A 69912-nucleotide genomic window follows, 5' to 3' on the forward strand; every position below is an offset into this window, starting at 1 on the left:
TTTTTTTTTAATTTATTTATAATTTAATCACTTTCCTAAACTTTATGCTTAAATTTGGAAATTATAATCTTTTTTATCAATCATTGGTGAAGCAAACAAAACAAACAAATGGTTGAATAAAAAATCATCAAAATCGGAGTTAAAACTACCGTTAAATCGTTATTTTTCATTTATAACCGTCGAAAAGTTTTGTCGAATTACTTGATCTCTAAATGTTTTTTTTTTGCTATTTTTGGCGTAAGCGATCTCGAAGCATATACAAACAAGTTTGACGGTTGGATCGTTGAAACTAGTTTCGTACAATGTGTTTCCCATCAAAATGGTAGATTTAATAACACTTAGAGTTTATTAATACTTTCATTAAGTATAACATAAGATTTTGTGGTATCCAATTATGTAAATACTTTAAATTGACGATCGAATTAGTTCATTGGATTCATATAGGCTCAAGGAGTGTAGCTGTAAAAAATCATCAAAATCGGAGTTCAAACTACCGTTAAATCGTTATTTTTCATTTATAACCGTCGAAAAGTTTTGTCGCGTTACTTGGTCTCTAAATGTTGTTTTTTTGCTATTTTTGGCGTATGCGATCTCGAAGCATATACAAACAAGTTTGATGGTTGGATCGTTGAAACTAGTTTCGTACAATGTGTTTCCCATCAAAATGGTAGATTTACTAACACTTAGAGTTTATTAGTACTTTCATTAAGTATAACATAAGATTTTGTGGTATCCACTTGTGTAAATACTTTAAATTGACGATCGAATTAGTTCATTGGATTCATATAGGGTCAAGGAGTGTAGCTGTAAAAAATCATCAAAATCGGAGTAAAAACTACCGTTAAATCGTGATTTTTCATTTATAACCGTCGAAAAGTTTTGTCGCGTTACTTGATCTCTAAATGTTTTTTTTTGCTATTTTTGGCGTATGCGATCTCGAAGCATATACAAACAAGTTTGACGGTTGGATCGTTGAAACTAGTTTCGTACAATGTGTTTCCCATCAAAATGGTAGATTTACCAACACTTAGAGTTTATTAATACTTTCATTAAGTATAACATAAGATTTTGTGGTATCCACTTGTGTAAATACTTTAAATTGACGATCGAATTAGTTCATTGGATTCATATAGGGTCAAGGAGTGTAGCTGTAAAAAATCATCAAAATCGGAGTTAAAACTACCGTTAAATCGTTATTTTTCATTTATAACCGTCGAAAAGTTTTGTCGCGTTACTTGGTCTCTAAATGTTGTTTTTTTGCTATTTTTGGTGTATGCGATCTCGAAGCATATACAAACACGTTTGATGGTTGGATCGTTAAAACTAGTTTCGTACAATGTGTTTCCCATCAAAATGGTAGATTTACTAACACTTCGAGTTTATTAATACTTTCATTAAGTATAACATAAGATTTTGTGGTATCCACTTGTGTAAATACTTTAAGGTGACGATCGAATTAGTTCATTGGATTCATATAGGGTCAAGGAGTGTAGCTGTAAAAAATCATCAAAATCGGAGTTAAAACTACCGTTAAATCGTTATTTTTCATTTATAACCGTCGAAAAGTTTTGTCGCGTTACTTGGTCTCTAAATGTTTTTTTTTTGCTATTTTTGGCGTATGCGATCTCGAAGCATATACAAACAAGTTTGATGGTTGGATCGTTGAAACTAGTTTCGTACAATGTGTTTCCCATCAAAATGGTAGATTTACTAACACTTAGAGTTTATTAATACTTTCATTAAGTATAACATAAGATTTTGTGGTATCCACTTGTGTAAATACTTTAAATTGACGATCATATTAGTTCATTGGATTCATATAGGGTCAAGGAGTGTAGCTGTAAAAAATCATCAAAATCGGAGTTAAAACTACCGTTAAATCGTTATTTTTCATTTATAACCGTCGAAAAGTTTTGTCGCGTTACTTGATCTCGAAATGTTTTTTTTTGCTATTTTTGGCGTATGCGATCTCGAAGCATATACAAACAAGTTTGACGGTTGGATCGTTGAAACTAGTTTCGTACAATGTGTTTCCCATCAAAATGGTAGATTTACTAACACTTAGAGTTTATTAATAATTTCATTAAGTATAACATAAGATTTTGTGGTATCCACTTGTGTAAATACTTTAAATTGACGATCGAATTAGTTCATTGGATTCATATAGGGTCAAGGAGTGTAGCTGTAAAAAATCATCAAAATCGGAGTTAAAAGTACCGTTAAATCGTTATTTTTCATTTATAACCGTCGAAAAGTTTTGTCGCGTTACTTGGTCTCTAAATGTTTTTTTTTTGCTATTTTTGGCGTATGCGATCTCGAAGCATATACAAACACGTTTGATGGTTGGATCGTTAAAACTAGTTTCGTACAATGTGTTTCCCATCAAAATGGTAGATTTACTAACACTTCGTGTTTATTAATATTTTCATTAAGTATAACATAAGATTTTGTGGTATCCACTTGTGTAAATACTTTAAGTTGACGATCGAATTAGTTCATTGGATTCATATAGGGTCAAGGAGTGTAGCTGTAAAAAATCATCAAAATCGGAGTTAAAACTACCGTTAAATCGTTATTTTTCATTTATAACCGTCGAAAAGTTTTGTCGCGTTACTTGGTCTCTAAATGTTTTTTTCTTGCTATTTTTGGCGTATGCGATCTCGAAGCATATACAAACAAGTTTGATGGTTGGATCGTTGAAACTAGTTTCGTACAATGTGTTTCCCATCAAAATGGTAGATTTACTAACACTTAGAGTTTATTAATACTTTCATTAAGTATAACATAAGATTTTGTGGTATCCACTTGTGTAAATACTTTAAATTGACGATCATATTAGTTCATTGGATTCATATAGGGTCAAGGAGTGTAGCTGTAAAAAATCATCAAAATCGGAGTTAAAACTACCGTTAAATCGTTATTTTTCATTTATAACCGTCGAAAAGTTTTGTCGCGTTACTTGATCTCTAAATGTTTTCTTTTGCTATTTTTGCCGTATGCGATCTCGAAGCATATACAAACAAGTTTGACGGTTGGATCGTTGAAACTAGTTTCGTACAATTTGTTTCCTATCAAAATGGTAGATTTACTAACACTTAGAGTTTATTAATACTTTCATTAAGTATAACATAAGATTTTGTGGTATCCACTTGTGTAAATACTTTAAATTGACGATCATATTAGTTCATTGGATTCATATAGGGTCAAGGAGTGTAGCTGTAAAAAATCATCAAAATCGGAGTTAAAACTACCGTTAAATCGTTATTTTTCATTTATAACCGTCGAAAAGTTTTGTCGCGTTACTTGGTCTCTAAATGTTGTTTTTTTGCTATTTTTGGCGTATGCGATCTCGAAGCATATACAAACAAGTTTGATGGTTGGATCGTTGAAACTAGTTTCGTACAATGTGTTTCCCATCAAAATGGTAGATTTACTAACACTTAGAGTTTATTAATACTTTCATTAAGTATAACATAAGATTTTGTGGTATCCACTTGTGTAAATACTTTAAATTGACGATCGAATTAGTTCATTGGATTCATATAGGGTCAAGGAGTGTAGCTGTAAAAAATCATCAAAATCGGAGTTAAAACTACCGTTAAATCGTTATTTTTCATTTATAACTGTTGAAAAGTTTTGTCGCGCTACTTGATCTCTAAATTTTTTTTTTTTTGCTATTTTTGGCGTATGCGATCTCGAAGCATATACAAACAAGTTTGACGGTTGGATCGTTGAAACTAGTTTCGTACAATGTGTTTCCCATCAAAATGGTAGATTTACCAACACTTAGAGTTTATTAATACTTTCATTAAGTATAACATAAGATTTTGTGGTATCCACTTGTGTAAATACTTTAAATTGACGATCGAATTAGTTCATTGGATTCATATAGGGTCAAGGAGTGTAGCTGTAAAAAATCATCAAAATCGGAGTTAAAACTACCGTTAAATCGTTATTTTTCATTTATAACTGTTGAAAAGTTTTGTCGCGTTACTTGATCTCTAAATGTTGTTTTTTTGCTATTTTTGGCGTATGCGATCTCGAAGCATATACAAACAAGTTTGACGGTTGGATCGTTGAAACTAGTTTCGTACAATGTGTTTCCCATCAAAATGGTAGATTTACTAACACTTAGAGTTTATTAATACTTTCATTAAGTATAACATAAGATTTTGTGGTATCCACTTGTGTAAATACTTTAAATTGACGATCGAATTAGTTCATTGTATTCATATAGGGTCAAGGAGTGTAGCTGTAAAAAATCATCAAAATCGGAGTTAAAACTACCGGTAAATCGTTATTTTTCATTTATAACCGTCGAAAAGTTTTGTCGCGTTACTTGATCTCGAAATGTTTTTTTTTGCTATTTTTGGCGTATGCGATCTCGAAGCATATACAAACAAGTTTGACGGTTGGATCGTTGAAACTAGTTTCGTACAATGTGTTTCCCATCAAAATGGTAGAGTTACTAACACTTAGAGTTTATTAATACTTTCATTAAGTATAACATAAGATTTTGTGGTATCCACTTGTGTAAATACTTTAAATTGACGATCGAATTAGTTCATTGGATTCATATAGGGTCAAGGAGTGTAGCTGTAAAAAATCATTAAAATCGGAGTTAAAACTACTGTTAAATCGTTATTTTTCATTTATAACTGTTGAAAAGTTTTGTCGCGTTACTTGATCTCTAAATTTTTTTTTTTTTGCTATTTTTGGCGTATGCGATCTCGAAGCATATACAAACAAGTTTGACGGTTGGATCGTTGAAACTAGTTTCGTACAATGTGTTTCCCATCAAAATGGTAGATTTACCAACACTTAGAGTTTATTAATACTTTCATTAAGTATAACATAAGATTTTGTGGTATCCACTTGTGTAAATACTTTAAATTGACGATCGAATTAGTTCATTGGATTCATATAGGGTCAAGGAGTGTAGCTGTAAAAAATCATCAAAATCGGAGTTAAAACTACCGTTAAATCGTTATTTTTCATTTATAACCGTTGAAAAGTTTTGTCGCGTTACTTGATCTCTAAATGTTTTTTTTTTGCTATTTTTGGCACATGCGATCTCGAAGCATTTACAAACAAGTTTGACGGTTGGATCGTTGAAACTAGTTTCGTAGGATGTGTTTCCCATCAAGTGCAATGGTATATGTATTTACTAAGTAGATTTTAATTTATTTATTTTGTACTTATAACACTTAAGAAATTGAATGATATATATGTAAAAAAATTATGATGGATTTTTTTTAGAATAATATATTATTGTGGGGTTTATGTGAAATAAAAATTGAACTTGAAAGGAGTAAAGTCACATTTTTGGTAATTTTTTTGAATGCTTTAAAAAAAAAAAAAAAAAAAAAAAAACCTTGCGCGATTCTTTAATCGTCGCGCAAAACCACTTTGCATGACGTCAAATTGTATACCTATGTCACGCCAATTGATAATTTTGGCGGTCCATAGCGAAAAATAGGCGTTTTTTTTCAATTTTTCCAAGTTTTGCAACCATATATCCTATCCTCTTTTCCTCTCGGTTTTTCTTTCCGTAGACCTCTTTTCCTCAAATTGCAGACCTCTTTTCCTCTTCCTCTTGCTTAAATTGCAGACTTTCCTCTCGCTCAAATTGCAAATCAAATTGCAGGAGTAAAGTCCTGCGTCTCCTCTATCTCTTCCCTCTTGCTCATCTCTTCTCTTCGCAACCTTGATCCCCAAATCTTTAACCCAGACTTGTCTTCCCTCTCTCTTTCCCATAGACTTCTCTCTTCCTTCTCGTTCTAAACGACGGGTAGCCACACGAATCTCGAAGCCGATGGGAATCAAGTCCCAAAATCAAGGTAAGGGTTTGTGATTTGCGATGGGTTTTTGTTATTTAGGGATTAGGGTGAAATTGCATGTTGATTTCTGAGTACTTTGAAAACTAGAGAGCCCAGAGTTGTTTCGTTTTGTGATTGAAAAACAAATTTATTTAAGGGGGGAACGACTTGTCCCCATTTACCACCACCCGCACACCCCTGTTCATTCCCCTGCCCTATTGAATTGAATTTGTGCTCAAATGTTTATTGTTATTTGAATCGAATTATGAATCGAATTTTTTAGTAATGATTATTGTTATTTGAATCATTGTTGTTATTTGACATCATAGGACAAAAAGAAGATTTAAAAGTGGAAATTTGGTGTTTTTAATTTGTTTTTCCTGTGCTTTCTGGATGAATAAACACGGGCTTCATGTTTTTTATTTGTGGTTGTAGTGAATTCTGGATGAATAAACACGGGCTTCATGTTTTTTATTTGTGGTTGTAGTGAATTCTGGATGAATAAACACGGGCTTCATGTCTTTTTCATACATAAACAATTTATTTGTAATGAATTTCTACAGGACCAGAATGTGAACTAATTGGGATTATTGGTCAATCTACATTCTACAGAGACTAGTGAAGTTTACACTTGGGGTTGGAAAGAGTGTGTTCCCTCTGGGAATCTTATCGGTGACCTGGGTATGGTGGAACATCTCCAAAAGGATACTACAGGGAATCAAAGTTCATTACCAGCTGAACAAGGTATTTCTGTAACCTGGGTATATTTGGAAAAACATGCACGGAGGCCTTTTCGATTGTACTAGATCAATGTGATTAAGACCTTATTGTCTTATACAGCCATTGTATAGCCATTTAGCACAATTTCAATTATTTTGAATCATAATTTGTGATTGTATAGACATTGAGCATTTGGGTTTAAGATGATTTGAGAAAACCAATTGCATTTAGAAGCGAACTTGTCATTAGTCGGAAAAAATTGAGTTATTGTGATGTGTGAAGTAGAATTGACTAACTTTAGATATGTGAAGTAGAATTGACTAACTTTAGATAATTGGCATTTTAATTTCTAAGTTGACTAAGTTGTGATATGTGATATGTGATGTGTGATATGTGAAGTTTTTAGAATTGACTAACTTTAGATAATTGACTAACTTTAGAATTGACTAAGTTTAGAATTGACTAAGTTGTGATGTGTGATATGTGAAGTAGAATTGACTAACTTTAGATAATTGGCATTTTAATTTCTAAGTTGTAGCAGTGTAGTGTGTGTTTCAGTTTCGGCATGTGAAACTTTTCGTTCCATTGTTATGACATTGGTTTAATTAGACCTTTGCACAATTTCTTTTTGTTACGTATTTCTCATCAAGAACTTGGTGGTTGAACCTTGAAATCCTATATTCCATTAAGCAAATATTATAAAAGCTGAAAAGGTATTCTTTCAGCATTTTGTGTGGCATGCTTTTAAGCCTTTTACCTTCTTTTTAGCGAGAAAAGATTTATGCTTTCGCCTTTTGTTTTCTATTCTTTTGTTAAATTTCTTACTGATAAGTTTGTCTTTCAAATGATGTTGAGTTGAATGCTTTCTTCAAAAAGTGTATAGATGTCGCAGTTGATCACTCGTCGTAGGAGTGTGACCAATGCGCCTCCCGCATTATCAGCATTTACTGCTCCATCCGTGAGTGCTCCATTGATTGGGGAGCCTACACCCCTTACTGAGGCTACTGCTACGGCATCCCAGGTGCCTGTATCATCGACGTCATCAGTGTCGGTTCAGTCGCTCAGTGCACGGCGGCCTCACCGGCACCGCTGCGATTTGGAGCCTTCTGTTCACACTTCCTCATCATCCAGAGTTGAGGATGGGGGCTCCCAGCCAGGTAGTTTTTTTTTCCTAATTCTCACTACGTTGTATTTTTTTTTCATTTTAAAACTATTATTTTTATGATTGTGAAAATTTGTTGCGGGTTGTGAATTACTGTTATTTTACTTTTTTAAGGTTTTGGGAAATGATATACTATTAGGGGAGGTTTTGCAAAATTTTCTATAGAAATTTAAGCTTAGGATTTTCACCATTTAAGTTTTTTTGGATAGCTAAAAAAAAAAACCAGGGGGCCTAATCGAATGCTGAAGACGACACAGAATGTACCTGTCTGCCTCCTTGATCAAGATTGCATATGACTCGCGACATCGTGGAGCGGCTACCTCACAGCAACATAGCATCGTCGCTACTAGCTGTGGTTGTGTTATTCGGAATTGTTGTCCTATGCAGTGGGAGACTTGGGCAGAAATTCCTCAGGAGACGAAGATACTGGTGCGAGACAAGTTGTCGGTTAGTATATTAATTTTTGGCCTTTTATCATTTTTTAATTATGTTTACAAATATTATAAACCAAAGTATATTATCTTAATATTATTAAATATCTTACTATTATTTTGTTGTTTTATTTGTAGGTCAATTTTGATTTTAAGGACATATCCCCTGAGGTCATCACCTACTTAGACGAGACCTTCGCAAATCGGTACAAAAATTGGAAGAGCGATCTTCATGCGCATTTTAAGAAATTTAATGATCCAGAGGTTGCTCGCCTAGAGGGTTGCCCATCCGAGTTGGAGGACCGGCCAGAGGATTGGGAATGGCTTTGCAACCATTTTACGGACCCAAAATTTGTGGTATGTACTTAATATTTTAATAATAATTCATTAAAGTTTTAGTTATTTTTTTAAGCTTTTTAAAATAATTTCTTTCAAATAGTCGCACTAACATGTATATTGTGTGTTTAACAGAAGAAATCTGTTGCTGGCAAGATAGCTCGGGAGTCTAAGACACTTCTCCACCATTACGGTTCGAAGCCCTTTTCGTATAGGCTTGAGACACGACGTCAGGTAAAAGTATATTAATTTTGAAATTTTATACAATTTATTTTTTATTATTGATTAATAAAATTTTCCTAATGGTTTTTTTTTTTTTAGGAGGGTTCTAAGTTCCCAGAGATCGATGTGTTCAAGGACGTTTACGTTCGACCTAGCAATGAGATCGCTGAGCAGCTTCATGTAAGTAGATGTAATTGTTATTATTCTTATATTTATGAATCGTTCAAATATTATTTATATTTTGTTATTAACCATTATACGTTTTTTCTTTATTATTACAGGCTACTATGGTGGAAAAGGGCGATGCTGTTCTCCAAGAAGCAACATCGCAACTTCCCTCGGAAACCCCGATGGAGGACGTCACTTTACCCGAGGATGTAGGTTTTCAGATCATGACTGAGGTCCTGGATCAAAAGTACGGTCGTCGTCATGGCAAGGTTGTTCGGGGTATGGGGAAGGCGCGGGTTCGTGAGACGGGTGCCTCTTCTTCCAAATCGACCACAGGAGAGGTCAACGCCCTGAAGGAGGAAGTGGCAACCCTAAAAGGTCAGCTTGCAGCCCAGGACGAGCAGATAAAGGCCCAAAGTGAGCAGATGAGGGCCCAGAGCGAGCATATAAAGGCGGAGAACGAGCAGATGAGAGCTGAGAACGAACAGATGAAGGCCCAAATGAGTATGATTGTACAGGCCTTAGCGGTGTCCGGTCTCCAAATCCAGCTGCCAGCACCTGATCTTACTCCACCTTCGACCTCCCAGCCACCTCACCTACCCAATACCCAGTAGTTTTCAAACCTAGAAGACTACTTGTTGTAGTTTTTTCTTTTTTTGTTTATACATCTTGTATGCACATTTTCATATGGTTTATAATTAAATTTTTTTCTTGGTTTATTGTTTATTGTTTAGAATAATTACAATATTTATTAAAAATTAAATAAAAAATATTAATAAATCAAAAATATTTTTGTCAAAAAAATTAAAAAAAAAAAAAACATTAAAAGTTTGCGCAACGAAAAAGTTCCATAGGTCACGCAAAGTGGGTTTGCGTGACGTAGGTATGTGTCACGCAAAGTGTCTTTGAATGACGCCAACCCACTTTGCGTGACGCATCCTACGTCACGCCAACCCACTTTCCGTGACGCATCCTACGTCATGCCAACCCACTTTGCGTGACGCACACCTATGTCACGCCAACCCACTTTGCGTGACGCACACCTTGGTCACGCCAACCCACTTTGCGTGACGCATGTTACTACGTCACGCAAAGACACTTTGCGTGACGCATGTAACTTCTTCGTCGCGCAAAACCTTCTTTCACAGGCGTGTCGCGCAACGAAGGTTCGTCACACAAATTTTTGAGCGACGTTTTTTTTACTTTGCGCGACGAAGGACCTACGTCACCCAAAGTATTTTTTGTACTAGTGTCCATTGATCAACAAAGTGTATTTATGCGGAATATAGGTTTACAAAGAAGTCTCAATCGGCTAATGATGATGATTCTTAATAAATAATAACAATATTAATTACTAATGATAACTTCTCATTGAGTTTCAATTTTTTCACTGTTGTTTGTAGATTGACAACGAATCTCTGAATTGCATCAAACGTAAACAGATTGGACGAAAAGTGTGTGGTTAATATCAACATATAAACTAATTTTTTAGGAACTACCAGCATGTAGACTTTATGAGTATTGTGTAAATAATGTACACACAAATATCTAGACTTTATATTTTCACACTTAAAGTTGGTTCATCTTTTGCTACTAATATAGTGCTATCATGGGGTTTCAGCGTTGGGTATGTTACGGAGACTAAATTGTAGATCAAATTTGTAAACCAAATGATATTGAAGTTGATGTTCGGATTATTATCTAAGTGTTGATAAACATGTTTATTTCTTATCAATGAAACATAATTTAATTTGTAAATTTAGTTTACTTGGCATTGCTCTTTGACGTGTGATAAAACACCAATCAAAATCATCCAATATTAATGACCGTTGCGGAAGTTGGCAGAGTCTAAAGCCTAATGACTATGGCACCCAACTCAACCATAACTGCACCCATTAATGCCCTTTATGTGTGTTTTTTATTATTTTTTATGCTCCTCATCCTGTCTCTGCTGTCATGCCTTCTCCCTTCAATGATTCAAAGCTTCTTCATGCAAGTTACATTTTTCTGACCTCCATTGCACTTTCGGCGTCTGTCCGGCTTCAATTTTCCAGCATGATATCCACCGCCAATGCTGGCGGGTCTGGACTGATAGGAATTTAAGTGAACAACCCAAAACAACTTTATGACCGGAAAGCCTTATCCGACAAGGTTGGCTTTTTTATTGGACTTTCTTTTTCTTGTTGTTTAATTTATGAGCTTTCACATAGTGTTTTTTGAAATTTATGGTTTGGTAGATGAACAACCTCAGGCGGAGATAACGATGTCACTATTTGAATATTTGGGCTTTATTTATTTATTTTTTTGGCATGTTCTTTGGAACTCTTAAATAAAAATGAAGAAAGATACTTGCATGCATAGAATAAAGTCCTATCCTTTTTCTTGTTTGTATCAGTTTCAGCTGGATTTGGTTAGCAACAAATCTTGATTGGTGGGTCGGAAAATCTGAGTGAAAAGATGAATATTGTGTATTGGGAGAGAAAGATGATATAAATATCAAAGGTGGGTTGTTGTTGAAATCTGTCTAGTTTGAGAATTTTTCAAGTTCCATGGAATTATAGAAGATCCTGCATAAGGAAGTAAGTGGTTGGGAATTTTGGTTTTCTGTGTTCTTTTTGACAGTTGGAGATGGTGGGGAGCATTGATGCTATGAATCGTAATTTATACCCGAATGGATCTGTTCAGAACTTTAATGCATTGGAGGAGAAGCTTGACGAGCTCCGAATCCGCCTTGGAAAGGCTAATGGTGATCCTTTGAGAATTGTTGGTGTCGGTGCTGGTGCATGGGGCAGTGTTTTTGCTGCTGTGTTGCAGGATAGCTATGGTCAATTTCGAGACAAGGTTCAGATAAGGATATGGAGAAGAACGGGAAGAGCAGTTGATAGAGCCACAGCTGAACATCTTTTTGAAGTGATCAACTCGAGGGAGGATGTGTTGAGGAGGTTGATCCGGCGTTGTGCGTATTTGAAATATGTGGAGGCGAGGCTGGGGGATCGAACTCTTTATGCCGATGAGATTTTGAAAGATGGATTTTGTTTGAACATGATCGATACCCCTCTGTGTCCTTTGAAGGTTGTAACCAGTTTACAGGAGGCTGTTTGGGATGCTGACATTGTGGTGAATGGCTTGCCATCGACGGAAACAAAAGAGGTGTTTGAAGAGATAAGTAATTATTGGAAGGAAAGAATCACAGATCCTATTATCATCTCTTTGGCCAAAGGTATTGAAGCTGCACTGGAGCCTCTCCCGCATATCATAACTCCCACGCGAATTATTCATCGGGCGAGTATGTTCCTTTTCCTTTAAATTTAACTGTCACCCTTTAGCACGTTGGGTTTAACTTTACAGTATGGTGGAAGAAAGGAAGGAGAGATGGTTTATTTCATCTGGTTTTATCTTTAGCTGAATTGGTAAATGGTTAATGGATTTTCGCACGGTCAATCTTATGGAACTTTTTACATGGATTATTACGTTGTTCCTTTTTATATCTACACGAATTTTAAGTGTTATTGCATTTTTAAAACCTGATAAATCATGTTGACTGTTTATGTTTCAACTTTCAACTAACATTGCATGGAAATTGGATGATCATACGTTACTTACACTTTTCCTTCACTGTTATAATGTTATTTCGACTTCACATTTCCGCTCATTCTTTTCTGTACGACTCGCAGCTGGTGTACCTATAGAGAACATACTTTATTTGGGTGGCCCAAACATTGCCTCAGAAATCTACAACAAGGAATATGCTAATGCTCGAATATGCGGAGCTGAGAAGTGGAGAAAACCTCTTGCAAAATTCTTAAGGCAACCCCATTTTATTGTCTGGGACAATAGTGATCTTGTTACACATGAAGTCATGGGTGGCTTAAAGAATGTCTATGCCATCGGAGCAGGTAAATCTACAATTCATTCTGATAGATCTATCTCAAACAATAAAGGCAGCGTCTAATAAAAAGGAATGAATTTTAGGTGTCATAGATTGAAGGTAATTACAAGGAACTTTTTCTGGTACCAATCATGTTAATGTGCAAATGTCCTTTTTCAGAAACATGAAAAAGGAATAAGGGGAATGAGATGTCAAATTTTCTGCTTGGTTATTGTTGTTCATCTTCATTTCAGTAGTGGTAATTTTTGTTCAGCTTCATCAAATTTCAGAGCTACGCACACCTGATACGTGTTAATTAATGAGGACAATCTGAAGAGCAGTTTTCTTTTATATGATTTGGAGTCCTGTTTTTACAAGAACACTACTCATCAAATCTGTCCTCATTAACACGGTATCAGGTGTATGAAGCTGTGAATTATTCTAAGAGGTTATCCTGATTCCCTTATTTATATGCTAGTGCCTGAACGAATTTCATGTTTGTCCTGGCAAGAATTTGTTCAGGCACTTCAAGAAAATTTGTGCTGGAATAAACATGAGATTTGTTTACGAACTGTAGTTGCCCCGCATGCTAAGCGAAGCTTCCAGGAAGTGTAGGAAACAATACAATTTCAAATTTTATGGTATACATACTGTAGTAGGATGTCATAAATGAACCTTATGATTTGCAACTTACAGCCGTTTTCTACTTTAATTTTCTCAGGGATGGCAGCAGCTCTCACAAAGGAAAGTGCTACCAGCAAATCTGTATACTTTGCTCATTGTACCTCGGAGATGATATTTATCACTCATTTGTTGGCGGAAGAGCCTGAGAAACTTGCAGGGCCTTTGCTGGCTGACACATATGTAACCCTGTTGAAAGGTCGCAATGCGTGGTACGGGCAAATGTTAGCCAAAGGAGAACTAAACCGGGATATGGGTGAAAACATCAGTGGCAAAGGAATGATTCAGGTATCAGTTGTTATTTTCATTTCAAGAAGATGTATGACATTATATTAAAGTGCAAGAATCTACGAAGAATGTGAATACTCCTGTGTAAGGGCACTAGCAAATATCTGGTCTCACTAAAACGTGCCCTTATCATTCTGTTGAGGAATTTATTCGGATGTGGTTAAAAGCACTTTTCTTCTAACTTGTTACTGATCAATAATGCTCTGTCACCTCTCCTTCTAGGGTGTCTCTGCAGTCAAGGCATTTTATGAACTTCTCAGTCAGTCGAGCCTAAATGTGTTGCATCCTGAGGAAAACAAGCCTGTTGCTCCCGTAGAGCTCTGCCCCATCTTGAAGACGCTATATAAAATATTGATAACAAGGTAATGTCCTGCAAACTTATCATTTCCCTTTTTTTTTTTTACCGCACTCAAGTATAAAAAAATATTGACCATGAGAAAATTATCTAAGAGGCTTTTGCGTAATTCAAAAGATCACCCTGCATTGCTTAGTATAACCCGAATTATGTTTGGCATTACTTTGTATAACCCGAATCAGATGGTCTGCCAATGCATGTGTAAATTAAGCCTAGATTGCGTTTATTTTTCAGTAACTCTTACAAGTATATGAATCCTTGGCCATGTGTATTGTTTGATCACCAGGGAGCAATCATCACAAGCTATTCTTCAAGCGTTGAGGGATGAAAACTTGAACGATCCCAGGGAACGCATTGAGATTGCGCAGAGCCATGTCTTCTATAGGCCTTCCCTTCTCGGACAGCCTTTGACTAGTTTCCGGTTGCAAGATAAAGTGGTAATATAATCCCTGTGAAAGCATGGTATTACAGGACTGCATGGTGAAAATAAGCATGTTGGTTTTGATAAATGTTAATCATATATATAACTTATTTTTGCTTCCTAAGGATATGATAGCTTGCTTTTTGGTTGTGAACTTGCTAGTAGCCCAATTGATTTTCATAGCTCTTGTATGGGAGCTGGATTTGCATTGTATTGTGTATCATATTATTAAGATACAAAAAACCGATGCATCACATATTTGTTGTATAGATGAAGGAATACCATTTTCCGACCATACGGAAACTGAAAAACATCGTTTTTAGGTCTTGAGCATCTTTCTTTTGAGTAAATTGCTGCCTAAAATAGTGTAGGTGCTTGTGGTTGCATGCTTATGTACAATGTAAATTATCTCAAGCCCTTGGAACTGAAGGACGAAAACGCTTTCTTCTTGCGTTAACATGAACATTTTCGTTTACAACAAAATAGCTTCCAAGAAATCCAATACTGGTTGTCTTGAATGCTTTTGGTAAATTTTGGGATTGAGTCATTTCCTGGTGGAAGAGGCTCTTTGTGCTTGGAAGTGGTTCGAGCTGGTTTGGGTGCGAAGTCGTGGTTTGGGAGGCATTTTTAGGACGAGATTGACTGTTTTGGTCTGGCGTTACCGTTACACTAGAAAATTACTCGTATTACACGTTAAAATAAGAACTGAATGTGAATTGAATAGGAAGGAGAACAAAGAAGAATCAATAGTATAATGTCCAAGTTATGATTGAGAACCATTTTCAGTAGACACATGATACATACAACAATTTAACAATATAATTTTAGAGCAGAGCAAAAATTCAGACCCGACTACTGTGATCCAAAAAACGTGCACCAAGTAAAGGCGTTTTCCGTTCTTCTCCTTTCAATGACAATAAAATCTAATCACCGAGTCTACACCGTCATCAGAACATGTTGCAAACAATGGCTATAAGGCATGTTTTTTTAACAAATGATATTAACTACACTCACATGAGGGAATTACACTCTCATAAAAATGTCTTCAACTTGTCACATGGACCGGTAGTTGAAGTGTACAGAGGGGCCAATTGTCACCCCGCACAAAGTACAGGTGGTTAAATGTAAAACATTTAGTTTTATGTGGCTAGTTTCACAAAGTGAAACAATGAAAGTGGCATTTGTGCAATTTCCAAAAGAAGAAAACGAAAACCTTTCGTTCTGGTAAAAAATATCAGTTTCAACAGTTGAAGCCGTTCTGAAGAACCTGAACACTGCGGCGCCCTATTCTGTCGTATCGGAGAGTGTGGGCCACCCAACCAACCTCCAGCAATGGCAGAGAGTGAGAGTCGAAGCGTCGCCGAAGAAACCTTGAAGCCCTTTTACCAGAGGGCCTCTGAAGCCGAGGTATGTTTCCCACCTTTTACTTGTAGCCTTGATATCCTTATGCTTCTCAACTCTGCTCAACTCTACATATATATATATATATGTATATATATATATATATGTATTTATTTATCGTGAAGGTGGAGAGTTAATGGCGTCAGTATTTGGCGATTTGGGTTTGATTGTTTGTATCTGAGAATCATGGGTTCGATTAGGATAGGTTATATGTTGTAGGTTCTTTAATTAAGAAGATGAAGTCTAGGGTTTGGATTAGGAAAGGTTATAGGTTCGATTCCCTCTAATGGAACCAAAATAAAAATTTTAGGGTTTCATCTTCATGGTCAGTGGATGAAGATAAGTCTCAATTTCTCTCACTCAGTTGTTGGATTAAGAACTGTTGTGTTTACAAGTCTTCATGTTCAGTGCAATTGTCTAATGCTATTTGAAATATGCCACAAGTCCATGATTGGGAAGAAACGAATGAATCCCTTACTTTTCTGCATAAGTTTGTTTGAAAGAATATCAATAATTTTGTTTCGACAAGTACAAAACAAAAGGAAACGTAACATTATTTGTAATTCATGAATGCAAAAATAATGTCTACCCTACACATTCCATTATTCCAATGAGACATTGATAGTACCTAACTACTTATAGAGTTGTAGTTGAGAAGCTTTGAAAGCTTTTAAAGCTATAGTTTGATATTGATGGTTTCAGGACCTTGTTCTTAAATTCACAGCTTTCAATAATTGTCGATTCACTCTGACTTTTCGTTATCCCCCAAGGGATTTATTACCACCACATTCTTATTTGTTTTGCTCCAACTGATCTGAAAGCAGACTCTATGAAAGTAGGCATAAAACTCTATCGTGCACAGACTAATGATATGCTGATGAATAATATTTGATTGATTATGTATTGTTTGATGATAGAGACTTACCTTCTCCTATTTGGAATAATTTTCTCTTTCATTGCTTCCAATATAGCCCTTATCATTTTTGTAGATGAGATGTTTTCTACGAGAAAAGTATATATTTCTAGTTTATGTAGCATGTTTGGTGACTGAAACTTTTGATTTTTCCGCTGTAATCTTCCTAACTTGGCATATTTCTTACATAGGACCGCTTATCAAGGCTTGAAGCTGCCCTCGCAAGCAAGAAGGGTAGGTTTAATGGCACCCATTGTGCAATAGTGTTTTGTTCATGGCCAAGAACACAGGACCTCACTTTTCCTCTTTTCTCTTTTGTTTTAATTTTTTTTGTTGGATGCTGGTTATGGAACCTTGCAGATTCTGCAACTGATGGTTCTTCAAAGGTGATCAACGAACTCCATTCACAGATAAAAGATGCATGTGCGAAGGTGTCTTTAGAAGAAGAAAAGGTATTATTGCATCAATTGTATCTTATCTTTTCTTTTCTTTTCTTTTCTTTTTTTTTTTTTTTTTTCTTCTCAGTTGGAAAGTACTGAGGAAATCTGAAGATCTTTTTTTGTTCATTTTTGGTGACTTGCAGAACAAGAAGCTTGCTGCTGAAAATGCAAAGCTCCAATATCGCATACAACATCTTGTTCAGGCAGTGAAAGATGGCGATGACAAGTTGGAGAAAATGAAAGTGAGTTATAACTTATAACTCGTACGGATTGTGTGGAAAAAGATAGTGGTATTTCGTCGTCCTTTCAGATTGGGGATTTGCTTCCTATAGAAAAAAATATTATGATATGTTAGAAAATATAGCATAGCATCTATTGAGGAAAAGAAAAAAGAGATAAAAACTGAATTTATTATTGGACTTGGGTTGATGAGGTCACAATGCTATGCCAACCTTCAGTCGTTCAACAATTTTACTTGAGTTGACACCTTGGCTTTTTGACCATTGGTTTGCTTGCATTTAATCAAGTGCGTCCCATACCTAGTTCCGATGAAGCACCTTAAGCACCTAGAACTAATACTGGGTTGAGTTAGACCCGGTGGACTCATCTAGGTTTGGGTTACGTAGCTCTTAGATGTGGACCACCTACTTTTAACTTGTAGATTGCTGTCGTACATCTCCAATGTGGGATTATGCCCATTACGTCCATGGCATGTTTATCTAGCCAAACAACCCCAACATATAGGTGTTCTTGTTAGCATCACTGGTTTGAGCAATAGTTTATCTCCCTTTAGTTACTGGGAAGATTGTTCATTGTGAAATTTTCTTGCGTTTTATACATGAATCAGTGTGTTGCCAAAATTTCTTGCCTGTGTGCATTCAGAGCGTGTCAAGAGGCAAAAAAATTGTATGATAATATAAATAGAAGTTGAATATCCCTGCAAGAAGTCAATCACCTGGGTTTTGACTGACTGAGTCAAATTTAGAGAGTACGATACTACGAATAACTATAAACACTTTTCATTAGTTTCGCTAAACTCCTCCATTTTCTTTTCGTAAATACATATTTGCAGCATTGGTTGTTGAAAGAGGGGTCATAAGGATGTTGTCTTTCAGTTTGATATTTTCAGTCCGTTTTAGATGCTTTTGTTAAGCTTTATACAATACATGGCGCATCCAGTTAATATCTGAATTTGTTTCGACAGGTAACGATGCACGAGTAACTGGGGACATGGAAGTCGGATGCATATGATCGTGAACCTATATAATTATTCCTCGCTAACAGATTTGAGCTGGATTTGCTACATTAGAAATATATAATTATTGATAAATGTTATACCGCATGATTCCAACATCTTGTACTTATTTTTAGCTTTTGCCTTTCCGGCAGAGAGATGCTAGATGATATAATGTAGCCTTGCCACTTGGGATTGAGGAGATCTCAACCCTTCGTCATATTTCACAATTTTTAAATATAATATGAAATATTCAACGTTCTAAAACATGCTAGGCTAGTGTCTAGGCGGATTAGGTTGATTTAAGTAAATTTATTATACTTATAAAAATACATAATTTTATTGGGATACATAATTTGTAAAATAAAATGATATATAGATTATAAAGTATTAGAATATATTGAAAATCTAAGGAACAAGCAAGCATATAATAAGTATCATCTAAACATTCAACATGTCTCTTACATTTTATTGACAAAAAAAACAAATGCAAAATGAAAGATACCGATTTTCTGTCAAAATGAGGGTTGTGACCTAGACAGATGTCTAGGCAGATTTAGATGGGTTAAGTGGGTGCCTAAGTGGACAAGGTGGATGCCTAAGATGGTCTAGGCGCTCTTTCTTAATTTTCAAACGCCTAAGAATCAATTGGGATGGTGGCCAACCGTCTAGTGACTAGACAGAGATTTTTAAAACGGTCAAAATATTAAAAGATTAGTTTATCCTAGTGTAAAAATGACTTTATAAAGCAATCCCTCTTAAAAATGACATTGGACCTTTGCCCTTATTTCATTTATATAAAATTTGATTTTTCAAAAAAAAAAAAAAAAAAAAAAAAAAAAAAAAAAAAAACATTTTGTATAACAATATTACTTTATGGTGTGTTGTTACTGACACTCTAAACATGTTCATTAAACACGCTTAAATTTTTTGTGTTTAAAAAGAAAATACATACAAAAATGCAGGATGGTGTTGTGAATCATTCAAGGCATTTGCAAGAATAATTCAACTAGATTGTTCCTTGTTGACTCCACTTGAATTATAATTTATTGATAAATACATCTTTGAGTTAGTGACTTGTGACTCACTCATATATTTGAGAACATGAGTCTTGGTGAGTTTGCGCTTCAAGGAGATTGACTAGCCATTCATTCAAGGACATTTTTAGGCATTTTGGAATGAACTTCATCAACGTTTTTGTGCTGTTAGATCCGTCCATTTATTAATGAAATTGTCCATGATATACAAGGTGGGTAAAAACATATAACCAGTGGGTGTCAATTGCAATACTTTGTCTTTGTTTACGAATCATGTTCTACTAGTAATTTTATACAAAATAGGAAGGAGGAGGGTTTGAACACCGAATATAATGGAGGAAGAGAAAAATCTTAACTACTTGGCCAATTCTTTTTTCCAAATCCTATGGTATCGCACACATCCCTAAGGAGTTTAAATTTTAAGATTGTCTATCCATTGCACAAATTTCAAAGTTTAAACTCATCAAATTATGATAAATAAGACGTTGAGCAACATCATCACTTGAAGGTAGTTAGAATAAATATTCCTACACTCGGAAGGTTAAGACTAATCCTAGTGGAGCCCAAAAATACAAAAAGCATTTCAGCCCAGCTTGACCATAGTCAAATGACACAACTAATCTTCCAAAGCTACCCTTACAGTGTTCAATAATTTACAACCACCATCCATCCAGCTGCTAAAAGCAATAAACTGACGCGATAACCAATTCCTCCTTCCTCTCTGACGCTCATCTTCTCTCCACAACTTCTTTTTCTCCCGGCGGAAGCGGCTCCTCCGGTCCTCCTCCACTCGGGCAACCGGTATCCTTCATTTCCTCTCTCTTCCTTAATTTTCCTCTTTTGGGTTTATTTTTAAGCAAATTTCTCTCTCCCCCTCTCTCTCCCCCTCTCTCTCCCTCTCTGTTTTTGATTCTGCATTGCAGCAAATGGGTAGCTTGATTTTTGTTCTTTTCTCTCATTAATTAATTTCCATGATTCCGAAATGGCTTAAGACCAATTGGGTTTAATAATTCCTGGGTTTTATTTCACTAATTTGTTTACTTGGTTAACCAAGTTGCTTTTATTGCAATTTGGTAAAAAAATTATGGAAATTGTTGTGATGATAATGCATGTGAAAACTTGCCTGATTAGTGTTCGATGAATTGCATATGTTTAACTCTTTATTTCTTGCCACTCATATGCACAGGATTAGCCTGAAATGAAATGCTTCTTTGGGATTTGCATGTGGGTTTCTCCAGTCTATATATTTCATGTAGAATTTCATTGTCAGTTTTTTCACTGATGCTTTTCGAAAGACACTGCAACTGTTGCATGCTGAATCTGGGTCCTCAGTCGTTTCCTTTCTTTCGTTTCTCGATCAGATTGTTTTCCTTTGCCATATTAGTGGTTATTAAGACATTCTACATATGAATTCCGTTAATAATGGTGTTCTATGCGAACTACATTGTCATTTCTTGCGCTTCATCTGCTTTGTGTGGGTGAGAGAGATAGGGGTAATCTTCAAGAAGGACTGTATTTGTTAGAGTATGCTATTGGTGAGTTCTTATGTGTGAGTGGGTTGGTTGCGGGGTATGTGGAGAAAGATTGAGTGCTAAGCCACGTAAGTGAAAACATTGGCTGGTCTGGAACAAGGATGGCACCATATTCATTTGTCTCACAGAGAAATAAAACTTTGAAATATTTTCACTGTCACAGTAATTGCTTGATTATATGATCCTACTATATTTGAGCTTGTTGCAGATTCTAAATTTTAATCCGCAGCAGTGATGGATGGCTCGTCTCAGGCGACAGGATCTAATCCTGCCTCAGGGTTAGATTTTAACAATTTTCAAAGTAGGATGGCAAATGATGATCAGCGCTTTCTCTTGTACTTCATTATCGGTACCTACTTTGGGCCCGATCTTAAAGGAGAGAGGCCATCAAAGTCAGTGTTGCAGAGAATAGCTGAGCGACTTCCACCATATACTATTGAGCAACTAGGTGGCTCCCGCCTGAAAATGGCAGAGGTAGAGCAGGTGTACTATTATGTTCTTCGGAAGGCTGACCAATCTGCCATTGCTAAATTACCTTTGTTAAGCCAGTTCTTCCATGGTAGCCTCCGTACCCATAGAGAAGATGCCACAGCCAATTACCCTCAGTTTACGGATCTCTTTCCTCTTCTCCTCCACCCCCATTCACAGTTCAATAACAAAGATGATATCTTTGAGAACATTGTATTTATTCATAACCCAGAAATATATTACATTAAGCCAAAGGATATCGAACGATTTAAGAGGCTTACTGGACTGGAGGATTTTCTTCTGGATAGAGATGCTGCAAAGCTGCATACTGTTCCTGATGGAAGTGTTTTATATAATGTGTTGGAGCAGGAGCCGAAGTCCAATGGTGAGTCACCTCCCGCTAGTTCTTGCCAAAGTTCTAGGGGAACAAAACATTTAGAGGATCTCATGGAATTGAACGATCCTCTGAAACCTATGCATGTTGAAGCACCTATCAGTACCGTTCCAGATAGTGGTACTCCTATGATGCATAGTTATATGTCCCCGCACATGAATAAAAAAACCTCTGAGCCTGTGGAGAAACTTGATCGTGCTATGATTTTTCTTCCTTCTCTTCCAACTAAAAAAGAGTTGTCCAATATTGTAGCTGCCACAAGAGATGGATTTGCATTGACTGGGAGTGCGGCAATGGCGAAGGTGGGACCAACGATAGGGCTCATTGACATTGGAGAATGTGATGACTCCTACCTGTTTCGTGTATCTCTTCCTGGAGTGAGAAGAGATGAAAGTAAGTTTCTCTTTACAACTTAGATATCTCTTGTATCTCTCTCATATCGCAGTCACATACTTATCTCTGTGGCCACCTGTATTGCCTCTTTGATACTACCACTTTTATACGTAATCAAATGATGTAGAGCGATGATCCGCAGGGGAATTCAGCTGTGAAGTTGAAAATGAGGGCCAAGTATTGATAAGAGGAGTGACGGTAACAGGCGAGAAGACAGTCCGCAGGTACTCTCAGATGTTTGAAATGCAAACACAGAATCTTTGCCCTTCTGGGCAGTTTTCTATCTCGTTTCAGCTACCTGGTCCAGTTAATCCGCAGCAGTTTTCTGGTAATTTTGGGACGGATGGAATTCTGGAGGGAATTGTGATGAAACGAAAAGATGTCAGTAGTAAGTATGCGTAGCTGAAGTTTAGTGAGCCGCTGTATATTTGTTAGGAACACTGACATAAGGAGTTCTGTTCTTGCCAAATTCCGTTGCGTGATATTGTCATTGAATTGATGTCTGCAAAATGTTGCAAGTGCCTCAGCTGCTATCGTCATTAGATCCTCAATGCGCGATATCAACTGAGGCACGGGTAACTAGAGAAAATGGTTGAAAAAATGATGCATGAATTTCCAACTTATTTGGACAATAGGGGACAGAGGATCCAGCGATGTTCTGATCTAATTTAAATTACACGGAGATGAATCCGAATTTGGATGCAAAAGAAGGGAGGGCTAAACCCTACGCCCACCCTTCAACTGACATGGGGGGTTCCAAGTTAAGTTCCGACAGGTCCAAATTATTACCAATACTGAAAATTTTGAGTATTTCGATCGAACTAGCAAGAGTTTCTAGAATTTCAAAATTACAAAATAAATTGGGAGTGGGTGAGAGAGAGGAACGACAAAGAGAGAGAAGAGCTTATGTGTATGTGAATTGGGCGTTCAACCCTAAATGGGGCACGGCTGAATCTTAAAGAGAAAGGAATCGTGCGGCTAGACTTATTTTAGGACTCTAAAGAAACAGTTGGAGAGTGTTTGGACCGATTGTCAACGACTTGAGATGCTTTATTGCAGGAATGCCGCACTCGATGATCAACCTTGTTCAACGGGAAGGAAATGAGGCGGCGCATCGTCTTGTTAGGATGGGTCTTAGTAGCTCTTGGGAGTGTATGTGGTTTGAGGAACCTCCGGATTTGATTTAGGTTATATTAGTCAAGGATGGATTGTAATTTATTGTTTCATTGACGTTGATTGTTCATTTGAGGATAGCTTCCAGTTTGTTCGGGACACTCTTTTCCTTAGACCGGGTTGAAAGCCCCGGCAAGGTTTTTATCGAGGCTCAGTGAGCACACTATCCTCAAGATGTATGTATTCTTTGTTTACCTAATGAACATTGTACTTTGTTTCCAAAAAAAATAAAAAAAAACAAAAACAAAAAATTTATAAGATAAGGTGCACATAAACTGCTTATCTCCTAATAGTGTTTCACTCCAACTAGGACTCATCTTCGTTGTGCAATTCCTTATCTTCTAAGTCTCAACTTTAATTCCTCCAGATTTTAGTACATGTTTAACACCTTAATTCCTTGTCTTCCAAGTCTCAACTTTAATTCCTCCAGATTTTAGCACATGATTAACACCTTCTAAACTCAAAAAACGTCTCGCCCATATGCTATCCACGCATGTTATCCAATCCAAGTCCAAAACTGCTTCTAGTTGCTCCATTTGACCTCTAATTGTCAACTTTACCAACTAAACCTACAATAAAACGAAATATAACTTAAATCACTATAACAAATGGAAATTGACTAAGTAAATGAAAACAAATAAGATAACAAGGTCGTATAAGTATGCTCCTATCAAATTCCCCCACACTTATCTTTTGCTAGTCCCCAAGCAAAACAAAGAAAACAAAGAAAACAAAACAAAAACCTAAACCATCCAACAATTGCCTCAGGGATTTCCAATGAACCATGACATGTAAAAAATCACTACTTAGTCCTTACATAGATTTTAGCCATCTTACTCTTGAGCTTATACTTAACCCCAACAACCACTCACTAGCTCGCCATTAATCAATTAAATCAACATTTGAAAGTAGTAACACGTCTTAGAGAATTCAACAAATTCCTCACCGGATACCCTCTCTATTGTCACACAGATTTTCTAGCTGCATTCTCTATACTAAGTATACGTGAAAAGATTGATGTAAACATGTAGATTAACACTTACATATGTTATAAAAATGAAGGCACTTTCTGGAATTAGTAATACTTCGTATATATATGATCTCATAAACTAAATGTCACTTCTTAGAAGCGAGAACCAGGGATCCTATATGCTCATACTAATTTCCAACTCCACATATTCAAACACACAACAATCAAGATAAAAGTTTAAGGGTTGGAACGGGGCTCAGGTATTGGCTAACAATGAAGGGTTAAGGATAAACAAAAGGTCTTAAACAGATAGTAAGCAAAGTAATGAAATCAACACTTAAAATTTAACTTTTTATTGCAGTACCCAACTATGAACACAACGGGAGATCCGATAACCCATTTTCAATTTCAATTGGGCGTTGTAGGGAAACCCTAAAACACCTAGATCAAAATCTAATTTTGGGCAAAACCCTGCTATCGCTACTCATGAATATGCTGATCTAAGAGTAATACTCATTTGAAATAGAAAACGAAAATACAATGGTGATGAATATTTATTTTCGTTGCGTGAGTTTAAATTTTTAGATTTGTGTCTATCCACTATACAGATCTTGAAATTTAAACTCATCTAACAGTGATAAATAAGATGATAAGTATCACTATCACTTGAGGATGGTGAGCAAAAATATTCTCCTAAAATAGTATGGGTACTAATTTCAACAAACTTTGTTTTCTCTTCGTACATCCATCCATGTTTAATTCTAACCACTAAATCGAATAATGTAAAGAAAATCAAAGGAAAAAATGAACAAGTGTGCAAGTAGAGAACAAGATTATAAATGAGAAATTAGAGTGAAGTGAACTACATTAGTGAGACGAGTACAAAAGAAAATAGTAATTTGAGAAAGGACAAATTGGTAATTAAAGTAACACACGGCGCTACTTTGACGCCAAAGTTTCAAATTGGAGGCAAATCCTAACGCGTAACGGTAACATAAGCGGTCTGTGTCTCCTTCTCCTTCTGGGATTCGATGATTTAACCTATAAAAAGGAAAGATTGGAGTTCTTACAAACAATTGCTACTTGCTACTGCCAGAGAGAGAGATATACAGAGCAGAAAAAACAACTGTCTTCTTCTTCCTTCGATCGTCATTCATTCTTCTGAGTAATTCATTCTTCTCCTTCAATCTCCATCGATTTGATCGCAATACCAATCTGGTTACTTCTAAGAACAAAGCGATGAGGAAGAAACTTACATCTGTTTGGACCCACAATTTTGAGCAAGAACTCGCCTCCGTCGATCGGTGTCTCTGCCGTTTTCCGATCGTCTCGTTCGACACCGAATTTCCGGGGTTTCTCCGCAACACCCCCAGAGGCGCTTCCGAGGGCCTGCGTTACCAAGATCTCGCATTTAACGTCGATTCTCTCAAACTCATCCAACTGGGTATCACCCTGTTCGACGACCGCGGCAACGTCGGCGGCACCTGGGAGTTCAACTTTCGGGGTTTTGACGAGGAAACCGACCCCCATGTTCCAGAATCCATCGCCCTCCTCAAAGCCAATGGCTTGGATCTCGAGAAATTTGGGAAGTTCGGCATCGATTCGGATATTTTTGTGGAGGGTTTCGTTGAGATTTTAAGGGTGCACAGGGGGCGGCTTGTATGGGTGAGCTTCCACGGCCTCTACGACTCGGCCTATGTAATGAAGCTGGTGACGAGGAAGACCATCCCCAGCTCCCCCACTGAGTTCGCAAAGGTGGCAGGTCGTTTGTTCGAGAGGGTCTACGACTTGAAGTTTATGGCCAAGTACTGCCCGGGCCTATTTGGGGGCGAAATTGGGCTCGAAAGGATGGCAACAATCCTCGGAGTGCAGCGTTGCGGGGATGCCCATCAAGCGGGTTCCGACAGTCTGTTGACGGCTGAGTTATTCCTGAAGATGAGGAGTCAATTTGGGTTGAAGCCTGGAATGTACGAGGGATTTCTCTACAGTCTTAGTCCCAAGATTTGTGGTGCTTCTAAGTATCTTTGTTCCTCTGTACACACTGTACACAGAGCTCCTCCTCATTCGGTGATTCTTGTCCCTGCGTTCCCCACAAGACCCGTCATTCTCATCCGCCACCCCTTCTCCCGTGATCAATCATGCCAGAGCCGCCATCATGCTGCCCCAGTTATGCTTTACCGTCATCCTCCTCCCGTGTTTCTGCATCGGCGTCCATGTAGTCCTTTTCCTGCTTTGCCTCAAGCCCTTCCTGAAAACCACATTCACATGTGAATTAATGTTGTTAGAATATATAGTTCATATGATATCCATATTTGTAACACTCTTGTAATTGTCCATACATTCATTCATTCATTCGATTAATGGAATACAAGTTTATTTCAATCAGTTCAATTTTCTTATTTCCATTCCTTTTATTCAACTTGGTTGAATAACAACTGCACATTTACATACAAAACATAATCCATTTACTCTCAGCAGAAACTTGTTTCATCAAATCTTGTATGCGCTATACAGAATCTCAAATGTGAAAGTAAAAGTTTGTGAACAAAACGGTAGCTAGTGCAAATCTGACCTATTCCGAACAAAATGGAGAGACAATAGAGAAAAACAAATCTGTACGCCAAGGTCTAAAATTAACAACAGCCAAGCTTTTCGGCTATTTTCTCAACCAAAACATCTTTCCGAAACTTAGTTGTCAGGTTGATTGCCTGTGCCGCCAACTGCTTCAGTTCAATTATGTTCTCCTTCTGAAGATCTTCCTCTTTGGATAGACTGCACTCTGAAGGTCCTCCATGCTCCCACCATCAGTTGCAACCTTGTGTCCATACCATGAAACACAGAACTGTTATTCGAAATGTAACCCATACTCTTCACTTGTCTCAATAAGGCCTTAAACTTCTTATATATTTCTACTGACTCTAGCAACCGGTCTCCACCATAGAACATTTGGAAGTTTCCGTTACATTCAACTGAGATGTAGGCAGCTATTTTCTTGACGCCTCTTTTTCACTTCCTCACCTTATCGACAAGGTTCCACCCTCCAGCAGCCACATACATGTTTGACATTAAGACATGATATCAACCAATATCAGCAGCTAATTCGAAATGCAAATCAACTGCATGCTGGCCCAGTACAACATTTTGGTGGATTCTCCAGGCACCCAATATAGCTCCCACCCTCCAGAATCTGGGCAAACTTGATTAAATGACTAAGTAGAACACATTTCAGTTAAACTAATAACTTGATTAAATGACTACGTAAAGAGGGAACAAGAGAGATACCATACAAGCATGCATGGCGTCTCCAGAGAACCCCACAAACAAATGGCTCTAAAGAAACCAGAAAGTCTACGGCTGGAATGGATTTAGCAAACAAAAACTTTGAGCTTTTGCGCGACCCAACCGATGGCTCTATGATCGATCCATTGCTTGTAGATCCAGTGTTGGGTTCCAATCACTTTGGTAAAATATGACCCCTGCAAGAGGACAAAGCATCTAAATAGATGGATGAACTATTAAGTCTAGTACGTAATTACAAGAGTTGAGAAAAGAAAGCTCATATGATAATGAAGTCCCTACCGTTGCTGCAAATCTCTAACCATGTCTCGCCTCCATTATCCATCAAGAAGTTGTAGGTATTTACATTTCCTCGACTGCACATCTAGAGTTATCAACAAGAGAAAAGAGGTAAACAGTTGGAATCCAAGTAGTAATACTATATGGTGCCGTGCGGTGAAGGTTTCCAAAAGGATGAAATAACTCAGTTAACATTAGCACAACCAGAACATCTAATGCAAGTTTTTCACAACATATTTCTTCACTCAATCAACAGATAGAAAAATAAAAGGCTCCAACCAACCTAAATAAGCATTTGATTTTCTTAACATCCGCACATAAACAAGGCATCACCACCGTATTCTTGAGTTTGCTCTGCCAAAATTCCCACATTTTGCTATTCGAATTATTACTCAAATTTAACACTTCCAATGGCACTTACACCTTCTACGACACGACAGTATGCTATGCTTGTCGAGTACTTCATCTGTGGCTAAGCCGGCACTGAATCGAATCGGGGGAGACCCGGTTGAAGGCGGAGACAACACGTCCCTTCAAATAGACCCAACATTTCAAATAGACGTTTTATCTCAAAAATAATTATTCCCCTTCATAAAAAAATTTTATGGGTTAAATTTTTAGCCCGATTATAAAAGTGAATTTAGAATAATTTTTTTCTTAAAGTAATTTTTTTTAAATGAAAAATTATGTAGATTATTCTAAATTAATTTTATGAATATTTTAACTTAAAAATATTTAGATTCCAATAAATATTAAAAATCATTAAATCGGCATCATAAAACTCGTGCAACACTATAAAAGAATATGAAACACATAAAATAAATTTTTTAATTACTTTAGCCGTTGGATTTAAATTTGAACTGTTAAATTTTTTTATTTATCATTGAATCATATTTGCCTCAAGAGTTAGAGCAAGTTGGTGTAAGTTGGGGTAAGTTGTCACATCCCGGCCCGGGGCGGAACCACTTCCCGGGCCGGGATGTGACATTTGGTATCAGAGCCTAACCCTGGTCGCGTGGTGTGCCGACGAGGACGTCGGGCCCCTAAGGGGGGTGGATTGTGACATCCCACATCGTCCAGGGGAGTGATCCTTAAGTGTATATTCCCATCCCTACCTAGCACGAGGCCTTTTGGGAGCTCACTGGCTTCGGGTTCCGTAGGAACTTCGAAGTTAAGCGAGAAAGGGGCTAGAGCAATCCCAGGATGGGTGACCCATCGGGAGGTTGCTCGTGAGTTCCCAAAAACAAAACCGTGAGGGAATGGTAAGCCCAAAGCGGACAATATCGTGCTACGGTGGTGGAGCGGGCCCGGGAAGTCGTTCCGCCCCGGGCCGAGATGTGACAATTTGGTATCAGAGCCTAAACCTGGCTGTGGTGTGCCGACGAGGACGTCGAGCCCCTAAGGGGGGTGGATTGTAACATCCCACATCGCCCAGGGGAGTGATCCTTAAATGTATATTCTCATCCCTACCTAGCACGAGGCCTTTTGGGAGCTCACTGGCTTCGGGTTCCATAGGAACTCCGAAGTTAAGCGAGAAAGGGGCTAGAGCAATCCCATGATGGGTGACCCACTGGGAAGTTGCTGGTGAGTTCCCAAAAACAAAACCGTGAGGGAATGGTAAGCCCAAAGCGGACAATATCGTGCTACGGTAGTGGAGTCGGGCTCGGGAAGTGGTCCCGCCCGGCCCGGGATGTGACAATTTGGTATCAGAGCCTAACCCTGGTCACGTGGTGTGCCGACGAGGACGTCAGGCCCCTAAGGGGGGTGGATTGTGACATCCCACATCGCCCAGGGGAGTGATCCTTAAGTGTATATTCTCATCCCTACCTAGCACGAGGCCTTTTGGGAGCTCACTGGCTTCGGGTTCCGTAGGAACTTCGAAGTTAAGCGAGAAAGGGGCTAGAGCAATCCCAGGATGGGTGACCCATCGGGAGGTTGCTCGTGAGTTCCCAAAAACAAAACCGTGAGGGAATGGTAAGCCCAAAGCGGACAATATCGTGCTACGGTGGTGGAGTGGGCCTGAGAAGTCGTTCTGCCTCGGGCCGGGATGTGACAGATACCAATTTGTCACATCCCGGCCCGGGGCGGATCACTTCCCGGGCCCGCTCCACCACCGTAGCACGATATTGTCCGCTTTGGGCTTACCATTCCCTCACGGTTTTGTTTTTGGGAACTCATGAGCAACTTCCCAGTGGGTCACCCATCATGGGATTGCTCTAGCCCCCTTCTCGCTTAACTTCAGAGTTCCTACGGAACCCGAAGCCAGTGAGCTCCCAAAAGGCCTCGTGCTAGGTAGAGATGTGAAATTTGGTATCAAAGCCTAAACCTGGCTGTGGTGTGCCGACGAGGATGTCGGGCCCCTAAGGGGGGTGGATTGTAACATCCCACATCGCCCAGGGGAGTGATCCTTAAATGTATATTCTCATCCCTACCTAGCACGAGGCCTTTTGGGAGCTCACTGGCTTCGGGTTCCATAGGAACTCCGAAGTTAAGCGAGAAAGGGGCTAGAGCAATCCCATGATGGGTGACCCACTGGGAAGTTGCTGGTGAGTTCCCAAAAACAAAACCGTGAGGGAATGGTAAGCCCAAAGCGGACAATATCGTGCTACGGTAGTGGAGTCGGGCTCGGGAAGTGGTCCCACTCGGGCCGGGATGTGACATAAGTTGTCTAAGACTAAAATAACAAAAAATAGCTTAATTTTGCAAATCATTTTGGCATATTTCTTTATCAAATTTAAGGTATTTTCATATTTTTTTGTTCTTATTTAAGAGAATTTTCATACCAAAATGGTTGATGGTGGACAAACTCATGTCTATTGATTTCAAATCTGAAGAACCAAAATAAAGAAGTATGTCAACGTTGAAAACTATTTAAATTAGAAAGCCTTTCAAATATTATAAATATTGAGTAATATACTTATATTAAATTATTGTTCAAGTATTAATTAATATACTTGATCATACATTGCAAATTTAAGCTTAAAATTTGGTCTATTAAAGATATTACGTTACATTATTGACGGAAGATGTTACAATTGCCACGCGTCAATACTTGTTTTGGAACATGAATTGTCAGAGCAGCCGTGGCTAATGCTTGCTTGCCACGTTTGCATGTTCCTTCCACCTACGAGTCGCCGTCCAACAACAATACGCAAGCCAACGTTGCTTATTCGAATACTCAAGTAAAATAAATAAAAAACTGAAAAAAAAAAAATGTAATTTCCATTTTACTACTAAGTTTCTCATTTTTTGACTTTCTGTACTCATATTATTTTTATTTCATTTTTGTCTTAAACTATAACTTTCTTACTATTTTATGCTTTAGTCGGTCTGACCAGCAATCTGTTTATTAATTACTAACGTGACAGGAATTTTGTTACCTCATGAGTACTTGAAAATTTTCGATTTAAAAAGAATAAAAGTGAGCCAAAAAAATTAACAATAATCTTATTATGTATAAATTAAGCACCCTAATAAAATAAAACATTTAAAATATCATAAAGTGCCCTTACAAAATTTTAGAAATACAAATTGAACCAAAAAGAGTTAAATTAATTTACCACTTTTTAATTTTGAATGGATTTTAAACTTTAGGAAAGAAAAAAAAAATTCAACGTTAGTGGGTGTTTATGTTTCATGTTTTTTTTTTGGAATAATTTTTAATAAAAATATAAATTAGCTATTTAAATAAAAATAAATAAAACAAAACATAATCTAATATAAAAAGACTAATACCAAACGCTTATGTGCGTGTGTAAGGGGCTAATAAAATAATAAAGCAAGAAAGATGTAAAATTAAAATTAGCCAAAAATTAAAAAAAGGAAAGAAAAGAAAAAGCCAAAGACCAAGAGTGCAGAAATAATAATAACTTTCCATTGAAGCTCAGAGCAGAGCTTCTTCTCCAAACAAATCCAATCCAAGGCTTCCAAGCACCTGTTCCACCAAACAAAATCTCTCCTCCTCCTTCAACCCATTTGAGCAATGTCGTCAAAGAAGCAAGCCATTTTCATATCTTCCCTCATAATCCTCTGGTACTCATCAAACATCGGCGTCCTCCTACTCAACAAGTTCTTACTCTCCAACTATGGCTTTCGATTCCCAATCTTCCTCACAATGTGCCACATGGCCGCCTGTGCAGTTCTCAGCTACCTCTCCATCGTCTTCCTCAAGATTGTGCCTCTCCAGACCATCAAATCTCGGTCCCAGTTCCTCAAGATTGCCACTTTGAGCGTTGTCTTTTGTGGGTCGGTCGTGGGTGGGAATATCTCTCTCAGGTACCTTGCTGTTTCTTTCAATCAGGCTGTCGGTGCAACGACGCCGTTTTTCACCGCCCTGTTTGCGTATTTGGCGACCTTGAAGAGGGAGGCCTGGGTTACCTATGCTGCTCTTGTGCCTGTTGTTGCTGGGGTGGTGATTGCCAGTGGGGTAATGCTTTTTTTTGTTAATTGGATCATGAATTTTAATCGCTATTTAATTGTTTAACATTGGTTTTTATTTGCTTCTGCATAAGCTCGTTTTTCGGATTATTTTGATTTGGTCTCTGTACAATGCTGTTAATTTCCCTGGTTCATCTTGCTGTGAATTTGGTACGAGATTTATTGATTTTCGGTCGAAAATGTAGTTAAGATATGATACTTGCTGATCCAGATCTGAATTTCAGCCACCGGGAGTAACCAGCGATGCATTGTTCTAGATATTCTATCTGGTTTAAACTTGAAACCGGAAATACATTTGGCTCGAGATTTTGGTATAGACAGATTACAAATATCAGAGAAGCACCATTATCTTAAAACAGTGTCACTTGTAGTTGTAATTGATAATGGACAATGCTACCTTTATCGTGGCAGAAGTAAGCAATTCGAGAAATGAGGGGTCATTCATATCCAAAACCATGCATGGATATTGTTGTTATCATGCGAGGCTGGTGTTTAAAGTTTGTGTTGGCATATGATATATGTATCTAATGAATTTTAAGAATGTAACAGCCTGTTTTTTCGGTTTACTGTTTTGGCTTATATTGTAGTCTGTGTTTTCACTTTTTATATCAGCAATGTGCTTTGATTCCAATTTTAATGGAATGATGGAAATTTCTCGGTTGGTGGCAGGGCGAGCCAAGTTTTCACTTCTTTGGGTTTGTTATGTGCATTAGTGCAACTGCTGCAAGGGCCTTTAAGTCTGTTCTTCAGGGTATCCTACTTTCTTCCGAAGGGTAAAACTTTAAAGCTTTTCACTGTATAATCTGTCATCTGAACTCTTTTATATTTAACCTTATATATTTGGACGGTTTCTGATTATTAACCTTTACCACCTGAGAATCTTTAAGAAGGGATTAAATCTCACTCTTTTCATGGTAAGGAAATTTTTTGAAAAAGTAAGGCATGATAACTTATTATAAATAACATTCACAACTAAAAATAATAGTATAACTATTAATGCAATTATTTCTTAGTTTATACCCAGACCTGTGCTGGTTGTAGGGAAGGAAGTAAATACCGTGGATTGGTTAAACTCTAATAACTTATGGAGGCTGATCTCAGAATGTGTTAGAATCCTACTGTTGTTTTATTATTACCTATTTTCTCTTCACAAAAGATTCAAGCAAGGGATGAGATAATGGAGATTTCTATAATTTCATCACACACAGCCATTTTCTTGGTTACCTTGAACCCCGAAGAGTCCTGAAACTCATATTTCATTTGGAAAATTCACCATTGTGGACGATACAATCATCAGAAGAAAGAGAGAGCTCAAAAGGGCCATTTTCGGGATACAGGGGCTTACGTGTCTTCTTTCCTTGTGTGAATGCTACACCCTGTGCCGTAGTTACAGATATTTCAGATTTGTAGGAATCATGTAAAATCATTTCTTTGTGGACAGACATAAATATATATGTCCAAAGAGATTCTGGTTAGACTGAAATAAATAACTAATCGCACGCTGTTAGACCTATTTTACAATTAGGACTGAGGGCTAGACCACCTCAAGCGTGAATTTTTCTTCTTAGGTAAAGAAAGCAATGAGTGTTTGAATATTGACCATTAAGTGTTGTATTCCTAATTGCTTATTTAATTTCGTTACTTACCAGTTACTAGAGCCTACACATACGTGTTAGATACATTCTCTTTAAGATTGAAGGCAGTTATCTCTTTCTTAATTGTAAACTTTTTCTTTGAGATGCATTTAGATATGATCCCCTTGCTTTATTTGATTGGCAATCAACGGACACACTGCAATCAAAACTATAATTTTCCAAATAGTTGTGATATATGTTCAGTTTGTAGGTTTCTCAGTTTCGTTCCATCTTTATCTCAAGCCAAATTAAATCACTATTTTCTTGCTGTGGTGTTTTCTTACTACTTGTTCTGTTTATGTCTTAACACTGAACAGGGAGAAGTTGAACTCAATGAATTTGCTGCTGTACATGTCTCCGATTGCTGTTTTAGTGTTGTTGCCTGCTGCACTTATAATGGAGCCCAATGTCGTAGATGCCACTCTGTCACTTGGAAGGGAGCATAAATTCATGTGGTTACTTCTTTTGATTAATTCAGTGATGGCATATTCTGCTAATTTGTCAAATTTTTTGGTGACCAAACATACAAGTGCATTAACGCTTCAGGTTTGGACTTCCTTCACCTTGATTTTCCTAATTCATATTGCCTGATCTAATTATTTCTCGAATTAATATGTTGATTGCTCTAATTTAGTAGATAGAAACCAACACACACCATTAATCAGGTTGGTTTTTCGTTTCTCTTGAATGTATGGTCCAGGTTGACAGTCTAGCAGCATAAGAACGTTGCTCGATTTATGAATTATGACCAAATTCCTCGTTTTCAAATAAAATGCAAACATTCACCCTAGAAGCTACTCCACAGTTCAGAACGGTCTATATTGTAGGTCCTTCAAGGGAAATCTTCACAAAAAATCCACTAAATTAGAATTGTATTTTAGTGTAGGAAAACACTGACTACCCCAAAACCGAGCAATCAAAACCCAAAATCCAACTCGTTGTGTGATTGTACACCCATAAAGTGTCAACTCTATTGGGAATAGGATCAAAACATTGATTAAACTGCTGCCGGTCGAAGCTAGTTATGACTGTAAGCTCGAAGTGTAAAAGGCCAGTTGAATGGCAACTGTGTTTGCACATAATCATAAGTCTTAAATGCAGTACAAACACATTTCGAATGCAGCTGAATCAATTTTTTGTAGGTGAACAACATGTTTATTTATTTTTGGCTCGTTCTTGGACTCGTATAATTTGTTTTATGGTAATTATTTTACAATCAGGTATTAGGCAATGCAAAAGGCGCAGTGGCTGTTGTTATCTCAATTCTTTTATTCAAGAACCCCGTGACTGCTATTGGCATTGGCGGTTACATGATAACTGTTATGGGAGTCGTTGCCTATGGAGAAGCAAAACGGAGGCTCAGATAAGTGATCCTTGACATTTACCAAATTCTTTGTTTTTGAAGGCTTAAGTATTTTGTTAGTGAGATTATGTGCACGTAGATTCTTAGCTAATATTGTTTTAGCAGAGAGAGAGAGAGAGAGAGAGAGAGAGAGAGAGAGAGAGAATTCATTGTGATGGTGTATTAGAGAAAGAAAGAGAATCCATTGTGGTGGTGTATTATTATGTATACAAGCAACTCCTTTTGTACCAGATTCAATCCTAATTATTCATAGGGCTAATGTATTTCCGGTCTCTCCGGTTCATTCCAAGTAAAACTCTTCGAACTGCGTTGGTTATTACCTCTTGTCGCTTGAAAGGTAAGTTTTTCGAGTTTTGATGATTTCAAGTTACATGAAATTCAAAGCCTAGATCCCTCATTTACAAACGAAGAGGAATGCAGTCAAACAGGAATGATTCACAAAACTATTCCAACACAATTCATTGTCTTATATGAACACAATTTCAATTTATAATCTTCACTGACATACAAATGATATGCAGATAGATACTGCAACTGTAAGCACTATGACATCGCGTAAAACCTTCACACAAGCGTTTAAGAACAGTATAAATTTCTCTTTCTAACCAACTATACCGAGGTTCAATCAGATAACCGAAATTTCTAAACAACGATTTCGACGATTTCAAGCGTAGTCAAATTACTTTGTGGGTGGGGAATTCGTAAAAGGAAAAATGCTAGCAAATCTACTGACTGAACCAAACCTTTCTATCTTTTTGAAAACAAAAACAAAATACCGAGCAGAGCTTTCACAGGACCGTCACTTTGAACAACACAAAAAAGCTTTGCAACTTAAAACAGCCTTTTGACTATCTCACGGCGTACTAGTTTCAGTCAGTACTCAGCAGACGTCGTCTAGCCTTGTGAAGGAAAGCAGGGCGTCTGAAACGCTCCTATTCAAACTATGCCCTCTGGAGGACCGGAAGGAAGCGCTTCATATCCGTCATGGTGCTTAGTTGTCCTTTCAACAGGTATTAATTTGAGCAAAACTGCAACAAGCATGCTAACTGCTCCAAGTAAAATGCTAAGTAACCATAGTTGCCAGCTTAGTGGCACAGTGCTAGCAAACGCTCCCAAGAACTCTACTATGATAACCTGGAAGGCCGCTGTGCAAACCATGACGATTAGAAATACCCAACTGTCGAACATTCCACGGAATATGTTTATCTTCTCTATGTCACGACTGTTTATCTGATTGAACACCTGTTAGAACAAAAGAAAGCCAAGATCATACATACGTGGGACTTGAGTATTACTACTACAAGCTTTTCAGCAGCATTCTGTCGATCTCGGAAAACAAACACAAGGGGAAATAACAACCACAGGCCCAAAACCATCTGCTTAATTAGGAATAATAACATCAAAACTACAAGTTATATGCTGGTCAGTACTAAAGTTAACCATGTGGAAGATGCACGGCAGCACGGATAAAACTAGGGTACTGGTTAAACCAGTAATATTTACCTGGCAAAACACAAATGCGTTGAATATCAGAGTGTTGAGAACCTCAGTTGCATCTGAACCAGTAAGTCCTAGTAGCTTCTCCCCAGAGAAATTGAGAACTCCAAGGACAGCCAGTTGATAGATACTCTGACCAATGATATTTCTCCACATAGCCTTGGTGATGAAGCTGGTACCCCTCCCAACTGGGGGCCTTTTCATAAGTCCATCATTTGGAGGCTCTGTTGCCAGTGCCAAAGCACCAAGAGTGTCCATAATCATGTTCACCCAAAGCAGTTGCACCGCTGTAAGGGGAGCAGATCCTGAAAGAGATGCGGAATTTGCCATTATTCGTGTCAGTTCAGCTCCAAACAAATATAACGGCATTTCATATAAGAAAAATCTGCTGGACAACATACCTGAGACACATGCAGAAACAAAATTGATCATTAGAGCGACAACGTTAACTGTTAACTGGAACTGCACAAACTTTTGAATGTTTATGTACACTGAACGTCCCCATCTGCCCACATTTACTATAGTTTTAAAATTGTCATCCAATATGATGACATCAGCATTTTCTTTGGCAACCTATACACATATCCATGAATAATTTAGAATTGAAAACATTCATGTTAATGGATGAGGAAATGGAAAGAGGAAACAAGAATTACTTAGAAGCAAAACATCACAGGATTGAAGGAAAAGGATAATGTGGCAGAATACAAACCTCTGTTCCTGCTATGCCCATAGCAAGTCCAATGTCTGACTCATGCAAAGCGGGAGCGTCGTTAGTCCCATCACCGGTCACTGCAACAACCTCACCAAATTCATCTCTCAAAGTTTTTACCAATGTGTGCTTATCCAACGGTAAAGACCGGGCCATTACCTGTATCCACACGGAACATTTAGAAAATTTGAAGCATCTTTTGATATATATTGAGGGTGAAAATTTTCAAGCAATTGTTTACTAACCTGAATCTTCGGTATCACAGCTTTCATCCGCTCCAGAGACATGCTACGAAACTCAGGTCCTTCAATTGCTATACCACCCCCCGTGAGTATGCCACATTCTTTAGCAATGGCTTTAGCTGTATTTATATTGTCACCAGTGACCATACGTACAGTGATTCCAGCAGCTAAACAAGTCTGAACTGCCTCCCTGACTCCCGGGCGCACAGGATCCTTAATACCGACAACTGCTACCAATGTATAGCCATCATCTGGGATGCCATTTACGATGGAAGAGTCATCTATATCCTTAAACGCTAAGCATAGAGTTCTCAATGCTTCACAGGCAAAAGAATTTATGACATCCGTGATATTCTTTACCATTTCTTTGGAGAGATGAACAGATTCCCCAGTAGAGTCGATGTACTTGTTACATATTCCCAGTACTATTTCTGATGCACCTTTGCAAAAAGCTCGTGTTCCACCATGAGGATAAGCTACAAGCACATACATTTTCTTCCTGACAGAATTGAAAGGTTCGACCTTAAGAATCTTAACCTCTCCACGCAGGGCATCAAAATCGCCACCTAAAAGTAAACCAAACTCTAATAGTGCTGACTCTGTTGGTGTTCCCAAAATGGAGGTCTTTCCATCATCCTTAATAACCTCAGAACTTGTATTTTGGAATATAACCTGCAAAAGGATGCTTGATGCTCCAGATATTTCTGATATCAACCTTTCTTTACTGTCATTTTCTTTTACATCTACAGATTTTTCACATATCCATACTTTGGTAACTACCATATGATTTGTAGTTAATGTTCCAGTTTTATCTGTGCAAATACAACTAGCAGAACCCATTGTCTCACATGCTGAGAGATGCCTTACAAGTGCCCTATCATTCATCAATTTTTTCATTGCAAAAGCAAGGCTCAGCGTCACTGCTAATGGTAATCCTTCGGGAACTGCAACAACAATTATAGTTACCGCAATAGCAAAGTAGTTCAAAAGGGTTACGGCGTCAGTTGAAGACCAGTCAGTGATCTCGTTGTTAAGTCCTTTTGTCACCAAAAATCTTACTGTCAATACCAAAAATGTCAACACTGCAAAAGTCAAACCAATTTTACCAATAACTGTAGCAACACCATTAAGCTTCACCTGCAGTGGGGTCTCATCTTCTCCTCCTTCACTCAGAGTTTCCATCAACTTTCCCCATTCAGTCCTCATACCAACTGTAGTCGCTAGCATTTTACCTGACCCATCCTGCACTTTAGTTCCGGAAAGAAGAAAAGGCTTCTCTTCAGATACATTCACCGGCTCACTCTCACCTGACAAGCTTGACTCATCAATCAGCAAACTGTACCCAGATATGAAAAGTCCATCAGCTGGAACTTGGTCCCCAATCGACAAATGCACAATATCTCCAACAACCAAGTCGTAAATGGAAACTTTTTGTCTTTTTCCATCCCTAGTGACCTGAACAAAAATCTTTTTCTTCTCCCTGTCCAAATCCTGGAATTGCAAAGACTGCTTGTAGTCACTAATGGCGGTAACCATAACCACTAGAATTATACTAATTAAAATTCCCAGACCATCGTACGTGCCTTTGGGCCAGCCTTCAGTGGCAATTCCAACTCCAATTGAAACCACAGCACAGACCATAAGGATTATTAATGTCAAGTCCTGTAGTGCTTCCCATACAAACACCCAAAAAGTTCGGGGAGGTTTCTCCTTGTAACGGTTTAAGCCATAAACATTTTGTCTGATTGGTATATTACTATCCTTGACACCTTCATCTACCGAGACATTGACTTTCCTTAAAACCCCATGAATTCCACCATGGCTTTCCAAGGCCTTAATATCATGGGCACGTGTAATAGATGCAAGTTCATCTGGGTGAATGCTGAAACCTGCCATTCTGGCATCTTCTGACAGCTTGAGTTCATCCTGACCTAGCTTTTCAATAGATCCACGATCACCAGCTTCGCAACATCACCAAACAAAGCGAGAAAAAGGATTCAATATATGAGGTCAGCAAACACACAATGAAATTTCAGTTGAGCTATAAATTTAAAGACGATACCATCAATGAAATGCAGTGCTGCTTTTTGAACATAAAGAGCAACTCGAATCTTTTCCTGGTAAATCAAATAAGACAAAGTCAAAAAAAGTAATGATAACCATGTCATACAGACCTATAGTTGCAGGAACCATCAAAGGGTGAAAAAGCTTCAAATGACAATAATAGTAACCGGCGGCTGGATTATAGCTACATGTGTGTCTGCAGTTCTACACACATTATATGCAGTTATTTTTCTCATTTAGTCCTTAAATAAAATAAGTCACATTATCAGTTGTTAAATCAGATATGGCTACTATCAATGCAACTCAGCTGTCTATACATGAGAAACACGGCCTCCTTCAAGGAACTTATGAGAATTTTTTTGTATACAGGGTAATAAAATTTGTTCTCAGGTCTGCGAATACAATCATTGACACAAGTTTTAACAAAAAATTGATATCACCTAATGGAGATCAACTGTTGAGAACTAGAACTTAAAACTAAGCTAATATAATTTTACACAAAACCTAGCAATACATTAGTAAATAAGAGTAAATTGGTTTTCCGTTGCTACTAACAAATCCTAAGAAATGACTTCTCATTCTATAAGGATTCCTACAATATGTATTAGAAATGAAAAAAAATCAATTTTTTTTTTCTACATTACTAGTTAAATGGATGTCATGTCAAAATAATCCATGTTGGCGGGTCACGTCATATAAAGGTTTCGTGTCAAGTAATATTCAACCCTAATATGTTAATTTCATGTTGGTTTCAAGTATTGTTAATCTATTTTCAAAATATGGTCCATCATCCATTTACGAGATAAAAACATAAACAAAACTTATCCTAATATTTCGGGTGTCCAGGTGGAGAGATTTTTCAGTGTGACCGGCATATAAGGTGACCACGTGTCATTATGCAAATGATGGGATTTGTGTGTCAAAAAGTTAATAACTTAAAAAATAAAAATTTTCATCACTTAGATAAAAACATATGATCTACCCCTCGGATTCCCGTCATATTTAAAAATTTCTCGTCCAGGTGGGGTGAATGAGGTAGGAAAACGAGTCCATGATAACCCCATTTGTTGGCCTGACCCTTTCCAAGGGATTTAAAAAAGGGAGTCAATCTTATTTAATAGCCACCACCCACTACTTTCGTGGTAAAGCCAACATTTTTAATTGCCCCTACCCTAAGTCAATGTTTTCAATTTAGTCCATGTGATCCCACAAAAATTTCCCAGAAATTTCCTGCGTTACCGTCATTGGACGTTGGAGTCAGAAAGTCGCATTATTATATTCGTACCCGCTAAGTGCTAGCTGAATTTAGGACCAACGTAGCCATCTATATTCTATAGTATAACAATTTTGTTTTAAACCAAAAAGGAACAGAAAAACCCTTTTAGTTTTTTAACGTTTCTGACCACAAGTTTGCAAATTCCCTGTTAAACAAGCAACTAAATTGTTATAAACCAAAAAGGAACAGAAAAACCCTTTTAGTTTTTTAACGTTTCTGACCAGCAAGTTTGCAAATTCCCTGTTAAACAAGCAACTAGAAATTAGCCTGTATTTCCTATCAAAAAACCTGAAAGTTTGTCGATCTTGAAGCGCTAATAATAAATCCAAGGCGGTCGCTAAATTAAAGAACATAGTCAAAGAGAAAAGTCAATAAAACAAAGACCGACCAAATAGACCAAATGAAAAGCAGTTGTCAACAGCAAATGGGACCAAAGTGGCCGGCCTAGCAAAACACGGCATCCGCAGCAAACTTCGCCTCTCTCAACGTTCTTCAAGGACTTTGACTTTGGACAATACAAAATGTTTCTTCAAAGATTGTAGTTTTTTTCTAAGAGAATTGTTATTAACATTTTAAACATCTCATTTTACACTTTTAAAGTGTAATTTTTTTTACTAATTATAAAAAAAATTAAAGTGAAAAATAAGATTTTTAAAATATAAATAACAATTCTCTTTCCTAAAGTTTGAAACTCTGAATGCAGGCTGATATCTTTTTAAATTAGAAATCACCGCCTACACACTCAGACAAGAGCGTGGGGCCACGAACCCGCAGCGCATTGTTCGCCGATACTCTCAATTGTTACAAAATTGATCAATCATGTGATTGATGAAGAAATCACTAGCTCCCAAAAATACAAAATTGATCAAGCATGTGGTAATTTTTTTTGTATATCCAAAATTTAGGAGAATACTTTTGTTTCAAGAACATAGGCGAAAATTTTTTAAGTGTACCGAAAATACAAACCGGACGACGAAGATTTGGGGGCAAAAAAAAAAAAAAAGAAATTTAAACTCGCCTTTTTTTTTGCCCTAAATTCAGATACTAGTTTAAATCTGCCACTCAGTACGGGTATTCTTCTTCACATAAAACGAAAGATATTAGATTCGAATTTCGTGGATGGTGAATTCGATATCAAATTAAGCTGTCCATTGTGTGGCTTAACCGAACTTCTCGTTTTCTTATTATAAAAATATCGATATACTCAGATAAAAAAAAAAAAAAAACTATTTTAAATCTCACCCACCATTCAGTACAACGATGACGATTGAATTAAGAAAGCAAGACTAGCGATTAGTGAAGTTTTATCAGTCTTAATTAGCAGTACTGATCCTCCAATTGGCTTCAAAGGGAAGAAAAGCAAACAGGAATCAAGAATAAATCAGGCAAAACCATAATGCTGAAAATCGTTTCAGTTTCTTTCATTTTCCTAGCATGTTTTCTCGGCAGCCAAACAATCAAGAAAGCAAACGCCTCAAAACACCAGGTTACCAGTTCTAGATATTAAAACGGTGCAGTTTTGATTTAAGAGAGAGAGAGAGAGAGAGAGAGAGAGAGAGAGACCTGGATTTGAAGCTTCTTCTTTTCGGCCTCGGAGCGCTTGGCGAGATCGGCGACGAATCGAAACCTTCTGCGAGGGTTTTTGACGAGCGCGACGGCGTTTCTCCATCTCCTTATAGCCTCCTCCGATGGATTCTTGTTCTCCACCTCGAAGTCCTTCAAGAACTTCTCCATTTCCACACGTTAAGCTCTCTTCTTTTTCTCACACCAGCAACACATCCACAGAGAGAAAGAGAGCGAAGAGCAAAAGCGTGGATAGGACGGACGACGAAGATTCCGTACATGTACGCGCAAAAGATATGTGCTGCTGCCTCCAATTAGTAGAGGACACTTGTAATGTATTGCTGTTGTGGGCATACCATTCAATGGGAAAATATTTTGCTTTTCACATTTTTGGCCTGAAAAGATGTTAAACTTTTTCACAATCACATGGTTGATTTTCTAGGCGGACGCCGGACGATACTAGATTGCATAGGGAGTCTTTATTGGCAACCAATTTTGAAGTAAATTCAACCAACACGCGTTTCTCTTCAAAAATTCAAATACAAACCAGCAAATTTTTCTCATACTAAATTCCAAATATATCCCTGCAAATAAAATAATAACAAAATTAAGTAAATAAAAATTAGGTTCTTTGGCTAGAATGATCTATGAGTTCGGTATAACATTTTAGTTTGATCGTAATATTTAAAATCGATAGAACTAGTCCATCAGTTTGTCCATTATCAATCATTTTGATATAGAACTGGTCTCTTGGTTTGTCTACCATTAATTATTTTGATCATTTTGTAAAAAATCTCCGTTAAATACCCTTAACTTTACCATATCATTTTCACCTATGTTTACTAAATTGAAGGTATTTTTTTCATTTTGGTTCTTATTTTACATATATTTTTCACGGAATGATAAAAATAATTGATTGTGAACAAACTTACAAACCACTTCTATCGATTTCAAATATTGGGTACCAAAGTGAGGGGTAATTCTTGCATAACAAAGTGAGAAGTTATACCAATTTCAATGACTAAAAAGAGTAATCATCGTCTTCAACGAGCTGAAGCTCATCTGATCCAGGAGGATCTTATGAATAAGATAATATAACTATAATTAATTATGTTAAATAAATCTTAATTTTGCATAGTTTTACTACGTCAAGTTTTACGGCTTAAACATCATTGTTATTTTTAGTTAGCTATTATTAGAAAGTCAAAGTTGTATATAAACATTCGTTTACAAATGAAATGAACAAGCAGAATTAAAAGAAATTCTCTTCTTCTTTCCTTTTGTTTCTCCAAAAGTTCAAGTTTCCCCTCTCATACTAAAGAAGTCTATCTCCCAAAGAGAAGTTACGACTCTTACTCCTAAAATTAGAAATTAGGGTAAAGTACAAAAAACTACCTTAACTATTGGTGTCATGACACTTTCATACCTCATCTTTTAAAATTGACAATGTCATACATCATCTTTAGAATTTGTGTATATGTTATACCTTCCATTAGCTTGGCCGTTTATTTTTCAGTTAAATGCTGACGTGGCATGATCCGAGACCCATTTTTTATTAAAAAATTATTAAAAACAAAAAAAAAATCATTTAATATTATTTAAATGTTACAATAATAAAAAAAGTAAAGTTCCCTTTCGTCCCTCCCTCCTCTCTCTCTCTGTCTTCCCCCATCTTCCTGCAACCCAGAAAGAAGAAGGAGAAAGAAAAAAAAAAAAAAAAAAAATCCAAACCAAACCCAGTTCGTCCCCCCTCCCCCCCCCCCCCAACCACAAACCCAACCTCCTGCAACCCAGAAAGAAAGAGGAGGAAGAAGAAGAAAAAAAAAAAAAAAAAAAACCAACCCCAACCCAACCCAAAGGAAGAAGAAGAGGAAGAAGAAGAAGAAGAAGAAAAAAGAAGAAGAGGAGGAAGAAGAAGAAGGAAAAAAACAAAAAAAAAATGGGAAACTCAGTTTGTCCTCCCCCCACCACATACCCACCCACCCACCCTGCAAAAGAAAAACCAAGAAGAAGAAGAAGAAGAGAGAAGGACCAATAAAAACCAGTTCATTCGTCTCCCCCCCCCCTCCCCCCACATACCCACCCTGCAAAAGAAAAACAAGAAGAAGAAGAGAGAAGGAAAAAACAAAAAAAAAACCCAATTCGTCTATCCCCCCGCACCCACTCTCTTCCCTCCACACCCATTCCCCCCCATTTCTCTGCGCCCAGGTTCTCAACCTTCAAAATCGGCCTAGCGAAGGTTTCCCGATTCCACCTCAACGAATCTGGGTTTTTTTTTTTTTTTTTTGGATTGCATGTAATGGGTGCAGAGGGTGGATGCGGAGAGTGGGTGCGGGGAGAAGAGGGGGTGGGGAGCAGGGAAAACAAATTGTTTTTTTTTTTCTCTTCTTTTTTTCTGGGTTGCAGTTGCAGGAAGGGAGAAGAAGATGAAGATCAGGAGAAGAGAGAGAGAAGGGGGGAAGGGGACGAACTGATGTTGTGATGTTGGGTTTTTTTTTATTTTTTAAATAACTTTTATTTATTATTTTAATATTTAAAAAATACTAAATGATTTTTTTTAGTTTTCAATAAAAAATGGGTCATGGATCAAGACACATCAGCATTTAACTGAGAAATAAACGGCCAAGCTAACAGAAGGTATAACATTGACACAAATTCGTAAGATGAGGTATGACATTGTCAATTTTAAAAAATGTACTCTACGAATGCGTCACTGTAACGGTAAAAGGAAGTACTCTACAAGAGCGTCATTGTTTCAAGAAACATCGTAGTCGTCGATCACGATATTTAGCAATGCAATTTGAGTTAGGTTTCCTCAACTTCAATCTGCCAGTTGCAAATTGCAAAGAGAAAGAAAGAGGCGAATGAGATAGGACAAGGAAGCTTGTTCTTATCGAACATGGAGTCGTCGTAAGGTTAAAAGGGTTGAGGCAAAAGGGTTCAGATTTCATGGTTGGGTGAGTTAAGTATGGTTGGGTGAACTTAAAGTTAAAAGGGTAATATGGGAAGTTTAGTCATAATTTTTTTTAATTAAATAGGTGAACTCATTTTAAATTGGGTGTTAACAGCATCTCTAAAGGAGATGTCAAATTTAAAGCATCAAAATGATATTTGATCACTTATGTGGCAATTTGACATTTTGTACAATTTTTTTGCTTCACTAATATTTTAAATAATAATGTCATTCTATAATTTTTTTTTTTCCATCGCTTTGTAGAGTCCAATTATTAAGACAACCAATCTAATACTTAAAACACCCAAAATTTATTATATATTGCATCACCTTTATTGAAGAATTATAAAAATAAATTTGACAGCTACTGTCAAATTTGATAGTAGAAGGCTTTGCCTTCAATTGACTCAAGACAAGTAAGAAATTGAAGCTCGATTGGAGAGAGATTGCTGCCATATTTACTGTTATATGTCTATCTGACAGTTTTGACATCACTTTTAGAGATGAACAATAAAAAGAAATTATTAAAAAATAGACAAATAAAAAAGGTACACTTTTCTTTGTAGTTTAATATTTTTACGGTGTAATTTGTACCACGTTTGTCTTACGTAGGGAAGTATCCAACACTTTAAAAAAAGAACTTTGGAAAGAGGGGCGGAAATGCCGTTAACCTAAAGTATGAAATGATACATCATTAAAAAATGATAGGGAAAGGCACCTCAATGTCCCTATCCAAAGTTTGGACAAACACTAATGAGTTAAAAAACTTTCTTGTAACGCATCATCAAACGTTGGGAATTGGATGAGAGCATCCTCTTCCATCCCCGTACACTTTCAATGCCGGGTTTGGCCCTCTTTCCACTATCTTTTGAGCTGCTCCTCCTCCACCTGGCCCTTTTCTTTTATACAATAATATATTTATATTAAATTTGAAAAATAAGAGTTCGTTTAAAAGTGTTTTTAAAATGATTAAAAGTGTTTTTTATGAAAATATTTTGGAAATCAGTTCTTAATAAAAATGCAAGTAAATCCTGAAAAAGCACTTAAAATATTTCCTCGAAGAATCACATAACTGGTGTTTCTTGCATAAATGACTAAAAACGATTTCAGTTATTTTAAAGGCATTTCCAAATAAGTCCTAAATTGGTAACGAACTCATCATCTACGAAATTCGAACCTAAAACTCTCACTTACAAATAAAGAAGAATAACATTACACTAAGTGACAACATTCCTAAACTAGAAGAAAGTTTGTATCCTAAATTTGTAGACAAAATTTTGTAAACTTTTTTTTATTATTGGACTAGATTTTGTGAACTAAATGACATGAAAATTGATGATTAGATTATTACTTAAGTGTTAATTAAATTAACGTGCTTATTTCTTATTTGTGACAAATCATTTAGTTTTCAAATTTAGTTTAAAAATGTAGTCTCTCTAGCATTACCCAATGTTTATTAGACCATCTTGAGGGGATGACATTTGGAAGGCAATTTTTGTTCCACTTTAGCGGTGTTTTGTCTATTCCATCAAATTTGTTGACGCACGTCCATATGGCAAAAATGAGATGGGTATACCTGTCAAATTCCATCTTAATTTATTAATTAAAAAAATGAATGAGTGATGTTATCTTGCCACCCACATTTGAATGAATTTTCTAATTTCAAATGACTGATATGGACATTAATTATCGTCTTTTGTGTTATTTCCTTTATAACAAACGGTTGGGCGTGATAACTCCCACGTTCTGTTTAAAAACGATTTGTCTACCTTAAACCGCAACTCATCTTTCCATCTCTTTTCCTTCAGAGAAAGCAACAACAACAAAAAAAATAATAATAATGGACTTAGAAGATAACTATTTCATTGAAGAGGTAAAAGTTGACGCTTCTATGAAAGAGGTTGAAGATTATATTTCTATTGAAGAGGTAGAAGAATAATTTTGGGTGTTGGTCATTTGAATTTGCCGCATTGTGCATTTGAATTTGTCGTTGTAGAAGTTTTTCTTTTAAATTTGAATACCTTTTGTGGTTTTCCATTAGGATTTGCATACCTTGGTGGCATTGAATTTATATTTGATTTTGCCTACTATATTACGATTAGTATTAGCACAGCTTTTGCCATCAAACTTTTTAATTTGAATTCGCATACTTATGTTCTTATTCGCACAAATTTATAATTTCATAAATTTATATATATATATATATATATTAAAGGTTATTTGGGAATAAAAGTTGGTGGGGAAATAACTTTTTAGTTTTTTTACTCTTTAAGGTGGGTGGAAAAATAAAACAATGAAGTGGGTCTAGAAGCTCTCAAATGAAAAAATGAACTGGCTTTGTTGATATGCAAATATGTAGGATGTTTTTACAGTTGACAGAATCATAATGTATCAGGGACTCGAATTATGAAATAAAATATTTTTTTAAGACCATCTCCAAATCTAATTTCAAATAGACTTGGTAATTTCTTACATGATCCATTAACACGACACGAAAATAATGGGTTTTGGATCGACACGATAATTAATCGGATCGTTATCGGGTCACATGATAAGAACCAGTTAATAACGGGTCCTTAACAGATTTACATGAGAATGACACGCATGTAACTATTTTTGACACATTAAGAAAAAAGTTATTTTGATGATTTTAATTTTTTAAACTACTAAAAAAACTTACTATAAACTACAATAGCCATATTGTGTGTATACATATTGTATATTAAATGTGTATTCTTGTATTATTTATATAAATTTAAAATTTTAAGTTTTATTTATTTATTTAATTTTTATAGTATATTATAGGCAAAGAGTGAGATTAAAAAAATTATAAAACACATTAAAAATAAAAATATCAAGTAATTTAAAAATACTAAATACATTAAAAATATTATAATAATTAACAAATACGACAAAATATGCAAACGCTTGTGATCGCATTCTCTAAGCTTTGAGGATGGGTGCATCATCGTTTGAATTTTTAAAACCATAAAAACTGTGATGATACGTCTCTAATTTTACGATTTTATAAATTTTAAATGAGTGAATTGATGAAAACGGCCTTATAGACGAGGATGTTGACTTTCGTTGACCATCTTTTCATGACGTGTACAAGCTACTATTTAAGTATATTCTTGAAGTACTCAACGATACAAACATGTAGGCGTAAGCAGAATCGAATTTGGAGTTACGATGAATATTTTACAAAACATTGAATGCGGAGGGCAAATTGGTAATTTCATGCTTAGAGATATTTGGTATTATTTTGTGACATGTGGGGCCCACACCCCATTCCTTCACCTCTCCCGTGTCTCCCTATCTCTCGTGACACTCTCTCATTTTTTTGTCAAATCTCACTCCTCCCACTCCTCCACTAGATGACTGCCACATCACTCTTTTCTCCCTCTAGGCTCTAACCCTCTCAGCCCTCTCCTCTCTCAGCTCCGTCTTCTCTATTTCTCCGTGCTCTCTGTGCAACGCAGGGCAACGATCCCCATCGCCGTTAAATGTGTACTCTGACGAGTCCTCAGGTCACCACCACTCTGTCTCTCTCTCTCTTCTGTTCTCATTCATTCCCCTTTATCTTTTCTTGACCTCTCTCCTTAACTTTCTTCTCTCTCGGTGAAACACAGAGAAGTTGCAGTGGCCAACACCACCGCCAGCCACTCACGGCAATGGCCATTCTGGCGAGCCAGATCACACCACCTCGTCATTCAGCTCGCCATCTTTTCTTACAAACTCTGTCTTGTTTTTTTGCTTCTCGATCCACAGATGTACTGCCCCACCGCCACCCAATCTCGCTAACTTCGGCGAGATTTCCAGTTCTACGATCAAGGTAAGCCTTAGATCATCTCTGCCCTCTCTCATGTAATGATTCAGAAGTAATGTTGACGTTAGATGTCTGTTTTGGTGGGGTTTCATACATAAATGATTCGGGGAAAGAAACTCATTTTCAAGGAGAACCGTGGCCATTAGGCCATATTCATGCCATTTTTTTCAATCAATGCCGACCTTGCCTCAGCCTTAAATGGTATATCTATGTTCCTCACATTCCTAGCTTTTATTTAGTTCTTGAATTACTGATTTTGGCTGAGAAATAAGCTCGTTTGGAGCTCTGGAAGTTGGACCAAAAACCTGCAAAATTGCAGGAACTCATGAGGAAGCCGAGTATGTACGTACTCGATGGCACGTGGGTGCGTGTGGATGTGTGGAATGGTCGACATGTGCGGCACGTGGAGGAACCCAAGGTCTCTCCTCAGGTTTCTTGACGTGCCAAACCCAAATTCGCCTTTCGTTTTCCAAAATTCAATCATTTTAAAATAGTTCCTTTAGTAGCTGTAGTTTGTACGAAAACGCGTTTATATGTTAGTACGTTATGTATTTACATAAATGGTTTTGTTTCTAGGCGAAACACATTGCAAGGACTCTCGATGCTACGAGGCGGGTTTGACTCTACAACATGATTTGGCTCCCTTAATTATGTGCAAGGAATTTCCACCCATCAATAAATGGACCATTTGTTACGGAAAAACCTAAAAAGAATTTTTTCTACAAGTCTTCTCGAGGCATCTGAGCTAATTTTATTGAAATTTTTGTGCGTATCGCGATGCTCCTTGCTTTTGCCGTGGGGTTCGTCTTTTCTTTGGTATATACACATTTATTTAAGTTTCCATGTATACATCTAATCATGAATTTTCTATATGATTGCCGTAAGTAAATTAATGTCTATAGGAAATGGCGTAACAGAGAGAATTAGGAAAGCATTATAAATCTTACGGGATGCCTTAATCATATTTATGGTCATGAATAGTAATATATATTGACTAGAATTGTTGAATTGTTGTGGCATGCTTATATTTAAGTTATTTGCTCATCATTGTTGCACCGGTGTTAGTACTTGCCCGGTCATGATTAGTCTTTCACGTGTATGTGCACATCGCACCATACGCACACTTTGGTTCCATTGTAGGTGCCAGTCCTGTCGTATAGGTTGCAATAAGCAACTCCGACTCGTATGTGTTGCGCATAGCGTCAATCTTCACATGATTGTAGTACTTGAGAATATATCATTATTACACACAATCATGTTCATGTCAGAATATCTCTACATGAACTCGTGTGTCAGCATCTGTCAATGAGCATTCGATGTGATATGTTTAATTATGCAAAAATATGTGATTACGGATGTCATATACTCATTTACGAAAGTTGTGACGTATGGCATCCTTGAAATATTGCTACATTTGGTAAGCATTTTTATACTATACGTAGTATGTATATTTTGGAAACTATACTTCTTTTACAGCGAGGGGTTATTATGTTTTCGAAAAGGTTTTTATAAAACTTTTATTTTTAGGCCAAGTCACCTTTGATTTTCATCCCTCCAGGTTTAGCAGCTGAACTTTTGTATCAACGAGGATGCTTGAAAAATCTGGTATTGGAGACTACCTCTGATGGTATAATTCTCAATTCACTCTACTGTACATTACTTATGCTCTGACATCACATGTGAAATGGGTTCATTCCCGCTCACCAGCGCACTCTTGTTTTTAGGCACTTTTAGATTTAAATTTATTCACATTTTCTACATCACTACACTTTATAGCTTCGTCACCTTCCAGATGTCAGCCAACATCGCTCGATTCAGAGTCCTAGTGGACATTCCGGGTAGGGGTGTGTCACAAACCCTCATGAATATTATTTTTAAGGGAGTTCAAAATAAACAAAGTTTATGATCATGAATGTACAAGTCTGAAACTTGTGAAATCCCATATAAACGCTCATGATGTACTAATGTTTTAATTAGGCTCTTATTTTGGAGTATGTAATACTTGAAAGACAAATGTTATTTTATTTTTTTTATTTTTTTATTTTTATGTTGTGAAGTAATATTTTTGTAACGATATAGTATGCATATACTAATTTAGTATTATGTTTTTCATTTTTTTTTTGTCAAATTATGTTTTCATTTTCATTAATTATTGATTTAAAATATATTTTCTTTAACGGGTCTGGTCGAGTCATATACTAACGGGTCAATTTCGGGTCGGGTCATATTACCCGTTTATATTAACGGGTGTTACACGACACGACCCATTAAAATATCAAGTATGTCACGAAAACGACACGAACATGAAAAGCACGACAAGGATGTCAGGTCTAATCGCAAAGCTCTTATGTTTTTTTAGACCATCTCCAACTCATGGGGATAAAGCTTAAGAATTTAAGCCAAAAAATTTTAAATTATAACTCAGAAACTGCTTTTCTCCTTCAATGGATATGACTTAAAATTTTAGCCAACAATTATTAAATAATGATTTAATTTATGTAGTTTATCGTAATTTATTTTTATGAACATTTTAATATAAAAATATTAAAAATTTGGTAAATAATTAAAAATCATACAAATACTTAGGTATTATAAAGTTTTAAGTGAAATTATTTTAAACGTTAGATTTAATTTTGGGCCATTAAATCTTTTTTAATCTTTAGGTTTGATCTTATTAAGTCACAGCCGTTAGATTATAAATAAAAAAATAAAAATAAAATGTTTGAAATATGACAATTTGATGAGTCCAAAATAATTTAAGTTAGGCTTAATTTCTAAAAGGGATCTAGCCTATAAATATATATATATTTTCCGCAAAGCTTATTTTAATCTAATGGTTGAAGATGGGTTGGAGGAAATTTTAAGCTTTATCGGCGATGGTTTTAAGGAGGTGCAAACTGCAAAGCTTGGATCTCGCCCAAGGAGTTGTTGGAGACCTTGCAAACTGGTTGCAAATCTCAACCCATCAAATCAAATCTCATATGCTAGCTCTTAATTTGTAGTTTTAATTCATAGGGAAGAGGGAGGATAAGTGGTGACAACGATGGCGGCATCAAGCAATTTATTTCCTAGAATTTCGAGAACGAATCGAAAGCCTTTGTCTTCTACCTCTGTCCCCGACGTATCATCATGTTTAGCTTTGAAAAGTCAACAAAGAGCTTTTGGAGCCTATCATCTCCAATCTCCCATTGGAGGAGCTCCAGACCGAATCCGTCTGTCTGCTCTAGAATCCCCTACCCATCAATCCGAATCCGTCCCAAAATTAAGATGACAAAAGTGCCCTGCAGCCCTTCAATCTCAGCCGCGTGATCCTAACCCCAGATAGATATTTCCGTCATTTTAGCACCCTAAGGGCAGCCTTATGAAGAATCTAGGAAAGCCCATCAAACACATAATGGGCGGCCCAAAACAAAGTAACCCAACCCCCAAAACACACTAACCCACCCAGCCCCAATTTGATGGTAGTGACGTAAACAAAGTAAAATCAAGTGGCAAAGAATTGACTGTAGATAAGCTACAGTCGATTCACTCCTCAACTTTAGATACTGTCTGTGTGTAGAATGTCGACTACTTGTTTTATATTAATGTCTTCATGTGTTTTGTTTAATGTAGAAAACTAACAAGGAAATTGAATTATAGAAGTCGTAGCTCATATTCATCCATTGACAGCTTATAAACATATTGGATTACAAAAAGTCCTACTGGGATACAAAGTACTCCCATCTATATCTCAAATAAAAGATGACATAAATCAACATGATTTGGTTTGTTTACAAAGGGCGGATTAGATTGGGACAAGGTCTCTTGTTTAACATTTTATATATGAAGATGAGAAATTGAAAGTTTTTATCTTCTTTTAACGGTTATTTTGGCTCCAATTTTGATGATTTTTAACGGTTATAAACGAAAAATCACAATTTAACGGTTATTTTGGCTCCAATTTTGATGATTTTTTCCAGCTACACTCCTCGAGCCTATAAGAATGGAATGAATGAATTCGATCTTCAATTTAAAATATTTACATTAGTGGATACCACAAAATCTTATTTTATACTTAATGGAAATATAATATTAACTCTAAGTGTTTGTTTAATCTACCATTTTGACGCGATATGCATTCTACGAAACTTTTTTCAACGATCCAACCGTCAAACTTATTTGTACACACTTCAAGATTGCATACGTAAAAAATCGTAAAAACAAACATTCAGAGATTACGTAACAGAACAAAAGTTTTCGACAGTTATAAACGAAAAATCATAATTTAACGGTTATTTCAGCTCCGATTTTGATGATTTTTTATAGTTACACTCCTCGACCCTATAAGAATGCATTGAACAAATTCGATCTTCAATTTAAAATATTTACACTAGTGGATACCACAAAATCTTATTTTATACTTGATGGGGAAGTATAACATTAACTCTAAGTGTTTGTTTAATCTACCGTTTTGATGCGATACGCATTCTACGAAACGTTTTTTAACGATTCAACCGTCAAACTTATTTGTACACACTCCGAGATTGCATACGTAAAAAATCACAAAAAACAAACATTCAAAGATTGGGTAATAGAACAAAAGTTTTCGACGGTTATAAACGAAAAATCACAATTTAACGGTTATTTTAGCTCCTATTTTAATGATTTTTTACAGCTACACTCCTCGATCTTATAAGAATGCAATGAAAGAATTTGATCTTCAATTTAAAATATTTACACTAGTGGATAAATGTTATTTTATATTTAATGGAAGTATAACATTAACTCTTAAGTGTTTGTTAAATCTATCAATTTGATAGAATATGCATTCTACAAAATTAGTTTCAAAGATCCAACCGTCAAATATGTTCGTATATTCTCCGAGATACCATGTGTAAAAAATTGGAAAAAAAAAAACATTAAGAGATTATTCTAGCGGCCGTCCAATATTTTGCTTTGTTCATGTTGGTTATATTCGACCGGGCCATGAGCGAACAAAAAATATTTAAAACATGTGTTTATTTATTTATTTTTAATCAATATAACATTTTAAAATAATAAAATAAGACATGATAGAGTACACCAGATGTTCATGTGTGTTTATGTGTCAGACAATGTGCTGTGACGCATTGAAAAAAATTGTTTGAATTTCTTTGTATCTTGTTGCTTGCCTATGAAGGAGCATAATCCTTATTACAAAAATGATAGAGCTTCAGATTGTAGTCTGTTGTTTTATTCTCTCAGAAAATTTATGGCTCGTGGGAATTGGGTTCATTAGACTATAGGGTCATGAGTGGAAAAAAAATATTTAAAATATGTGTTTATTTATTTATTTTTAATCAATATAACATTTTAAAATAATAAAATTTTAATTTCTGTCGGTTATAACCGTCAGAATACTAAAATAATAACTGCCAGAAAGTAAAATAATAAAATAGTCAATTTATGTCGGTTATAACCGCCACCATTAACTTATAAACCGCCAGAATCTGTAAAAAATATTAAAAAAAAAAAAGGATTAAAAACTACTGTCGGTTATAACCGACAAGATTTTTTTGATATCCGCCACTAAATATATTTAGGATATAACCGACATGATTTTTCTAATATCCGCTACTAATTAAATAAGGTGTTGGATATAATTTATCCGACATGATTTTTCTAATATCCGCCACCATCATCCGCCACCTAAAGCTAATATTGTAGTAGTGTCATCTGTAGGTGAACAACCAGTGAAGCAGAAAAGTAAGAAGAAAATGCGCCAACTCATTGCTTTTAGAAGTGATCTGGATATCAAGAACCCACAATTTAGAACTGCAATGATATTTGCCAATAAAAAAGAGTTCAGACAAGCAGCGACATATTATGGTTGTGTGAATGGAAGACAAATAAGATTCCCAATAAGAGAGCGTTATAAAGTTCAGGGTAAGTGTACAAAGGAGGGATGTCCATGGGTGATTTATGCAAGCAAAATAGATGGGAGCTCTGACTTATACCGAAGACACTCAATGATGTCCATACATACCCGAGAAAGCAAAAGCTCAGACTATGCACCTCGACTTGGTTATCACATAGGTCTGCTGAGGATTTGCTTAACAATCCTAAATTGGAAGTGTCAAAATTTCAACAAACTGTTCATAAACAATACAATTTGCATGTAACACCGGCTCAACTTTATAAAGCACGGTCATTGGCAGCTAAGAAGAGTGAAGGGGCTTATGTGGAGCAATATGCAAGGTTATGGGATTATTGTGAGGAGCTCAAGCGAAGAAATCCTGGCAATACAATTTTGGCGAAGACTGAAATGGAAGGAGGAAGGCCTAGGTTTCAGAGGTTGTTTTTAAGCTTTGCAGCATTGAAAAAAGGCTTTTTGGAAGGTTGTAGGCCAGTGGTGGCATTGGATGGATGCCACATTAAAGGTCCACATCCAGGCCAATTGCTTGCTGCCATTGGTATAGATGCCAACAATGGCATGTATCCAGTAGCATATGCAATTGTTGAAATTGAAGATAGAAGAACTTGGACTTGGTTTCTCGAGCTATTCGTCGCTGATTTGGGTATTGAAAATGGGCTTGCTTGGGTCTTTATGTTAGACAAACAAAAGGGGTTAATAAAAGCTGTGAAGGACCTTATTCCAACTGCTGAACACATACATTGTGTTCGACACTTACATAACAATTTCAAGAAAACACACGTTGGCATTGCATTGAAACAAATTCTTTGGTCAGCAGCTAGAGCAACCACCATTCCAGGATTTAAAGTGGAGATGACTAAGATGGAAGTTGAAGATGGATTGGCTACAAGTTGGTTTGATGACAAACCAGCATGTCATTGAAGCAGATCTTATTTTAGGACATAATCTAAGTGTGATATCTTGTTGAATAATCTATGCGAGTATTTTAATAGTGCAATATTGGGAGCAAGAGATAAACCAATATGGTTGATTTAGCAAATGAGTGGAGCACAATATGTGGTTGATTTAGCAAAACACACATGTACATGTAGAAGATGGGATCTCCCTGGAATTCCTTGTGCTCCTGGAATTGCTGCAATATATAGAAAGGAGGACGATCCATACAAGTATGTTCATTCTTGTTACAAGAAAGCAGCATACATGAGAGCCTACACTCCTTATATCCATGCCATGCCTAGTCAAGAATTTTGGCCACCTACAAATCACCAACCCGTTGCACCTCCAAAGTATCATAAGCAAGCTGGTAGGCCAAAGAAGGTGACGGCAAGAGAGCAAGATGAGCCACAACCATCATCAACCTTAATCAAATTGCCTAAGTGCTTCAGCAAGGTCACTTGTGGAATGTGTGGCAAGAAAGGTCATAATCGTACAACATGCGGGAAGAGGCAACGACAAGCTTCACAAGTAAAAGTAGCTTAATGGTTTCACTTATCTGCATTTTTAGTCACATATGGTTGTTATAAATTGGGGAATATCATCTCATAAGCCTATGGAGAAGCTGGGAGAGGACAAACTTGTGGGACAAATGAAATTGGCCATAACTCACCAACTACTGAAAGTGGGCAAACACAAGCAATGGTGTGCTCACTGGAAACTTTCGTATTTTAAATTTTAGTCTTGTATTTATAGACGGATGTATGTGTAACTCTTTTATTGATCATTTTGTAGCATGCCACTGGAGGAAATATGGGAAGTGAAACCCCACCAAATCAGGGACAAGAACAATCTGCATCTAATGCAAGTTCTTTTGACCTATGTCTTTGTCCCTTTCTCGTGTGTGCTTTTATAACCCAATGCCATCTGTTAATTTTTCAGGTTTTTTTTTTTTTATTGTTTGTAGGTTTCTAAAAGGGGTAGAGTATTTCCTCTAAAAAAAAAAAAAAGAAAAAAAAAAAAAAAAGGGGTAGAGTGAAACAAAATGCAAGAGGCAAGTCAGTGCACAATTCAAGAAAGCCACCTGAAAACCGTAGAATATGAAGGAAATCATTTGGAAATTTGAACTTTTTGTCAATATCAATTTTTTTTTTGGATGAAGACAATTTTGTGAACTTTAAGCGCCCAATATTTGGTGTTTTTTATTTTGAACATAACCAAGCAATGAAACAATATTTTTGATATGGTAGCAATGAAATGATTAGGCATTGCATTCTCTTATGGTTGCTCAAAGTATGTTTAAGATAAAAAAGTGGGTGTGTTCAGTTTAGCATGTCATGAAATCAAATTTTATATAGGCTCTGTAATATGAGAAACGAGTTGAGGTTTGGTGCCATAATTGGAGTTGTAGATACATATATGCTACTCGAACACAACTATCTACATGAATACTCTCTAACACAAATTTGAAGGGTTTTACTAAAGAAAAGTAAGAACTTGTTAAAAAAATCTTAAAATGATAGATATAACCCTGATGAGATGCATGCCAACTTGAGCATCATAATGTTCATGATTTTGTTTGCATCTATACATATATTTACTCCGTAAATGTAGATTAGGTTGATTGGTAAGGTATTATATCTATCGTGTTATTATATTTAAGTTTAAATTCTACTCTCGTAAGTTATTGCTTTTAATATCATCTTAACAAAACTAAATATACTTGTTTTTAGTGGGATAAAATTGGCTTAAATATGCATGTTTGCAAGATTAAATGAAAACCTCCAAAACGTATGGGGTTAAATTGAATTAATTCTAACCACCACCACCACCCTCATATAATTTGGACAAAAGGCGAATTTAGGAGGGCTCCTGTTACAATCTGTCCATAATTTTTTTTTTTTTTTTAAATGTGAATCGATCAAAATGTCCTTAACGAGTATGTGTACTTTCATTGACTTACTGGTCGGTTACGTGTGACATATTAATTAGTATATTTTAACAGCACTTGTTATTATGAACGACTAATCATAAGCATAGCAAAAATTAGAACTAAAAAAAAGATTTTACGAAACACGTATAAATCATTTTATTTAAAGTAACGGAAAAGATAATAACACTAGATATAAAATATTAATGATAGAATAAAATAATTTAAAAAAAAAAAAAAAGAAAAGAAGAAAAGATGAGAGAAGGATCGGGAAGAAACGAAAAGAAGGGAAAAGGGGAGAAGGGGGGAAAGCAACTTTTCTTCTTCTTCTTCCTCCTTCACTCACGGGATCCCTTCCAAACTATTTTCATCATAATTTCCTCATACGATAACGAAATAACATGAGGTCGGAAGCTATAGTTTAGTAGCGAGGCCGTCTTCAATCTTACCATACCCACCCTTTGAAAACCATTGCATAAAGAAAACGAGGTCCAAACATATTTACGTGTTCCGGCGACTTTTCTCTGATTTCGGGCAATCCCGCTGGAATCTGGTTCGACCCAAGTGAAAATAATGATTCTCCCCTCGTGGGCTCTCCTCTAGCGTAAGTATTTTCCCGAGGTTTTAACTTTTAGTTTTGGGGTCAATTCATGGTTTCCCATTTTAATTCGATATTTTGCATTGTTTAGGAGTTGAATCGGAACTGGGTAGTCATGATTGGTTGCATGTATAGGGAAGAACATTGAAATCCTAACCTCAATTCGGTTCTCTTTAGAAATTTAAGGGTTGGGTTTGTGTTATAAGCATTAATGTTATTCCATAATCGAGGCCAGATACGTTGGAATATTTTGTGTGCCATATTTGTCCTACCCTTTATGCACTGAAAAGAACATTGCTGAAATTGTATGTGTTGCAGCATAAGTTTGTGCGGCTAATTAGAGTTCTAAAACTACTGAATGGTTCTTTATTCTTCCCATGGCATCGCCAGATGCTGATGCTGAATATTTGATTGGACAATGCTATTTTTAGAGTATTATATGACTCTTGTTTTGGCTGTGGATTTATTGTTGGTTCTTTATTTCATTCTAAACAGTTTGGTTTTTGTATAATAATAATTAAGGATCATTGATATGGTTGGGCTAGTGTACTAGTTACGAATAATTATATGAATGTTATAGTTTAGGGATTGCATTTTATTGTATGGCCTGAGAACTAGGTCCTTGGTTAAGATTAATGGATTATCAAACATTATACATATTCTCTAATTGAATACATTACTATGTTTATGAGTTCAAGATCAATTTATTATGGCTGGTATAGATATCAATAGTTGACAGATCCAATTTGGTGTGGTTACTTTTCGATTAAGTATTTCACGTTTATACGTATCATGTTGTTTGCTTAAATGATACAATGGATGTCCTATTAAGTGTAAATGTCTATATGCATGCCTATACTGAAACCAAAATCAAGTTGATGATTCACGTTTTGAAGTTATATATATATATATATATATATATATATATATATATATATGTCTCATATGCCTAGACAAGCTATACAAAGAAAGTATACCGTTTCTATTAGTTATTCTGATTACATGTATGTAGTAATGACTTGCAATGGTGATAGGAGTTTATTGAAATGGTGAACTACGAATGGCTTCATCCCTTTAGGGTACGTAGGCAGTCTAACAATGAGGTTAGATACAGCCATAAAGTATACTAAAATTACTACGCAATTTGAATCTTGAGTTATGCTTTGTACATATCATTGAGGCGGGGTATGTTAGATATACGGGTACTTGGTGACATCATGTGTTGATCCTTGGACGTATGTCGGGATTGGGGCGTGACAGCTCCTTTCAATCATTTTGTAGCCCTGCATATTATTGTGATTCAATGAAGCTCCCCGTTAAATGAATTGCACCAAATAGGGTAGGCCTTCACCGGATCTCTGTGTCCGAAGCCGACAAACACAGAGATCCAAACCACTCATTTTAAATCATATGGTTCTCATTAGCTCATTCTACTGATCTTCCTAACACAAACCACAAGTTCAGATCTCCTTCTCTTTAACTACCTGGATATCCGAGTTCTTGAACTTCGAAAACAAAAATTTGAAGAGGATGTCAACTCCAAATAAGGTAGCTTGTCTACTGTGCATGTAGCTAGCCCCAAAAATAAGGGAAACCCAACCACCCCCCCCCCCCCCCCCCCAAAAAAAAAAAAAAAAAAAAAAAACCCCACCCACAACTATAAGTAAAGCTTTATGAGGGGTCGCTCTAAAATTGATCTTAAAATTAAGTAGTCCGTCGTTCCAAAAATTGGTTTGACAATGTTGCATTTAAAATTATCTAACAATATAACATTATTTCGAATAAAACTTTTGTATAAATTATAAGTTCAAACAAAGGGCACTATACTGCTTCTTCTTGACTATTTTAGGTGTATATATACTCCGTTGCTGAAAATTCTACTATGCTCATCATAATTCTTGCCAATCCACCAGGCAATTGGGTTAAATTGCCCTTGACCAAAAAAATGATGGTCCGTCGGTGCCAAATTGGGCAGGCAATTGGTGGGCTCCAAGAAGCTCGTTGAACTACCCTTGTAGCTCGTTGGCAATAAGTAACGACGGGCCTGACGTCAAGTAGCAGAAGGCTAACCTTAACCCCGTGCACCAAAGTGAACCAAACGGCTCCAATTTGGGCACCCCACAGCTGTTGGATTTTCAATAGTTTGTTGATCTGGACCATTAAATTTGAAACGATAAAAGAAATTTAAAAGATGATGTTGTGCCACGTATTAAATTTCAAACGATAAAAGAAATTTAAAAGATGATGTTGTGCCACGTGGCACTTTGTGGCGCATTTGATATTAAAATTTTGAAAAATTCAACGGTCAGGATTAATCCCATGGTACAAAATCCTAAAAAAATTTACAACAGAAAATATCTAAAAAACTTACAAAGTTCACACTTAAACAAAAATCTGAGCTGATATTACTAATAGATAATGACAGGTGGTGCAGTGAGAGTGGTTGAAAATGGAAATGTATCCTCTCCGGCTTCTTTCCACCAAATCCACCAAGTTCAAAGATCATAGTCATTGAAACTTGATTCAACGACTACAAACAGGCCACTATAAAAGCTATAATAGATTGGATCAAATTTCTAGGGTCCGGATCGAACTTGTGAATTTGGTGGAAGGGATCCGGAGTTCTTTCCGTTGAAAATCTCATCGCCTCTCCTTTCAGCTCTTCAAGGAAAACCCACTTCTTGGGCCGTCTTCAACCACGTAAAGCTTCACTCTTTTGTTAGTTTCTGTGTTTAAAATTGTTGGGGTTTGCAGTTTTGGATTGAAATTTGTGTTTTGGGATTTGTTGGGTGCTCGCATGTGGAAATTTGGAAAATTTTAGTTGTGGATTGTGGGGAACTGACTCAGTGGCGGTCCCATTTCATGTAAGTTTCTTTTGTTTGTGTTTTTGGTGAAATAATGACGAGGAGGGTTGGATAGTTTGACTGGTTTTATTTTTTATTTTTTTGTGAAATTAGAGTGGGATCAATCAAGGTTGAGACTTTTTAGGCAAGAGTAATTGTGAAAGTTATGTTTTTACAAATTTTTTGGCAAATTTTGTGACTTGGTGGATTTGGAATTTTGGTTATATTAGATATATGTGTAAAGAAAATAGTTGACCTGCATGAAGCTTGAGGGGTAATGAGGGTTTTAGGTATTTAGTGACATTCAGGCCATGCTTGATGTCTATTTGATGTCGGCGTATCAGAAATGCTATGTTAATCAACATGTCCCCTGTAGTATGTTATAGGGTTAAAGTTTTACATTAGTGTTCTTTAGCGACTTGGTTTCAAAATTTTCGTTTTCGTTCGACTTTCCTTGGTCTGTGAGGCCAATGGTACATGATCATGGAAATTGTTTTGTCTTAATATCTCTGGTAAGAGCGGGTGTGCATTCTTAAAGGACTTGTTTGTCACTCTTTTAAGCTGTTTAATGTGCTCATTTCAGTATGCATCATCCAAAGTCTATAACTGCTAAAAGTAGCACTACAAGGGCGAGGAAGCTATCATCTGTTTGGAAATAAGAGCTATAGACATGCCCCATAAGGGTCAATAGGTCTCAGTTGCATATCTAACTTGTTTCTCATGTGTTTTCATCCTGAAGATTAGAAAAGATGGGTGCTCTAGACGTGCAGATAGTGGTTCATCAACACCAGGGATGGCGGCTGATCTCATGTATGTGGTTATGTGCTGGAGTTTTCCATGTGCTTGCCAATATGCTGATTCTTGTATTCATGCATGTATGGCCACATCCATAAGTGTTTGTAGTAAAGGATAAAGCACACGACATAAGTTGTAGAATAATAAATTAGTTACCAAGTGCAAAACTTCTTTCATAAATCTAGAAGAGAAACACTTTCCGGATGGCTTTAGCTACCTTGCAATTAATCTACAGAGGATTTCTATCCATTTGTTTATTGAATTGTAATCCTAGAGTAGTGGTCATGTTGTGTTGGTTGCATTATAACTTACACCGGTATGTTGTTTGGTTTGATGAAAACAAGAGGACGTTTTATTCAGCGGTGAGCAAAGAAAAGAGTTTATACACCGAAGATGGGATTCAAACTTAGTTTTAGACATAGTATTCCATTTGACAGAATAAAATTGCTTGACACAGAAGCTGAGAGATTATTTCAGTTTTCCATCACATCTGTGGGAACAAAGATTGTTTTGGATATCCTGTACATGTAGACATGGCGCCTCATTTTGAAATGTTTTAAGATGCCGTCTATTTGAAAAGATTGAAAAAAATAATAGTTTGATGCTGATCTACATCATGTACAGTTGTTTTGATGAACTGTTTTAACTAATGGGTTTGAAATTCAAATGTTTTTCTGATTTAGTTTCCTATATCTCATGTCTGGTTTTGGTGGGAGTTTGCTTTCAGCTCTTTTTATTCAATATGGTATTCTGTTGGTGCTTCTGGTGCACTTTTTGGTTTACTAGGAAGCATGCTTTCAGAGCTCACATCAAATTGGACAATGTATGTAAATAAGGTAAATAAAATTCTGTATACTCAATGATGCACCTCTTTATAGTATGTGCACAACCCTTTGATCTACTGTTTCAGATTTCGATCCGCAGTTAGCAGCATTGCTTACTGTCCTTTTCATCATCATAATAACCTTAGCAGTGGGAATTCTACCACACGTGGACAACTTTGCTCATATTGGAGTATTTGTCTCTGGATTTCTTCTTGGATTTTTGTTTTTGATCCGCCCCCAGTTTACATGGCTTACCCAACAGAATGCTTCCCCTGGACGTGTTACTACTCCAGTGAAATCTAAACACAAGACGTATCAATACGTATTGTGGGTCCTCTCTTGGATACTATTGATTGTTGGGTGAGCTCCTCCTCGATCTCTGATTTAACTGTTTGACTTCATGAGCCTATTCGACTCCCTGCGTGAGAATCTGGTAGCCACAGTTGACGTGTGCACATTTTTTTTTATCAATTCAGAGAACTGGATTTTGTGTAGATATGTACATATCATGTGTCCCGTAATATTTTCATTGCGAATAGGCTCTGTATCTGATTGTTTCTCATCAGAATGGTTTGGAGAAGGCATTGTGTTATCGCTATTCTCTGTGTAATACTAATTGATCACTTTGTTGATAGCGGCTTCTACTTTGCTGTTTTGGATTGCATGTGCTGGCAGTACTTTGTTGTTTTGTTATTGGAAATAAAGGTTCATTTTCCTCGTATTTGCGTAGTATCAGTATATGCAGGCATTTTCTGACAGAAATCATGATTTTGACAGGTATACTCTTGGCTTGGTTACTCTTTTTCGAGGGGTCAATCTAAACAACCACTGTTCCTGGTGTCATTATTTGAGCTGTATCCCTACATCAAAATGGAATTGCAAGTCACAAAATATTTATTGTCTGATAATATGCGGTACTTTTCTGTGCATATTAACTTCCGCCTTAATATTTGATAGACAGAAGTGCTTGCTTATTAATATGATCATGGTTGCATTCAGTCGTTCTAGTTTGGCATGCCGTTTAGTCTAATGCCTTAAGGAAACGTAATTTAAGAAATGACTTGCAAAATTCTGTGTCAGGAAATTGCTTCTGCAATGTACTTTGTTAGTACTATAAATTCGCTTTGTACTGACATATTGTTCTTTATATGCATATATGCACAAATCTTGCAGTCGAGCCAGATAGGGAATCAGCTGAACTTAACGTGCGTAAGCAATGGTAGAAATGGAACATATTCATTGTCGGATCCCAGCCCCTCCCGGACTCAGCAGCTATATGCTGAGCTTTGCAGTTGACCATACATGTACATATTTCAGAGTTGATAGAATGTTAATTGATATGCTTCATTCTTGGAGTAAGTATTCTTTCTCTTTCTCTTGATTTTTGTTGGGTAAAATAGTCTTGTGTATTCACCAAACACTCAAACACTTATTTGCAAGTTTCTTTGTTTGTCAAGAAAGGAAAGGAAAGAAATTTCTTTAAGTACAATAACAAACTCTTATTTACAAGTTTCATATGCTACTCTGCTAAGAGCTACTGATGGGTTATCTGAGGCTAATTTGTTTGGTGCTGGATGTTTTGGGGTTGTGTACAAGGGAGTTCTCGATGTTGATGATACGGCTCCATTGGTTGCCACCGTAAAGGTGTTTAAGTTGTTACGCCATGGAGCAGCAAAGTGTTTTATATCTGGATGTGAGGCTTTGAGAAATATCAAGCATCGAAATCTCGTCAAGATTATAACTGCATGTTCAAGTGTTGATTCTCTTGGTAATGATTTCAAGGCTTTGGTTTTATGAGTACATGGAAAAAGCAAGCTTAGAGAAGTGGCTGCATCCACCGACTGATATTGAAGAAGCAAGAGAGGCACCCAAGAGTTTAAATCTTTTGCAAACGCTCAGCATTGCCATTGATGTTGCTTGTGCTCTCGATTAGTCGATTATCTTCATAGTCACTGTGAAACACCAATAGTTCATTGTGATTTGAAGCCAAGTACTGTTCTTTTGGACAACATGTGACTGGACATGTTTCTGACTTTGATCAGCAAGGTTTCTCTCACAACTGACCATTATAAAAGCTTCAACAAATTAGATAAGTTCTGCTGGAATAACATGAACGATTGGTTATGTGGTTTTAGGTAAATATTCACATCCTCTCCACAATATCCTTTTTTTTCTTTTTAAATTTTGCATAAATCAACTATTTTGTTCTCAGTTTGCTAACAATATATTCTTATGTTTGAATGGCAGAGTATGGTATGGGAAGTGAGGCATTAATAACTGGATGTGTCTATGGTTTTGGAATTCTCTAGATAGAGATGTTTACAAGGAAGAGACCCACTGACAACGTGTTTAATGGGGACTTAAACCTTCATGTTACAACTTTCAATCAATGCTTTTGAGTCTTGAGCCCCCATGAAGTTTAAAAATTAGTAAGACTTGATCTCACTAGTAATTGTCACAATTTTTAGAACGGTTGCATCCTACAAGCTTTCTTGCAATGATACTTTAGGGGAACTACGAGAAAATCAGCAATCTCACAGTCTGGCCCCTTAGAAAACATACAGACTCTCTACTGGTGTAACTTTCATATTAGGTGACGCCAGCGTGACTTCTGATGTGACCTAAATATAGGGTTCCATGTATTTGTTTTTTCATTTTTGATGGTTGCCATGTTTCCAATCCGCTTCTAGAATCAAGGTGCTTTATTAGTCTTGGTCCTTGGCGCACCGAAAGTGCCAGACAATAGGTCCCAATAGTGGAAGTAAGCTAGTGAAATCGTCTTAAAAAAAGCCAAAGTTATCATTTACTTTTGATGGTTGCCATGTTTCCAATCCGCTTCTAGAATCAAGGTGCTTTATTAGTCTTGGTCCTTGGCGCATCGAAAGTGCCAGACAATAGGTCCCAATAGTGGAAGTAAGCTAGTGAAATCGTCTTAAAAAAAGCCAAAGTTATCATTTACTTTTGATGGTTGCCATGTTTCCAATCCGCTTCTAGAATCAAGGTGCTTTATTAGTCTTGGTCCTTGGCGCACCGAAAGTGCCAGACAATAGGTCCCAATAGTGGAAGTAAGCTAGTGAAATCGTCTTAAAAAAAGCCAAAGTTATCATTTACTTTTGATGGTTGCCATGTTTCCAATCCGCTTCTAGAATCAAGGTGCTTTATTAGTCTTGGTCCTTGGCGCACCGAAAGTGCCAGACAATAGGTCCCAATAGTGGAAGTAAGCTAGTGAAATCGTCTTAAAAAAAGCCAAAGTTATCATTTACTTGGACTTATTCCTTCGCATATTTGAATTTTCAAGACCCATAACCTACAGTATGGGAATTGAGGCGTTAATAATTGGATATGTCTACAGTTTTGGAATTCTCTTGCTAGAGATGTTTACAGGAAAGAGACCCATTGACAACGTGTTTAATGGGGACTTAACCTTCATGTTACAATTTTCAGTCAATGCTTATGAGTCTTGAGCCCCCATGAAGTTTGAAAATTAAGAAAGCTTGATCTCACTAGTAACTGTTACAATTTTTAAAAAGGTTGCATCCACAACAAGCTTTCTTGCAATGATATACTCTAGGGGAACTATGAGAAAATCAGCAATCTCACAGTCCAGCCACTTAGAAAACGTAGAGACAGAGAAAATTTCTATTCATAGCTAGGGTCGTCCTGCAAGGTAACTTTCATATTAAGTGACACTAGCGTGACGTCTAGGGTTCTATGTATTTGCTTTTTCATTTTGGATGGTTGCCAAATGTTTCCAGTCAGCTTCTGGATTCAAGGTGCTTTAATGGTCTTGGTCCTTGGTGTACCGAAAGTGCCAGACAATAGGTCCCAGTGTTCCTTATCATATTTGAATTTCAAGAACCAGAAACTGTGGTGTAAGTTGCTCCTATGATCATATCCTTATATAAATTTCCTTGTCATGCAACAAATGGAACTCACCAAATTCACAACTCAACACCCATCTCTCTATTTCTTTTTGCTTCTCTCTCTAGTTATATAGTTAACCAGATCGGGAATGGGGGTTTTGGTTTTGAAATTGATCTTAATATACTTGCTTTTCAGTGCAGTGTTCGTTTGCTGTTGGAGCTCCCTGCAATTGGGACTCGGAGGGAATGCGACGGATAGGCTGACGCTGCTAGCAGTCAAAGCTCAAATAAAGCAAGATCTCCATAATTACAACGTGATGAGCTCCTGGAACGAATCAATGCACTTTTGCAAGTGGCATGGTGTGACGTGCAGTCGACGACATCGCCAAAGGGTCACTAAACTGGACCTGCAATCTCAAAATCTGGTAGGGAAACTATCCCCAAACATTGGAAATCTAAGTTTTCTAAGGGAGCTGCGGCTGCAAAACAACAGCTTCAGCAATGAAATTCCTCTACAAATTGGGAATTTGCGTAGATTGCAGGTATTGCGATTAGACATGAACTCATTTAGTGGCAGTTTTCCACATAATATATCATTTTGCTTCAACCTTATCCTTGTGAATTTCTCTCGCAACAAGTTGGTGGGTAAAATTCCTTCAGAAATTGGATTGCTGTCAAAGCTGCAACAATTTTCATTAAATTTTAATAATGTAACGGGACAGCTCCCTCCTTCCTTGGGAAACCTTTCGTCTCTCCAGAGCCTAAGTCTTGTTGTTAATAACTTGATGGGAAACATCCCCAGTTCTCTTGGCCAATTGAAAAAATTAACCTTCTTCTCATTGGCGTTAAATCAGTTGTCTGGTAGCATCCCTTCCTCCATTTATAACCTCTCTTCCCTTGTTACATTTTCCATGCACTCAAACCAAATTGAAGGGAGTATTCCATCAGATATTGGCAAAAGTCTTCCTAATCTCGAAATCTTCAACGTCATCTCAAACCAACTCGCTGGGTCCATACCTCCCTCAATATTCAACGTCACAAGTGTGAGGGTTTTTTTCGTTGGGTTTAACAACCTAATCGGACGGGTACCGAATCTCCGAAAGCTTCACAACCTCCGCATGTTCAACATTCAAAGTAATAATATTGGAAGCGGGAAAGATGGTGACTTAAGTTTTCTCTCGGGCTTGACCAATGCCACGCAGTTAAAAGTGTTGATGATTGACAACAACAATTTTGGAGGGACATTGCCCATGTCAATATCCAATCTCTCAACCAAACTTGAAATGTTTTGGGTTCAAGATAACCAAATATATGCAAGTATCCCATCTGGGATAGGGAACCTGGTGAGCTTGGAATCATTGCTTTTGGCGTATAATAGCTTCACAGGTAACATCCCCTCTGACATGGGTAAGCTTTCAAACATTGGAATATTAGTAATTACCATGAACAAATTATCAGGAAAGATTCCGTCTTCCTTAAGAAATTTAACCAAGTTATTCCATCTTCAGTTGGATGGAAATTATCTTGAGGGCAGCATTCCTTCAAGCCTGGGGGAATGCCATGGGTTGCAATTCTTGAATCTTTCTTACAATCTCCTTAATGGCACAATACCCAAACAAGTTTTTAGACTCTCCTCCTTATCAGTTGGTTTGGACTTGTCTAATAACCTCTTCACAGGTTCCCTTCCCTCGGAGGTTGGGAATATTCAAAGTCTAAGTGAATTGTACGTTTCTGATAACATGTTATCTGGAGAACTCCCAAGTAGCCTTGGTGGTAGTGAGAGTTTAGAAGTCCTGCATTTGCAAGGAAACTTCTTCAATGGGTCCCTTCCTTTGTCTATGAGTTCAATGAGAGCGATTCAAGATCTAGACCTTTCTCGCAATAATTTTTCGGGTGAAATTCCACATTTTTTGGAAGGCTTTAGAATCCTGAATAATCTGAACTTATCATTCAATCAATTTTGGGGAGTGGTACCAACTGGAGGTGTTTTCAAAAATGCGAGTGCTATTTCAGTTGTTGGCAACACTAATTTGTGCAGCCCTGTTGCTAATTTAAAGCTTCCCAAGTGCAAGTCTAAAGAGACCAAGAAACGAAGATTGTCTCGTAGCTTGAAACTAATACTCCCTTTAGTATTTGGTCTTGCTCTTCTAGGAATAGCCATGGTGTTCTCCTATTTCTTTCTTTGTTCTTCAAGAAAGAAAATGAAAGAAATTCCATTGAGCACTTTGGGGAACTTTATTTTGCAAGTGTCATATGCTACTCTACTCAAAGCTACTGACGGGTTCTCAGAGGCTAATTTAATTGGTGCTGGTAGTTTTGGGTCTGTGTACAAAGGAGTTCTTGATGATGATGCCGTGAAGGTGTTTAACTTGTTACGCCTTGGAGCTTCGAAGAGTTTCATAGCCGAATGTGAAGCTTTGAGAAATATTAGGCATCGAAATCTCGTTAAGATTATAACTGTGTGTTCAAGTGTTGATTTTCATGGTAATGATTTCAAGGCTCTAGTTCATGAGTTCATGGACAACGGGAGCTTAGAGGAGTGGCTGCATCCACCTACTGGAACTAAAGAGTTAAGAGATCATGTACCCAAGAATTTAAGTCTTCTTCAGAGGTTAGAAATTGCCATTGGTGTTACTTGTGCACTGGATTATCTTCATAATC

General features: G+C 36.8%; 9 protein-coding genes, 1 long non-coding RNA gene and 1 pseudogene across 12 annotated transcripts in view; 10 read left to right on the plus strand and 1 right to left on the minus strand.

Moving 5' to 3' along the window:
• The first annotated feature begins 6389 nt into the window (after positions 1–6389).
• On the plus strand, positions 6390–7699 carry LOC137744646 (uncharacterized). Its single transcript, XR_011069612.1, has 2 exons — positions 6390–6563; positions 7416–7699. It is a non-coding gene; the product is annotated as an uncharacterized lncRNA (long non-coding RNA).
• An 882-nt stretch (positions 7700–8581) lies between these two features.
• LOC137744478 (uncharacterized) lies at positions 8582–9511 on the plus strand. Its single transcript, XM_068484282.1, has 3 exons — positions 8582–8590; positions 8790–8870; positions 8972–9511. Exons 1-3 carry the CDS (start codon positions 8582–8584, stop codon positions 9470–9472), a joined length of 591 nt encoding a protein of 196 aa, XP_068340383.1. The 3' UTR covers positions 9473–9511.
• Positions 9512–10800: 1289 nt separating this feature from the next.
• On the plus strand, positions 10801–14595 carry LOC137745513 (glycerol-3-phosphate dehydrogenase [NAD(+)] GPDHC1, cytosolic-like). Its single transcript, XM_068485477.1, has 7 exons — positions 10801–11009; positions 11254–11360; positions 11481–12144; positions 12533–12754; positions 13448–13695; positions 13918–14057; positions 14337–14595. Exons 3-7 carry the CDS (start codon positions 11487–11489, stop codon positions 14494–14496), a joined length of 1428 nt encoding a protein of 475 aa, XP_068341578.1. The 5' UTR covers positions 10801–11009; positions 11254–11360; positions 11481–11486; the 3' UTR covers positions 14497–14595.
• Positions 14596–15696: 1101 nt separating this feature from the next.
• LOC137745847 (uncharacterized) lies at positions 15697–18681 on the plus strand. The gene is made up of 5 exons (XM_068485878.1): positions 15697–15878; positions 16977–17019; positions 17146–17237; positions 17369–17467; positions 18430–18681. The coding sequence occupies exons 1-5, from the start codon at positions 15804–15806 to the stop codon at positions 18445–18447; spliced, it is 327 nt and encodes a 108-aa protein (XP_068341979.1). The 5' UTR covers positions 15697–15803; the 3' UTR covers positions 18448–18681.
• Positions 18682–20202: 1521 nt separating this feature from the next.
• LOC137746090 (increased DNA methylation 2-like) lies at positions 20203–22880 on the plus strand. Its single transcript, XM_068486155.1, has 3 exons — positions 20203–20297; positions 21237–22283; positions 22426–22880. Exons 2-3 carry the CDS (start codon positions 21263–21265, stop codon positions 22683–22685), a joined length of 1281 nt encoding a protein of 426 aa, XP_068342256.1. The 5' UTR covers positions 20203–20297; positions 21237–21262; the 3' UTR covers positions 22686–22880.
• A 2785-nt stretch (positions 22881–25665) lies between these two features.
• LOC137744479 (putative CCR4-associated factor 1 homolog 8) lies at positions 25666–26697 on the plus strand. The gene has a single exon (XM_068484283.1). It carries the CDS (start codon positions 25666–25668, stop codon positions 26695–26697), a length of 1032 nt encoding a protein of 343 aa, XP_068340384.1.
• Positions 26698–31859: 5162 nt separating this feature from the next.
• LOC137744670 (UDP-URONIC ACID TRANSPORTER 1) lies at positions 31860–35710 on the plus strand. The gene is made up of 4 exons (XM_068484437.1): positions 31860–32428; positions 33109–33212; positions 34391–34619; positions 35294–35710. The coding sequence occupies exons 1-4, from the start codon at positions 31985–31987 to the stop codon at positions 35438–35440; spliced, it is 924 nt and encodes a 307-aa protein (XP_068340538.1). The 5' UTR covers positions 31860–31984; the 3' UTR covers positions 35441–35710.
• A 108-nt stretch (positions 35711–35818) lies between these two features.
• LOC137744669 (putative calcium-transporting ATPase 11, plasma membrane-type) lies at positions 35819–43216 on the minus strand. The gene is made up of 7 exons (XM_068484436.1): positions 42791–43216; positions 39950–40004; positions 37891–39848; positions 37646–37804; positions 37335–37506; positions 36940–37238; positions 35819–36678 (listed from the first exon to the last, which is right to left on the minus strand). The coding sequence occupies exons 1-7, from the start codon at positions 42959–42961 to the stop codon at positions 36373–36375; spliced, it is 3120 nt and encodes a 1039-aa protein (XP_068340537.1). The 5' UTR covers positions 42962–43216; the 3' UTR covers positions 35819–36372.
• A 12091-nt stretch (positions 43217–55307) lies between these two features.
• On the plus strand, positions 55308–56386 carry LOC137744480 (uncharacterized). Its single transcript, XM_068484284.1, has 2 exons — positions 55308–55476; positions 55749–56386. The coding sequence occupies exons 1-2, from the start codon at positions 55308–55310 to the stop codon at positions 56384–56386; spliced, it is 807 nt and encodes a 268-aa protein (XP_068340385.1).
• Positions 56387–56503: 117 nt separating this feature from the next.
• Positions 56504–65501, plus strand: LOC137744481 (uncharacterized; annotated as a pseudogene).
• Positions 65174–69912, plus strand: part of LOC137744152 (putative receptor-like protein kinase At3g47110) — a 5607-nt gene continuing 868 nt past the window's right edge. Inside the window, exons 1-3 of one of the 3 annotated variants that reach the window (XM_068484022.1) lie at positions 65174–65523; positions 65636–65817; positions 67448–69912. The exon at positions 67448–69912 is cut by the window's right edge and continues 189 nt beyond it. In XM_068484022.1, coding sequence (XP_068340123.1) covers positions 65801–65817; positions 67448–69912 — 2482 coding nt within the window. In that variant the 5' untranslated portion in view covers positions 65174–65523; positions 65636–65800. Of the gene's footprint in view, positions 65524–65635; positions 65818–66294 lie in introns of those variants that run through there. The other 2 variants (XM_068484023.1, XM_068484021.1) reach the window with 2 other exon arrangements.

This window comes from Pyrus communis, chromosome 9 (genome assembly GCF_963583255.1).
Source record: "Pyrus communis chromosome 9, drPyrComm1.1, whole genome shotgun sequence".
Lineage (NCBI taxonomy): Eukaryota > Viridiplantae > Streptophyta > Magnoliopsida > Rosales > Rosaceae > Pyrus > Pyrus communis.

Coding starts and splice junctions, on each gene's coding strand:
- LOC137744478 (XM_068484282.1), top strand. Junction 8,871..8,971: donor AGATCGCTGAGCAGCTTCAT/GTAAGTAGATGT, acceptor TTATTATTACAG/GCTACTATGGTGGAAAAGGG.
- LOC137745513 (XM_068485477.1), top strand. CDS start 11,487: ATGGTGGGGAGCATTGATGCTATGAATCGTAATTTATACCCGAATGGA. Junction 12,145..12,532: donor GCGAATTATTCATCGGGCGA/GTATGTTCCTTT, acceptor TACGACTCGCAG/CTGGTGTACCTATAGAGAAC. Junction 12,755..13,447: donor TGTCTATGCCATCGGAGCAG/GTAAATCTACAA, acceptor TAATTTTCTCAG/GGATGGCAGCAGCTCTCACA.
- LOC137745847 (XM_068485878.1), top strand. CDS start 15,804: ATGGCAGAGAGTGAGAGTCGAAGCGTCGCCGAAGAAACCTTGAAGCCC. Junction 15,879..16,976: donor AGAGGGCCTCTGAAGCCGAG/GTATGTTTCCCA, acceptor TTTCTTACATAG/GACCGCTTATCAAGGCTTGA. Junction 17,238..17,368: donor TGTCTTTAGAAGAAGAAAAG/GTATTATTGCAT, acceptor GGTGACTTGCAG/AACAAGAAGCTTGCTGCTGA.
- LOC137746090 (XM_068486155.1), top strand. CDS start 21,263: ATGGATGGCTCGTCTCAGGCGACAGGATCTAATCCTGCCTCAGGGTTA. Junction 22,284..22,425: donor TGGAGTGAGAAGAGATGAAA/GTAAGTTTCTCT, acceptor GATGATCCGCAG/GGGAATTCAGCTGTGAAGTT.
- LOC137744479 (XM_068484283.1), top strand. CDS start 25,666: ATGAGGAAGAAACTTACATCTGTTTGGACCCACAATTTTGAGCAAGAA.
- LOC137744670 (XM_068484437.1), top strand. CDS start 31,985: ATGTCGTCAAAGAAGCAAGCCATTTTCATATCTTCCCTCATAATCCTC. Junction 32,429..33,108: donor GGGTGGTGATTGCCAGTGGG/GTAATGCTTTTT, acceptor GGTTGGTGGCAG/GGCGAGCCAAGTTTTCACTT. Junction 33,213..34,390: donor ATCCTACTTTCTTCCGAAGG/GTAAAACTTTAA, acceptor AACACTGAACAG/GGAGAAGTTGAACTCAATGA.
- LOC137744669 (XM_068484436.1), bottom strand. CDS start 42,961: ATGGAGAAGTTCTTGAAGGACTTCGAGGTGGAGAACAAGAATCCATCG. Junction 39,849..39,949: donor AGCACTGCATTTCATTGATG/GTATCGTCTTTA, acceptor GATGTTGCGAAG/CTGGTGATCGTGGATCTATT. Junction 36,679..36,939: donor ACGCATTTGTGTTTTGCCAG/GTAAATATTACT, acceptor TTGTTCTAACAG/GTGTTCAATCAGATAAACAG.
- LOC137744480 (XM_068484284.1), top strand. CDS start 55,308: ATGCGCCAACTCATTGCTTTTAGAAGTGATCTGGATATCAAGAACCCA. Junction 55,477..55,748: donor AGAGCGTTATAAAGTTCAGG/GTAAGTGTACAA, acceptor GGTCATTGGCAG/CTAAGAAGAGTGAAGGGGCT.